General features: G+C 34.4%; 1 protein-coding gene across 1 annotated transcript; it reads right to left on the reverse strand.

Moving 5' to 3' along the window:
- Positions 1–3,915: 3,915 nt before the first annotated feature.
- LOC126884312 (glucose dehydrogenase [FAD, quinone]-like) lies at positions 3,916–57,531 on the reverse strand. The gene is made up of 5 exons (XM_050650250.1): positions 57,334–57,531; positions 47,717–47,938; positions 23,230–23,513; positions 17,623–17,977; positions 3,916–4,843 (listed from the first exon to the last, which is right to left on the reverse strand). Exons 1-5 carry the CDS (start codon positions 57,512–57,514, stop codon positions 4,005–4,007), a joined length of 1,881 nt encoding a protein of 626 aa, XP_050506207.1. The 5' UTR covers positions 57,515–57,531; the 3' UTR covers positions 3,916–4,004.
- Between the last annotated feature and the right edge of the window lie 14,558 nt (positions 57,532–72,089).

Below are 72,089 nucleotides of genomic sequence, written 5' to 3' on the forward strand. Positions count from 1 at the left end.
CTAAGGGAGCTAGAGCTCTTTGAAGATGGCGCCATGTAATTAGTTTTTCTTAACCTTTAACTAGCCGCGCATCAAGTTAGAACATAACTACACGCGTGGCGTACTTTATACGCCACAAGGAAATACCCTTAAAAACAGCGGATTTGTTTATTTTTTTTTTGAAAAAGTACACTTAGTTGTTTGTTATAAACCTTATTCGGCATCAGTGAATACTTGGAGTTCCTTCTCAGTAAGCCAATTGGGATTTATAACTGGAATCATGGAATAACTGGATTCCATGATAAATAAAACTATTAATACAAATTTTTTTGAAATGTGATTTTTACAGGAGAAAAAGTATTGTTTATAAAGAAAAATATATTTTGTGCCATAATGACTAAAAAACAATTGAAATATGCACTTATATTACTACTCATGTTAATATAATCGTGGCGTATATGGTCCACCACCGGAAACAACAAATAATAAACTGTAAATTATGATCTTCCCAGAACTCCGATTATAACGAAACTAAAACCAAATTGTAAAGCACATTCCAGTGATAGGTTAGAGAGATAAGCAAGGTCAAAAATTAAATTTTTAAATATATTTGCAGTAGAATTCTTATATCTGGCGTACAAAATACGCCAGCGCGTGTAGTTAAAAGTTATATACCTCTAGAACGCTTTTATTTAGAAAAATGAAAATTTGTATACATATTTACTTTCCAGAAATGAATCGATTCCATCTATTACAAATTTCTAGTACCGGTCATAGGCGTTCGTTTTGGGTAGGGCAACGGTTATTTTATCGTATAACTTTTTTGTATTCAACATTTATGATACTGGATTATTAAATTATGAGGTATGCTAGTACTAAAAGGTACTCTTACTTTAAGTCGGTAGGACACACCGTTTTCTAGAAAAATCGATTTGAAAGTTTTTAGTTCTGGGAATTTGAAAAAAAAATTGAAGAAAATTAAAAAAAAAACGATGTATTTTACCAACTTAAAGCAAGAGTAACTTTTCGTACTCGAATATCTCATAATTGAATAATCAAGTGTCAAAAATATTTAAAAATTAAAGACAATAAAGTTATGCTATAAAATAACTGTTGACCTACCCAAAACGGACGCCTATGACCGGTACTAGAAATTCGCCATTAATGAAATCGATTAATCTCTGGAATATAAATAAATGCACCAGTCTTCGTCTTTCTAAATAATTTTTTTTAAACTTTTTTTTTAAATTCAAAAAACGAAAAATTTTCAAATCGATTTTTCTAGAAAACGGTGTATCCTATCGACTTAAAGTAAGAGTCCCTTTTAGCACCAGAATACCTCACAATTGAATAATTCAGAGTCAAAAATGCTTAAAAATTAAAGACAAAATAGTTAGGCGATAAAATAACCGTTGCCCTACCCAAAACGGACGCCTATGACCGGTACTAGAAATTCGCAATGGATGGAATCGATTCATTTATGGAAAGTAAATACGCATACCAATTTTCGTTTTTGTAAATAGAAGAGTTCTAGACTAAGTACATGACGCCATCTTCAAAGAGCTCTAGCTCCCTTAGGAAGCATTTTCGGAATAGGTGAATTGGGTTAAAATGTCTTAAAATTATCTGAGGAATCTCATGTCTTCGTTTGTCGGTAGAGTTTCTGGACACCCTGTATAATACATTTTAAATCCCAAACAATGATTTCCAAAGTTTATATATTTTAAATTATGATTCGGGAGTGCTCCTAGTAGCATTTAACGTGTCTTATGGATATTCAAAATTCAAAAATAAAGCTTTATTAAAAGCTTTAGAAAAGTTATAATGGGTTTTTCGTAAAGTGCTTCATATTTTGGTTATTTTACGTTAAATATTAAGACAGTAAAGATGTAAAAATTAAGACAGTTTCGAAAAGTTATTTCAGTTATTATTATTTTGGTTATTTCACGTTAAATATTTGAGTTGGAATTTGACGAATCAGAACCTACTCTTCATTACCTAAAACTCTGCTCTTCCTGGGTCTACAGACTTTAATTGTATATACACCATTTATTTCCCTTTTTTAAGTTATACTGTTACTATGAATATTTTTTTGGATAAAATACTTACTTTTTGAGTTATTTGCGAAAAACCGTCTTAAAACGTGTATTTTTTTGTTGAAAAATGAACACATTGACTCACAACTAACTCAAAAAGTATTGACTAGGTTCATTTTCCGTTGGAACTTTACCAATCTGCAGACGGGGTTGTGAATTGCAACTTTTTAGAATTCCCTCTTGTCTTCACTGCAGCATCCATCTGGCTTGCAATTTTTAGAAGCCGTGGAGGTTATCACCAGGAAAATGGTCCAATAAGTTTTTCAATTAAAAATCTTTTAAAAATATTTTATTTTAAAAATATTATTATTAGGTTGAAAAACTTTTTTTTATATTGTTCAACTTTAAAGCAACGTTCAACCTTTTTGTTTTTTATAGCACATTATTGTATCTCCGGCCGAGGTGGACCATTATTTTTTATAAGGAATCGGTTTTCAAAACTATTTCCATTTTCTTTTATAAATTAGAATAGAATAGAATAGAATAGAATAGAATAGAAATATGCTTTATTGTCACTGAAAATACAAATTTTATGGACAAAGCTTAATTAAAATCAGAAAAAATAAATAAATAATATCTGAATTCTAATAATAATCTGATTCCACTGAATAAGGCTCCATCATAAAACTATTAATATTATATTTAAGATTTAACCGTATTTAACTAAATACCACAACAGAGAATTCCAAACTGTGAACCGAAACGGTCCTCCACTGGTCTCTGTGTGCACTGCACAAATCCTCACTGTTTTAAATAGGCGAAATGCTTTTTCTCGGATTTTAATATTTCTCTTTCTAACTACAGGCTTAGGTTAATACTGGCTGGTTTAATTTGAATTCTGCATCAGAGCATAGTATCTGTACTTGCCACGTGCATCCATCGGCGTAGAGCAAGTAAATATGATTAATAAATAAAGTTATATTTTATTGATTATATGAGATTAAAAAAAATATTTTAATAATATTATATTATTTATGATATTTAAAAAAACTCTATTTTAATGACCTTTTATTTGGTGTTCACTGCACAAGTGAACCAATGGAGAAACCGCCCCTGATGAAGTAACTAAGTAAAATTTCCAAGGGTGGAACGCTGCGTGGCCGACAAAGGGGTGGGGGTAGGGGTGAATTTAAAAAATATAAAGGGTTTTTTGCCACGTTCGTGATTGAGATGGTGCACGAAAATTTGGGAATAAGTAAACCATGACAACTAAGTAAAATCCCCAGAGCCGGAAACCAAAGTGGGGAACGAGGGTAGTAATAAGGGGTGAAAGTCGCGGTTTTTATTTTTTTTTGTGACGCTCATGATCGAGATAGTGCACCAACATTTGGGAATAAGTAGATCATGACGTAACTAAGTAAGACATTCCATTGTAAGAAATATAATTGTTGTGTTGTTAATTCAATATTGAGCTCCAGGAATGTCACTTGACGTATCCGTGTCGGATTCTTCATTATCGTAGTTAAGCTTTCTGAGCTGTTTTGTCAGTTTTTTAACTTTGTACATTTCAATTTTAATTGACGCTTGGATTTTGTATTAATGGATTTTGGATAAGATTTGCAAAAAAGGCATTCTGATAGATCCCTTTCGATCGTTGATTAAATAGACGTCCTTTAGAAGGTATTTATACGCTTCTTTTAGATATTTACTTTAAAGCTTCTATTAAATTTAATAGGTATATCTTCTTTACCTTACCATTTTCGATAATATTCTTTAATTCTAATAAAAATATTCTATTCACACTCCGTCGTTGTCTTCTTAAAGTTATTCTTCTGGCTCTAATTCTTTTTTACCTATATTTATGAAATAGAAGAGGCAGTATTGAATAAAATATATAAACTACACTAAATGGACTTTTAATAATTACAATAAATAATTTAGAAATTTATAAATAGGTCATAATATATTTTTTAATTGATTAGTTTTATTTTACAGTCTTTTATAAGTGGATTTAATGAGATCAGCTCCCTTCTCAGCAATCATAAAACATATGGCGTTAATATGTCCCGAGGTAGAAAGAGGTATTACACTTGCGTCAGCAACTCGTAAACGTCTAATTCCATGGACCCTTAAATTACTATCAACTACATCTCCAGCTTTTGGATTGGGACCCATTTTACAAGTACCAACAGAATGATTATTGTTGGCAACAACGTATTTACTTGCACATTGCCAGTATTCCCTGCTCAGAAATGTATAACTTTTGCATTGCGGTACTGGTTTCAATTGCAAAGTAGCATTTATTTTTTGAAATGGTATCTGTTTGGTCACATTCAATGCCAATTGTATTCCTAAATATATACTCTCTAAATCATGCCCTTCAGGATCTGATAAAATGTTTGGATCTATAGCAGGATATTCTAGAGGATTATTACTATTTAGTCTGATAGTACCCACCGATTTGGTGTGCAAGGGAGCTACGGAAATTTGAAATGAACTGTCCGCATTAACACCGCGCATAGCAGCAGATACCTCTGATCGCCATCTCATAAAACTGAACTTTGCATCAAGTGTCAGATTCGTATCTGACATACCTAGTTCTACGTCTGGATAATCTTTAACAGGTTCCAGCTTAGTTTGATAAAAGCCTAGGACTGAAGATGGAACAGCAGAAGATAGATAACCCGTACCGTTTTGTAGATACTCTGCAATAGCTTCTCTAATTGTACTTATAGGTTCTGATAGATTGCTGGAAAATGTTAGGCCATAAGCTTGAATGTGATCCAAATAGTTGCTGCCAACTTCCAAATCTTTAACTACCGGTATTTCTAGAAAAAATTGATATACTTCATTAATCATGAAAAAATCTGATATAAACATAAAATAATAGGTAAATATACAGGGTGTTCAGAAACTCTACCGACAAACGAAGACAGGAGATTCTTCAGATAACCTAGTCTTCACCTAGTCTGAAAATGCTTCCTAATGGAGCAAGAGCTATTTGAAGATGGCGTCTGGTAATTAGTTTGTCTTGAATACCCTCAGAACGCTTTTATTTAGAAAACCGAAAATTAGTACGCTTATTTATCTTCCAGAGATAAATCGATTACATCAATTGCTAATTTCTAGTACCGGTCATAGGCGTCCGTTTTGGGTAGGGCAACGGTTATTTTATCGTATAACTTTTTTGTCTTTAATTTTTAAGCATTTTTGAATCTGGATTGTTCAATTGTGGGGTATTCTAGTACTAAAAGTTACTCTTGCTTTAAGTCGATAGGATACACAGTTTTCTAGAAAAATCAATTTGAAAATTGTTCGTTTTTTGAATTCCAAAAGAAAATTCAACAATAAAACTGTATAGAAAAACGAAAACTGGTAAGTTTATTTATATTCCAGAGATGTCGAGTTAGTCGAAGAAATAAAGCACTGAACCTATGAACCTCCAAAAAAAAAGGACAAGACGGATCTTAAAAATTCTTTTTGCATTCGATTCGTGAATGCACCAGGAAACTTTGTACACCGGAGCCATGATATAATATAGAAAAACTGCATAGAAAAAATGCGTTCTTAAAGTGCATCTCAAACAGACAATTAAAAAAATTCAGAACCCGTCAATTATCGGCGGAAATGAGTTCAATTTTGTTACTCGGGGGTTTTTGGCGTCGCTGAAAATGAATATGACGTCAAAAGTGATGTCCGGAGTACCTGGTGCCAAGGGTACCTACTGTTTACCTCGTCATTAAAATTCATTAAAAAAATTAGTCAAAAATCATTACTCGGGGGATTTTGGGGCCACTAACGACGAATATGACATCGGAAGTGATCTTCGGAGTACCTGGTGCCCAGGGTACCCACTGTTTAGCTCTCTTGTGGAGTTTTCGGCAAAAAATGTATTAAAAAATTAGTCAAAAATAATTATTCGAGGTTTTTGGGGTCGCTAACGAAGAATATGACATCGTAAGCGATCTCCGGAATACCTGATGCCCAGGGTACCTACTTTTTATGGAGTTTTCGACACATTAATTAAAAAATAAGCCAAAAATCCTTACTTGGGGGGTTTTTGGGTCGCTGACGACGAATATGATATCGGAAGTGATCTACAGAGTACCTGGTACCCAGGGTACTTACTGTTTACCTCGTTTTTTGGAGTTTTTGGCAAATTTATTAAAAAATTAGTTAAAATTCATTACTCAGGGGTTTCTGGGGTCTCTGACGACGAATATCACATCGGAAGTGATCTCCAGTGTGCTGGTGCCCAGGTTACCTACTGTTTATCTCATAACTAATGATGTCTACTAATCTTTTAGGTAAACAGTAGGTACCCTGGGTACCAGGTACTCCGTAGATCACTTCCGATGTCATATTCGTCGTCAGCGACCCAAAAACCTCGAGTAATGATTTTGGGTTAATTTTTAAAGAATTTGCTGAAAACTCCATAAGAACTAGGTACCCTGGGCACCAGGTATTCCAGAGATCGCTTCCTATGTCATATTCGTCGTTAGCGACCCCAAAAACCTCCGAGTAATTATTTTTTTACTAATTTTTTAATATTTTTTTTGCCGAAAACTCCACAAGAGAGCTAAATAGTATGTACCCTGGGCACCAGGTACTCCGAAAATCACTTCCGATGTCATATTCGTCGTTAGCGGCCCCAAAAACCCCCGAGTAATGATTTTTGAATAATATTTTAATGAATTTAATGACGAGGTAAACAGTAGGTACCCTTGGCACCAGGTACTCCGGAGATCACTTTTGACGTCATATTCGTTTTCAGCGACTACAAAAACCCCCGAACAACAAAATTGAACTCATTTCCGCCGATAATTGACGAGTTCTGAATTTTTTTATTGTCTGTTTGAGATGCACTTTAAGAATGCATTTTTTGTATGCAGTTTTTCAATATTATATCATGGCTCCGGTTCACAAAGTTTCCTGGCGCATTCGTGAATCGAATGCAGAAAGAATTATTAAAATCCGTCTTGTCCTTTTATTTTTGGAGGTAAGGCCGATTTTAGTGCCTTATTGCTTCGTCTGAATTCATTAATAATTGCAAATTTTTAGTACCGGTCATATGCGTTTTTTTCGGGTAGGTCAATGGTTATTTTATCGCATAATTTATTTGTTTTTAATTTTTAAGTATTTTTGACACTAGATAATTAAATTATGAGGTATTCTATTACTAAAAGTTACTCTTGTTTTAATTTGGTATAGTAAACCGTTTTTTTGCAAATTTTTTTTGAACCGTTCTTTTCAAATTCAAGAAACGAACAATTTTCAAATCTTTTTTTCTAGAAAACTGTGTCCTACCGACCTAAAATAAGAGTACCTTTTACCTTTTAGTACTAGACTACCTCACAATTTAAAATATTCATTTCATAGTCAAAAATGCTTAAAATTAAAAACAAAAAAGTTATGCGATAAAATAACCATTGGCCTACCCAAAATGGACGCCTACGAGCGGTACTAGAAATTACTAATTTTCGTTTTTCTAACTCCAAGCGTTTTGGAGGTATTTATGAAGAACTAATTACAAGACGCCATCTTCAAACAGCTCCAGCTCCCTTAGGAAGCATTTTTGGACTAGGCGAATTTAGTTAAATTGTTTTAAAATTATGTATCTAATAAATCTCCTGCCTTCGTTTGTCGGTAGAGTTTCTGAACGCAATGTATAAACTGTGACAAGAATATAAAAATTAACAAAAAATGTACTGAACTAATTAAAAAACAAACATTTATTCTTTTTCTTCCTCTTTATAATCAATTCTACTTGTTCATTGGCGTTTTACTTTATCGTACTATATACGTAGTATAGTATAATAGATAAAGTTATAGGATCGTGCAAAAAATTTTTTTTCAGATTTCACTTTTTTTCGACGTTTTGAGTCCCCCTGAGTCTAAAAAGCAAATAAAAAAAACATGTCGGAAGTATGTACGTACGTACGTACGTACGTATGTACGTACGTATGTCGCCACCGCCCAGCAAAAACTACTGGACCGATTTTGATGAAATTCGGTATGAGTAAGTTTAAGAGAATTTTGTCGAGAAACTAAGCTTTTAAAAAAAATCTCTCAAAGGGGGGCCGAAATAGGGGGGTTATTTAGGGCCCATTTTTGCAAATTTTGACAGAAATAAATGAAATTCAACTCAAAGTAAGCTCATCGATAGGTAAATAAAAGTACGGAATTTGACATTTCCAAATTCAAAATGGCGGCCAACATGGCCGACCGCCCCCCCGACACATTTCCCTATCTATCTAAAAAGTTTTTGAAGATAAGTTTAATTTGAAAAAGTCGTTATATAGCCTAAAGATGGGGCTATAAGAAAGATGTTATCGTTTTTCAGAAAAAGATATGGGTTGCCTATATTTAAGGGGTCAAATTTTGACATAAATTTGAACTAGATTTTCTCAAAAATGGCTCCAAGGAATTTTTTTATTTTTTGATATATTTTTGATATCCTATCAGTAAATTGAATGACATTAGTCATATATCTTAACTCCCCATAGGAGGGGAGTTATGAATTTTTTATAAAAAAATATTCGAGTGCCCGTAACTTCCTTCTTAATAGAAACTGAAATTTGAAATTTTGCAGACATATATGGTATTTTATTATCTATTATCACAATAAATTTTACCAAAAACATGGCTTCCGGTTGAACCGGAAATGAATAAAAAATCTTAATTTTTTTGATATGCCCTGTATATTTTAACACATTTTGAAAGAATGCAAAATTACCTTTCCAATGACATAAAATTTATTGCTGTAGCTCAAAAACTCGAAAAGTTACGGTAAATAGAAATTTTGCTATAATCTTATGTGTGTCCTCTCTCACGCGTTCATAGCAGAGCATTATTGTAGAGCAGTCAATGAGGGTATTTGGCTCCGAATTCCATCCTACTACATTGATGTACTTGATATTTTCACAGTAAGTAGGGAATATCTCAAGAAACAAAATCTACCATATATACTATGGCGCTTTTTATCTTGGGGCGGTTCCCACTTCTTCAAGGGGGTGGAAAATTTGTTGGTCAAAATAAGCACGGAAGTGGCTGAAGAACCTATTTCTAAGCAAAAACTTGTCTATACTTTTTTTTGAGAACTCAATACTTTTTGAGTTATGCGTAGTTGAAAATTGGCCATTTTCATTGAAAAATGACACCTTTTCGGACGGATTTTTTGTGAATACCTTAAAAACTATGCATCGAACTAAAAACTCTATATAAAACATTTTTTAGATTATAAATAATAAAGAGATTCGTTCCTTCGTAAATGTTGTATTTATAATACAAAAAGAGATATGGTAGGTGAAAATAGTTTGTTTTTTGGTGCATGCTCAAATTGGTGTATTCAACTTGAAATAACAGAGGAACGGTAGGTTTTAGGTGTATAATGCTACCAACACCTTTTGTAGTGTTTGAAAAGGCCTTTAAAACGAGCACCGTTAAATGTCGGTTACTTACAAACTAAGCGAGATATGGTGCAAAAAATATAATGACTAATGTACTTTAAGGAAAAATGAAAAGTATATACATTTAACTCCCCATCCACCATAATTTAAATGCATTGTTTTTCTTCTCAATACCTTTTAATATAGTGTTATTTCTACTTTCAAAAAGTTAAACGGGTTTAAAATGAATGGTTTTTTTAAAAAATGTGATCAAATTATAGAATGAATTTTTAAATTTTCTTAAAAATCTTCCTTTTTCTCCATATAATTCGAAAATAAAAATATTTCACCCCTGAGAAGTGGTGGGAACTTCCCCCATGATAAAAGCGCCATAGTATATAGGATAGACTTTGAATTAGGAGATTGGGCTACTCCCAAAATTTCATTAAAATCCATGCAGTAGGATAGAATTTGGAGATAATATCTTGTTCTTAATCTCGCGCATTGACTGGCGTAATCGAAATAGAATGAAATGCAAATATTGTAAACTATTAATTTCTCAGAAAAATGAACTAATTTGAAATGAAAGTATGACTATAATATTCTATTGATTTATGCAATAATCTACACATCTATAGTGTGTCCCCGAAATATGGCATCGAACATTTTCTCAAATGCAGGAATTAATGATGCGTAGAACCATAAAATACTTTTAAGTACAGTAGGTGTTTCTAAAATATCAAAATAACGAGTAACTTTGTTATTTTTATAGAATGCCAATATCTAGTACCATAACGATAATAGATCGGCACGATAAAGTTCTCGGGCGGCCCTTCCGTCCAGCGTTTTTAATACCTCTATAGGAGGTTGTCATTGCATATTTTGCGAGGTCGGCCGATACTTCTACCGATTGGTGATTTACCTCTTGCTACTTTGACCACACTTGTCTCGCTCATTCTGATTATGCGGTTACTCCATTCTTTTTTCTATTAAGTGTCCATTCGTTTATACTTTGTACGTTACATTGTCTTCTAATGTCTTCACTCATGTTTCGATCTCTCAGCGTATTTCCTGTAATTCTTCTCAGTACTCTCATCTCTGCCATTTCCAGTAGTCTTTGTGTTATGGCTGTATCGGGTCTTGTTTCTGATGCATCCTACTGACTGCGCCAAGTAATAACATTTAATGTCTATTGTTGTAGTACGTACTTTATTAACATGATAATAACTTTATAATAATAATATAACAATGGTCTGGTTCTTAACCTACTTGTCAGCCATGAAGCCTCGTGCCCCTGTCCTGTGTCAGCGCTCTGTCAACAATCACTTTAAGTGGTCTATGACACAGGACTTTACACTCATGAGCTATTCAGTCTCATGACAGCATATGTCATTATTTACTGGCTATTACACTGACTTTATAAATTCTTGCATTCATCTCAGTGTTAATATGTCGGTTTGGCCATATAGTGTTATTAAGACATCCTGAAAGTCTTTTTGCTTTTTGTTCTTGATTTCTCACTACTTCTTTATCCAGGTCTTCGTAGCTTGAAAATGTAATTTTAAGCTATTTTATTTCCATTACTTGTTCAATACTGATATCATCCATTTCTATTTTACATCCAACTGACTCTTTACTGATTACTACTGTTTTAGTTCTCTGAGATGAAATTGCCAAATTGAATTCTTTAGTTCTTATGTAAAATATGTGAAGTAATCTTTGTAGACTACTTTCATCTTGGGCTATCAATATTGCATCGTCTGCGCTACCGAATATTTTTACATATTTGCTTTCCATGCTTTCTCTTTCTTTGTTGACGCATTCGATGATCTCATTCTTCTTCTTCTTTTAGTGCCGGCTCTACTAATGAAGGTTGGCTATTCGCTCCGTGCGTGACCATGGTGGGGATACACGAAACGAATTTTGGCGATTTTTTGTAATGTCAGTGTCATTATGTTCATTCGCGGACCATGTCGGTGACTTTTAGTCCACTATAACGCATGCGCACTTTAATTCCATATTATATTTATTTAATTTTTATTTATTTAATTCAAAATTATTTTGCAATCTGTTGAGTGTCAACAATAAACAAAAGTAATGACATTGACTAAGGACAAAAAAGATTTTATCCACTTGTAAAATGAAAGTACAATTTTTATAAGGTTGTCTAGAAAATAATTACATTTTATAACTACTAACTAATTAGTTTAAAAGTTTACTCTAAATTCTAAATGGTAAGTCCAGTGGTTTGAACCATTTTAATCTACGCTGTTCTTGGGAATTTTCTAGGAGGTTAAGTGCAAACTGGTTTTCATGATCCTCCAACTTGGCAGTGTATGCAGCGCTACGTTTTGTGATGACTTTTTGTACCATATCCATTTTAAGGTCTCGATGAATAATTCTGTTGATGTACCAAGATGCATTAGTGATGGTTCTGAGGGTTTTTGATTGGAAGCCTTGGATGATTTCGATGTTAGAGTGACTGGCTGTTCCCCGTAGTTCCAACCCATATGTTCAGATTGGCATAAGTATAGCCTTATAGAGCAACAATTTATTATCCAAAGATAGTCTTGATGAACGGTCCATTAGCCAATACATATTTCTGAATTGGAGACCTAGTTGCTTTGTCTTGGTCCATATATGTTTTCTCGATGTGAGACTTCTGTCCAAATGAATACCAAGATATTATACCTCCTTGGCTGATGGTAATTGGTGATTGTTTAAAGTTACAGGAGGACAAGTTCCTCTTCTTGTTGTAAATGTAACATGAATAGATTTTCCTTTATTGACTTTAATTTTCCATTCAAAAAACCAATCTTGTATTTTGTCTAGATGCGCTTGAAGGAGATGCGAGGCATTAATAAGGTCAGTGTGTGAGGCTAGGATTGCAGTATCGTCGGCAATCTGTTCTGTTCTTGATCTTGTTCTTGATCTGTTCTGATCTTGTTCTGTTCTTGGCATCATTTCTTCTGTAGGTGGTCTCTCCTCTAGTGGCTCCTGAAGAGTTGGAGGTATATCTGCGGTAAACAAGAGATACAAGGTAGGTCCCAGCACGCTACCCTGTGGTACGCCAGCTTTGATAGAATAGAGCTTGGAAATTGCATCTTGGTATTTAATAAAATAACACCTACCTGAAAAATATGACTCAAGAAGAATGTAAAATCTGTGCTGTAATGTTCTTTTTAGCTTGTATAGGAGGGCTTCATGCCATACCTTGTCAAATGCCTGCCTATCGTCAAGAAATGCCGCTGAACAATACCTTTTGGCCTCAAAATCAGCATTTATATCTTTTATCACTCTGTAAACTGGTGGTCTGGAATTAGATTTTTGATCCAGTGTTCGAGTTTTTTTACTAATAGTTTTTTGAAAACTTTAGATGTGATTGGCAAGAGGCTGATTGGCCTGTACGATGTAGTTTCTTCTTGAGGTTTCTCCGGTTTAAGAGTGGTTATTAGCTGAGACATTTTTCATTGATCAGGAAAGTAACCTAAGTTTAATATGACATTGAATATAAACATTATAAGTTTTATGCATTTGAGAGGTAATTCTTTCAACACTTTTTCACTGATCAAGTCGTGCCCTGGAGATTTTCTATCGTTTAAATTATTAATATCTAAGATGACTTCAAACGATTTAAATCTTGGATAGGCAAACTTTTTGATATGGACTTTGAAGAAATGAGAATACGTCTACTTCCACAGGTGAATTCATTTGATTGGGAGTAAATCTTCTTCTTTTTAACGTGCCCTATCAAGTCCCCTTGACGTTGGCGATTAACATGGCGAAACTCTCTCTGTCTCGAGCTATTCTAAATAGGTGTTCTGCTTTCCTTATTCCTGTCCACTCCCGGATATTCTTCAACCAAGAGGCCTGCTTTCTACCAATTCCTCTGCGTCTTTCAATTTTACGCATTATAATAAGTTGAAGAATATTATACCGGTCTCCCCTTACTACGTGTCCAAAATAGGCCATCTTTCTATAATTTGATGTTATCAAGCAGCTCGCGGGTAGCATTTGCTCTCTTAACGACTGCCACATTTGTCAGCATAGCCGTCCATGGAGTAAATACTTCGGAGAAATACTCTGCAAATCAACTTGCTTTCTCTTGTTTACTGCGAGTCCATTCTCTGTCCGATTTTCTGATTGGAGGTGACGGTTTCTGGGGTTGTTTCAGTTTTCTCGTGGCTTTCCATAGCGAATATTTATTTAATGTATTATCGTTTATTGATAAATATACCAGTGTGTTAAAAATTGATAATATTAATTGATAGTAAATATGACTTGTATATTTATCTATTAACGGTATTATTTATATTATTGTAAACTGCGCATGCTCCACTTGCCATGGAATAGTATCTGCTTGTCTCCGCGAACACACTTATTGTTTGTAATCAAATTTTATCAAAAAGAGTAAACAAATATTACCTACATATTAACGTCAAATACAGTAGGAAAAATGAAAGAATACCCATCAACGAACATATAAAACACGCTGTATTTTACTGTCAACGTGTCAAAAATTGGCCAGCGCAAGTACATGTAATAATTATTATTACATGTACTTGCGCTGGGCAATTTTCTTTGCGACACGGTGACAGGAAAATACAGCGTGTTTTATATGTTCGTTCATGGGTATTCTTTCATTTTTCCGACTGTATGTTATTTGTGTATCATATCTTTACCAATTTAGTACCTAGCGGATCACTGACACTAGAAAACTGCCATATCGAAACAGTTCACAAATACATCTATCTGGGCCACGAAATACAAATAAGTAGAGACAACCAAACATGCGAATTATCTCGAAGAATAGCCATAGGATGGGCAGCATATGGCAAACTAAGAGACGTGTTCAAGGAAAACATCCCAATAAAGCTAAAAAGAAAAGCATTTAATCAGTGCGTATTCCGGTGCTTACTTATGGAGCTGAAACACTGACATTGACTAAAACATCAATAAGAAAACTACAAGTAGCACAACGAAAAATGGAAAGATCCATGCTTGGCCTAACTTTGAGAGACAGAATACGAAATGATGAATTACGGCGAAGAACTGGAGTGGAAGACATCATAAAGCGCATTATGAAGTTGAAGTGGAAATGGTCAGGACACGTCGCAAGACAAAGAGACAACAGATGGACAAGGAAGATCTTAGAGTGGAGGCCAATGGCGGACAAACGAAGTCGTGGAAGACCACCTACCAGATGGACCGACGATATCAAGAGAATAGCGACAAACTGGATAGCAGTTGCCCAGGACAGAGAAGGGTGGAGACATCTTGAGGAGGCCTATGTCCAACAGTGGACAAATTTGGCTGTGTGATGATGATGATGATGTAACATATCTTTAATGTCAAATTATGGTCGCAAAAAATGGACGGACTACGCTAGGTGTCGCGTCAGCCATGCACGGAGCGAATAACCATTTCAAATTCGTCTCTATATTCTGCTTTTCTGAGAAGCGGCTGTGTGTTTAACGCGGTCCAGTCGCGAATGTTTTTCAGCCAGGATATTTGTCATCTACCAAGATGATTTTGATCTACCAAGGTGAAAAATGTCCTGGCTGAGAAAATGTCCTTGCTGAGAAATCTCAAAGAATGGTTTGGATGCAGCGCAGCTCAACTGAACTCTTTCGGCTCGTAAAATCACAAGTGAGAATAGCAATGATGATTGCCAACCTTCGTCGCGGAGATGGCACGTAAAGAAGAAGAAGATGATGATTTCATCCATGCTTAAAATGAAGAGCGTAGGACTCAGTGAGTCTCCCTGTCGTTTTCCGCTGCATATGGCTGTATGTTCTGCAAGTTGTCCATCTATTCTGACTTCCATTTTGTTGTTTTTTAGATGTTTTCGATAGTTTTTGTGATATCTAACATAAACATATTAACAAAACACAATAGTCAAAAATAAAATTAAAATCTATAGATTGATTGATTGAGAATTGGTAGGTATCTATAGTCCAATCAATAGCCATTTTCTCATGGAATTTTGAGAATCAGGGTCGACTTCCTTGAAAATTTAGATTTAGGTAGTATTTATAACCTTTGTCAAAATCTATCCTACGCCGAAGCGGAATTTTTCCCTGGGGGTGAAAACAACCCCATCTAGAAATTTTGTTCTGGGGGACGAAATTTTTTCAATCAATGGAAGTTGATAGATTGACATATTCTAAGTAAATTTTTTTACAAAATTTTTTTGCAAAGTTGATACCTGCTTTCCAAGTTATTAGCGATTGAGACTGCATTTTTCATTAAAAAAACTCACGTTTTATTACTGTTTTCATGAGTAACTTTAAAAATTTTTAATTTGATAGAAAAAATTACGTACAAAATTGTAGCTAATAAAAAATAAGAGATTCGCGTCGGAAAGACCTGTGTAAACCCAATAACGACTGAGTTATTGCTGTATAAAGGATGATTATTTTCGAAGAACCTCGAAATGGAGAACACTCAATCTCAAATAACTCGAATGTGGTGCAATTTTTTGGAAAAACTAAATAGATATCTTTAAAAGTTCATTAAAAAACCTTTCAAATGAGCTCTAACAAAAGTTTTTTGGGTAAGAACTGACTAAATTATGAAATAAAGTCGCTCCTCGAAATGAATAGCTTCTCACTTTTATTCTCACATTATTCTATTAACACGTTGACGGACAAAACGTCTATAGACGTCTAATTTCCATTGATGTAATGTGACACAATGTCTATAGAAAACATTTTTAAAATAACGAGTTGTGACAAAAAATAGGTGTCAAAAAATATCACATTACATCTACAGAGGAATATAAAATGTGACACGATGTCCATGGTCGTCGTCCACATGTTTAAAAAAATGTTAAAAAACTCATTGTGTCCATAAACTATACGCGCTAAAAATATAAGTGTCACAACACTTATACTTTTCACGCACTGTCCGGCAACGTGTTAAGATTGTAATGACGAGATTAGAATTGTTACATTAATTAATTGTTACATAAAAGCAGGGAACGACTTTATTTTCCTCATAATAAGTCAGTCAGTTCTTATGCAAAAAATTGTTCTTAAAGCTCATTTGAAAGGTTTTTTAATGAAATTTACAAAATCTCTCTTAAGTTTTCCCAAAAAATTGCACCACATTCGAGTTATTTGTGATTGAAAATTCTCCATTTCGAGGTTCTTCGAAAATAACAATCCTTTAAAGAGCAATAACTCAGTCGTTATTGGGTTTACATAGGGCTTTCCGACGCGAATCTATTTTTTTTTATTAGCTACAATTATTTTGTTCTTAGTGACTTTTCTATAAAATTAAATTTTTATTAAGTTACTTATGAAATCGTGGAACCGTGAGTATTTTCAATGAAAAATGCATAGTTTTAATCACTAATAACTTGGAAAGTATCAACTTTGCAAACAAATTTTATAGAACAAAATTTACTGAGAATTGGTCAATCTATCGACTTCCATAGTTATTTTGATCTAAAAAATTTCATCTTCTAGATGGGGTTGTTTTTGCCCCCAGGGCAAGAGACAGGTTCGGCATTATGGTAGATTTTGAAGAAGAGGGTCAACCGAACTTGGATCCAAATTTTTATTAAAATCGGTGTTATTCCACGATTTTACAGCTTTTTAACGCTAATGACTGGTCTAATAATGTGAAACCCAAATTATGAAATTAAGATATTTAGAAGTTACCAGAGCACATAGACTTATTAAGCACTAAATTAGGAAATCTATCGCATTTGATGATATTAAAAACAGAAACATATCATAACAAATTTTTTTAAGTTACTTATGAAATCGTGGAACCGTGAGTTTTTTCAATGAAAAATGCATAGTTTCAATCACTAATAACTTGGAAAGTATCAACTTTGCAAACAAATTTTATAAAACAAAATTTACTGAGAATTGGTCAATCTATCGACTTCCATAGTTATTTTGATCTAAAAAATTTCATCTTCTAGATGGGGTTGTTTTTGCTCCCAGGGCAAGAGACAGGTTCGGCATTATGGTAGATTTTGAAGAAGAGGGTCAACCGAACTTGGATCCAAATTTTTATTAAAATCGGTGTTATTCCACGATTTTACAGTTTTTTAACGCTAATGACTGGTCTAATAATGTGAAACCCAAATTATGAAATTAAGATATTTAGAAGTTACCAGAGCACATAGACTTATTAAGCACTAAATTAGGAAATCTATCGCATTTGATGATATTAAAAACAGAAACATATCAGATAGTACTTACTATGTGCCTGCAAGTGTTTTCTGGGTCCAATTCCTGATAGCATAAGAATCTGAGGACTGTTGATTGCTCCACCACTTACTATAACCTCTCTTTTAGCTCTGGCTTTGTATAGTACCCCGTTACGCAGATATAATACTCCTGTAGCTGTTCTATTATTAATAATAATTTTTGTGACATAGCTTTGTGTTAAAACTCTTAAATTGCGTCTATATTGAAATGGTATAATAAAAGCACTTCCTCCATCTTGTCGTCTTCCTTTGTAGGTATTTGCCTGCCAACTGCTGACCCCAACTTGTCCTCTACCGTTTACATCTCGGTTTATATAGCCCATTTGTTCATTTGCTTCTAGAAATATCTAAAATAAAACGTTGTAAATAGTGGATTTGTAGGTAAAAAGGTTGAACCAAAAAACTATGCGAACAAAACAAATATTTAAAAATTAAACTCAAGCAGAATAAGTTTGAAGATATATAATTAGTTGAAAGGTCTAAGTTTTCACTCTAATGGCATATAAAGCAACATAATGCTACTCTACATACCACCAGAATGAAAACAATGGGAACCTTTTCTGGTTGATAGCAGTTGCCGCTAGGGCATCTATGCCATTTCGTTCGTTGCGATCCGTGACTGCACGCCGGGGTTTGTTTTGGTTGGATCGGGGAGAGCAGCATATGTGCCTCCTGATGAGAGACTAATAAGTTTCGAAACCGGTAGAGGTGCTTGCGGCACTCTCTGATTGGACTAGAATATCGCGCGGCTCTAGTTTCGTGTTGCAACGACATTGAAAATGGTTATTCATTTTTTTTTATTTATAATTAGTTGAGTTCAATAATAAAAACTAGACCATCACCGTTATAGTTTATAAAATTTAGGAATGAGAGGTATCTAATACATTTTATGTTATACGGGTTTAATATTGTGTATTTATTACTTAGTTATGGTAGACTTTATGCCCGCACGGCCATAAAGTATATATTTATTATTTCTCCAAAGTATGCCAGTAGTACGGTCTTATATTTACGCGTGCAGTATTATTTTCTGCCGTTCATTATCCATTGTTGAAATTTAGCGTATTCCTTGTCGTACATTTCTTTGGATTTTTAGGTAACAGATTCTCAGTCGCTTGTTCACCTTTTTTAACTATTTCTACAGAAATATTGAATTTCTCTTACATTCTGACATTTTTTTGACAATGCCACATAGAAAAACTTTGTTTACGTTAATAACAAATTGCTAATCAACATCGCTTTCCTGGTAACGGTACTAAATACCTGCCGCGATACAATATTACTTCTAATTAATATAAAATAAAACTAAAACATTAATTTCTGATGCAATGAACAGGTATGACACCACGTGCACGTTTTGTATGCACCACGTGCATTATATTTATACCCTCGGGCAACATATACATAATCTCTCCGGCCAGAGGCCCTCGAGTTTATAAACTTGTCGCCCTTAATCCTCTAGAGCCCCAGTCCACCTCAAGCCGGACCGTAATCAATGCTTCCAGACTTACTATTTAAGCATTGTATAGCTACAATACCCAAACTGCTCGCTGGACTAGATCGGATAAGGACCAGCTTTTAAAAATTTGAGCGATCAAACAAATTTTTACGCTGTAATTTTCAGTTTAGAGTGAACTTTGGTAGTGGTACCAAAAAAATTGGGGCACTAGAGGGTTAAGTTATAAACATCTATTTAATGCCCTTAATACATAATGGTAGGGGAGCAAAGTATGCTAAATGTGCAGTCACTCGAGCGTTATGGGGACCTATTGGGTTGTGAAGAGTAGGTCCTAAAACCAAAAAAATTTAAGTAACGTTTTCCATTTTAGTGAGGAAGTTCCATTTTTAATTATTATTTAATTGTCCATTTCCAACAATCGTTTTTTTAGATTATATCTAGTATATAGATTAGATTATATATACAGTAAGAGCCCCCGTACTAGCCACATGGTATAGGTACCTAATTGCTATGCTTATGGGCTAATCCGGTTCGTTCTCAGATGTAACTTTCAGCCCTGTCGTCATGTTACTGTCAAGAGACTATTCAAAATAATTGTTTTTTCATACAAAAAATATTTAATTAATAGTATTATTACTCTGCTTTCAAATAACTTAATTCAAACACCAAGAATATTACAACACTTTAAAAACTTTTACAACTTTAACAAAATAACAACTGTAGACGTCAAAATTAGATCAGCTGTATTTAATACAGCTGATGTTTACTTTATATAACAAATTTAGCTTAGAATTTGTCCCTCTATCGATTTCTGGTATTATTTTTAATACAATAATTTTCACCCACGAAAAAGGGTGGCATCCACCCCAGGGTAAAAGCACAAGTTGGCATCATGTCACCTTTGTTCCTTGAGGTATCCTCTAACTGCTCACCAATTTTCATGAAAATCGATGGAGGTTCAACGAAATCGGAGGTGAAAATCTTCAGTGACTGCACTATTTATTATTTTAGATTTTTCCTTAATATTTACACAGTTGTACAAAGGTTTACTCAAACTTATTTTTTGTACTTATGCCGAATGGAAGAAAAGAAATGTTTTTATTATGTCTGAGGGGCAAAAAGTGCAAATTTTGACTCATCAATTAAAAGAATATTAGTCCAGTGGTTAATATCCCAATCGACATGTTCTGGTGCAAAATTTAAACGTAAAATACGGTGTGCCCTCCTTAACAGTGGAGCAGTAGCAGTCATTCTGACTCTGATTGCAAATTCCCTTAATCTGTTTCTAACCGAATTGGCACTTTACGAACCGAGCATTATGGGCCACGGGCTGTGGAAAGATCCTTTTGCAGTTGTCTAGCTGTAACATGATGTGTACGCAAAGTCTGTAGATGTAAATAACGTTCATCTGCTGGGTTCGTGCACCTGAAAAGTCCTGGAACTTTTCTTTTTGTGTATCCTCCACTTTCTCCATACCTTCTTAAAGCTCTTGAAATGCTGAATTGGTGGATTCCCATAACTTCAGCAAAATATTGCTGCGATCAGCCATCTCCAATTAAATCTACAATTTGGGCTGCTTGTTCTGACGGGTATTAAAAAATTCTGCTAAAAATTAAAAACTATTTTTAAAGTTTTTTTCTGTGTCAAAAATTATACGATACTTTTTGTGTTTAGTGTAGATCTTCGGATTCTTTTCACAGCTCTACGTAGGCGACCAAACGTGTACTTTCTCAAACCAGGAAAACGAAACATTTACCAACAAATATATTCCACTGAAAGTATCATAGATAAAACAGATGCAGATGGTATTTTATTTTTGCATGCTCTCAGTGGCTGTGATACAACATGTACACTTTTTAACCAAGTAAAATTAAATCCATTAATGTACTCCGAAACATCCTGGTTTAAAGGAGGGTATTGAGATATTAAAAAATCTAAACGTTGATCCAGAGATCATTGCTAAAGCAGGAGAACGTGTCCTGCTTCAATTATACGGTTACCGTGATGTGAAAGTAAGAAAAATCTATCTTTAAACATATATAGATATGTAAGGGAAAGTGGGGGAATGGTGCACGGCGGATAATCGTGCGCTGCTTTGTATTTCAAATTCCGTGGAAGATTTTACGAACTCAACCAGTCCTACACCTTTCAACCGATCTCATGAACGGTTTACGCCATTATCTTCAGTCGACCATTGCACGTGGACTAAGTCAGATCCGATTATTGAAAATTGCAAGAATTCTTCTAGTCTTTCCGCTCCAAAAAAATAGGACGGTAAGTCCTTAGGCTTTGTTCAATTTGCTTTGGACTTATTATTGATTTAAATCATGTTGTTTAACGTGTATTTTGGTGCATCTGTTGGTTGATATGGTTCAGTAGTTTTCCGTTTCTGATGATGATTAGTATTTAGGGCACAAAGGGGTAATAGTGCGCAGGAGTGCGTAAGATTACCCCACAAACAATGTAAATATAAAAATTACCATTTTTATTGCCAGATGCCACGAACCAGACAGAGAAAAGAAAAAAAAACAAAAAAAGAAGACAGTGCAGAAAGAGCTAACACCTGAGTCGTCTGATGTAACAGACGGTTATTTGTCAGATATTATCGATGAAGACGAATTAGATGATGTTGAATGAAGCTTCATTCCACCACCATTAGAAAAACCAGCTGCACGTAACGAGACATGCTCTATTTGTGGGGAAAGAGGGAAAAAAAAGGATTATGATATACATGTGTGTTATGTGCCTCGGGGAATCACGCAAAATGTACAGCTGTAAATACCCCAGAAAATTATAAATGCAACTTTTGTTTACGTTAAAAATATGACATTTAAGTATGCCATACAATTCTTATTTCTTCATAATATTTTTATACTTTTGAAATAAGTGTTTTTATTACATTAATTTTAAATTAATGTTTTTTTTCTAACATTAATTTAGTGCGCACCATTTCCCAATCTGTGCGCATGATTACCCTCATGGGTGGGGAATTGTGCGCAAAGGCACTTCTCTTCTTTTTTTAATATTATGCTTTTGTACTTTGTATTTCTGTATAACTTCTTTTACATATGCAAAGTAGAATAGTTAGGGCTTACTCTAACGTCCTGGATGTTATGATAGATTGAAAGAATTTACAACAGAATCGATTTCTGCTTAAGTGCGCACCATTCCCCCACTTTCCCTTATGCTTCACAAAATCAGCATATAAAAGTAAATTTAATATTGCGTCGCTATCACCAACATAATCAGCAGTACGACGACATTCTTTCCGAACCAAGTTCAGCAGTGGTACGAAAATGAAAAAAATGCAGAATAATGAAGATCAAAAAGAAACAAAAATGGACTATAATTCGTTACTATATTCGTTACTATAATTCGTTACGATGTTCGAACCCTCCGCTCCAAAATCTCTATTGAAACCTATTTCTGGTAAGTGTAAAATAGAATGTCAAAAGCCTTTGAATGCAGGAAAACTGGATTAAAATAGTACTAGTAATAATTCGCAAATTATATCATATAATTATGATGAAGAGGAAGATACGGCGACTATTTTTGAAAAAGCTTTCTATGAAATCGAAAACGAAGAGGCGTGTGATGAGTCTATTAGTAATATCGCAGATGATGCGGACGAAATTTCGGTCTGCGATGCCTCAATCGATGCTCAGGACGAAGTCCTAACACTTGGTCCATCAGGAACAGCAAAGCGAAAGGGATTGCGCTATATTTCAAAATTAATGCATAACCCTTGGATAAGGCCTCCTGGAGAGACCACAATAAGAAACGCGCAGCTTACTCTACCTCTTACTCTCCACAATAAGTTGTTTTCAAAATGTCTATTGAAATATACCTACTTTGCGACGCTCGTACCCCAAAAAACGATTGATTTTATGAAAAAAATTATAAATACATAAATTGTAGGATATTTATTTTAGTACGCTGTAGGCAGTGCAGGCGCTATGGCGGCGCTAGCGGCGGAGATACGAGACAGCAAAGTTGAAATTCTAAAAGAGCATACCAAAATCCATAAAACCACCAATTTTCAAAACTTCCGGAAAACTTTCCAGGTTAAACTATCAAATGATTGGACTAGTTGTAATAATCAAATATATTATATAAACTAAAACTAGTATAAATGCCAACCTTGCTGTGTGCTGATCTAGGCATCGGTATTTCTACTGATAGTAATCCTGTAGAACTAAAATTGTGATAGTCACGCTCAACGGGAGAATTAGGATCGGTCCAGCGAAACCTTTCTGTTTTTAAGAAATAAGGCAAAACATCTTTGTAACACCATCCCTTATTGCCCATAGAGCACCATTTGTCATAATCCTCTCTATTTCCTCTCGTATACACAAGAGCATTTAGTAATGATGAACCACCAACACCTCTTCCGCGAATATGAGGACATCTATTTTCGTGAAATCCTGAAAAAGTATACTATTTATAGTAAAATTATAAATAACACAGGTCTAAAAAAATATGTCTGATTACTTCACTCATATAGATACTGACTAATAGAAAGCTACAGAAATAAAAATTACAGCGATTATTGCATTCATAGATATTCTGACCAATAGAAACCTACAAGAATAAAAATTACAGCTAAAATTACACTCACCCGTTATTTGTCTACTTGACAATTATCGCTTAATTACAGCGATTATTTTTTGATGATTTTAACTTCCAATCGTATAGTAAGATATTTGATCACGTGTTTAATTCTGTCCAATCAGATTAAAATTATACTGAGAATTATCTACTGTAAAAAATTACCGGTAGAATTTTTTTAAGTAGATTGTTTCTGTTTAATGGCAACCAGTTTCCTAGTTTTGACAACTGTCACATTTAAGAAAATATCCATAATATACGTATTAAAAAATAATCTTACGAATATCACACGACAGTAAGAATAAATAAGAATATAATGCTTCATTTTTACTCAAATTTGTTGTCATTTTCAACAACAAATTTTCGAAAAACTATCGCATTATTTTAAATTTATTCTCACTCTCTTGTGATATTATACCCGATAATTGCATAGTAGAAATTGAAAATTGCACTTTCATGTTTTTAATTGTTGAATTTGACACCCAAATACTAACAACAGTTTTGCTTAGTTAATATGTCAGTTTGGAAGTAAGACGTAATGTAAACAATTATTATAACTGTGTCTTTAACAATTATTAGTTTTTTTATGATTCGGTTTTGTTGTATTGTTAAATAAATTGTTTAGAAAATTATTATTTCTTCATTTGATAGTTTCATTTTCTTCGAGTAATTTTCTCCCTAAATTACATTCGTGTATCAAAATAATAAACTTTCAAGTGTATTGCCTTTTAAAATCTATTCTCGCTTCCTCCTTCTTCGGAGTCGGACTCTTTCGCCAAAATATGAAAATTAACTCTAGTAGTTTTTAAGCAATATTCTTTCAAGCAAATTTGTCGATGCTACCCAAAATACATTCAGTGACATTAATGATAATTAACGTTTTACAACTTGTCACAGAGGACAACAAGAAACAGGGTTAAGCAAATATTCAGGCGAAGTATTTTGCCTTAGTGACACTGACATAATTTCACTCTCCTTCGGGTCGTGTAGGGCCTCTCTCTCTCATGTAATAATCTTATGAGCTCTCGTGTAATTACTACTGATTATTTCATTCATAGATATTCTGGCCAATAGAAACCTACTAGAATAAAAATTACAGCGATTATTTCATTCATAGGAGATTCTGACCAATAGAAAGATACAGAAATAAAAATTAAAGTGATAGTTTTTGATAATATCCCGTCGTCAAGTATATTACGTCAGATGCCCTTCGCTGCTACGAAAAAATATATTCAGTGACATTAATGACAATAATTTAATGTTTTAAAAGTTATAAAAGTGATGACTTTCAATCGTCAAATATTTATAACAACTGTATGTTTAATTGTACTAATTTGTACTTACATAAATTAATTACAATAAAATTTTGGTTTTAGCAGTTTTATTCATGAAATAATCACAGCAAATTGTACTCGATCTCTAAAATTATTATCGAATTGTTGCCCTCGTTACATTTTGACATAATTTCACTCCCCTTCGGGTCGTGAAATTAAAACTGTCAAAGTGTCACTCGGGAAAAATTCGATAATTTTAGAGCTCTTGTGCAATTACTACTGATTATTTCATTCATAGGAGATTCTGACCAATAAAAAGCTACAGAAATAAAAATTAAACTGATAATTTGTGATAATGTCCCGTCGTCAAGTATATTACGTCAGATGCCCTTGGTTGCCACGAAAAAATACATTCATTTACATTAATAACAATTAATGTTTTTAAAATGATAAAAGTGATGACTTTCAACCGTCAAATATTTATAACAACTGTGTATTTAATTGTACTAATTTGTACTTACATAACTAAATTACAATTAAATTTTGGTTTTGAACAGTTTCATTCATGAAATAATCACAACAAATTGCACTCGATCTCTAAAATTAATATCGAATTTTTGCCCTCGTGACACTTTGACATAATTTCACTCCCTTTCGGGTCGTGAAATTTAAACTGTCAAAGTGTCACTCGGGAAAAATTCAATAATTTTAGAGCTCTTGTGCAATTACTACTGATAATTTTTGATAATTATGAAAATAGTCGTCAAGTATTTTACGTCAGATGCCCTTCGTTGTTACGCAAAAATACATTCAGGGACATTAATGACAATTAATGTTTTACAACTTGTCACAGAGAACACCAAGAAACAGGCTTAGCAAATATTCAGGCGAAGATATCAATATAATATTAGTAAAAATGATTTTTTTTTTGGCATGGGCTGACGCCACTCAGCCAGTCACAATAAGTATATTTTCAAATCTAAAATATTCTTAAAATATAGTGGCGGATATTCTTGAGTTGGGGTTGATTTCATGTAATCGAATGAACTATCTTTTAGTAAAGTCGTCCCAGGAACGCAACTCATCAATATTGGCAATATCATTTTAAAGTCTTCTACTTTAAATTTAAAAATTAGAAGAATTTTTTACTAAGCAACAACATTTTTGTTTATTTAGTATTATTTTGTATTTTGACAACGACACCCGACTTGGGCGTCGAAACGTTAATAAATTGATTTTTTTGATAAAATTGTGGCTTATTTCCCATTTAAAATAGTTCATTATAATCTAAATACATTTCAAAAATATAAAACAAAACAAAAATAAGAAAGATAAGGTCATGCTGCCCTAAAGGTGGTTGTTAATATTGCAATTATTGTATTCAGTAGTTAAGGTAGGAACAAGACAAGGTCACTTGCATCTTCTCGTCTAGGGACCCTTCAAGACATTTCATTTAGACATAACTAGACTATAGTTGGAGAGATAGAAGCGGATTTTGTGCGTGATAAGTAATATGAAAAAACTATACGGGGATATGTTGAATTATTTGTGTACATGACTTTCACCAACGAGCGGAAACCAGAGTTGGGGCCGAGGGTAGTTATAAGGGGTCAAAGTCGCGGATTTTATTATTTTTTTATGACGCTCATGATCGAGATAGTGCACCAAAATTTGGGAATAAGTAGGTCATGACGTAACTAAGTTAAATTTCTAGGGGCGGAACGCTGCGTAGCCGACAAAGGGGTGGGGGTAGGGGTGAATATAAAAAATATAAGGGGTTTTTTGCGACGTTCGTGATTGAGATAGTGGACCAAAATTTGGGAATAAGTAGATCATGACGTTACTAAGTAAAATCCCCAGAGCCGGAAACCGGAGTTGGGGATGAGGGTAGTTATAAGGGGTCAAAGTCGATGTTTTTATTATTTTTTTTGTGACGCTCATGATCGAGAGAGTGCACCAAAATTTGGGAATAAGTAGGTCATGACGTAACTAAGTAAAATCTCCAGGGGTGGCACGCTGCGTGGCCGACAAATGGGTGGGGCAGGGGTGAATAAAAAAAAATATAAGGGTTTTTTTGCGACGTTCCTGATTGAGAGAGTGCACCAAAATTTGGGAATAACTATACCATGACATAACTAAGTAAAATCCTCAGAGCCGGAAACCAAAGTTGGGCATGAGGGTAGTTATAAGGGGTCAAAATCGCCGTTTTTATTATTTTTTTTGTGACGCTCATGATCGAGATGCACCAAAATTTAGAAATAAGTAGGTCATGAGGTAACTAAGTACAATCTCCAGGGGTGGAACGCTGCGTGGCCGATAAAGGGTTGGGTGTAGGTGTGAATATAAAAAATATAAGGGGTTTTCTGCGACGTGCTAGATTGAGATAGTACACCAAAATTTGGGAATAGTAGACCATGACTTAGCTAAGTAAAATCCCCAGAGCCGGAAACCAGAGTTGGGGATGAGAGTAGTTTTAAGGGGTCAAAGTCGCAGTGTGTATTATTTTTTTTGTGACCCGGCACAACATTTGTCCCCCACGCAGCGTTCCGCCCCTGGAGATTTTACATAGTAATGTCATGATCTACTTATTCCCAAATTTTGGTGCACTATCTCTATCACGGACGGCAAAAAAAACCCATATATTTTTATACTCACCCCTGCCTACCACCCCTTTGTACCCCAAGCAGCGTTCCGTCCCTGAAGATTTACTTAGTTACGTCATAACCTACTTACTCCCAAATTTTGATGTACTATCTCCATCATGAGCGCCACAAAAAAAAATAATAAAAACCGCGACTTTTACCCCTTATAACTACCCTCGTCCGCCACTCTGGTTTCTGCCTCTGGGGATATTACTTAGTTATGTCATGGTCTACTTATTCCCAAATTTTGATGCACTATCTCAATCACGAACGTCGCAAAAAACCCCTTACATTTTTTTAATATTCACCCCTGTTAATATTCACCCCTGCCCCACCCCTTTGTCGGCCACGCAGCGTTTCACTCCTAAAGGTTTTACTTAGTTACGTCATGAGCTACTTATTCCCAAACTTTGGCCCGCTATCTCGATCATGAGCGTCACAAAAAAATAATAATAAAAAACGGAATTTTGAACCCTTATAACTTCCTTCCTTCCCCACTCTGGTTTCCGGCTCTGGGGATTTTAATTATTTATGTCATGGTCTACTTATACCCAAATTTTGGTGCACTGTCTCAATCACGAACGTCGCAAAAAACCCCTTATATTTTTTATATTCACCCCTACCCCCACCCCTTTGTCGGCCACGCAGCGTTGAGCCCATAGAGATTTTATTTAGGTACGTCATGACCTACTTATTCCCAAATTTTGGTGAACTGTCTCGATAATGAGCATCATAAAAAAAATAATAAAAACCGCGACTTTGACCCCTTATAACTACCCTCGGCCCCAACTCTGGTTTCCGGCTGTTGGTGAAAGTCATGTACACAACTAATTCAACATATCCCCGTATAGTTTTTCCATATTACTTATCACGCACAAAATCCGCTCCCAGCTCTTAGACTACTAGGTCGCGGATAGGAGGTCAACAAATGGGATAAAACAAAGGTAAATAATAATTATTTTTGGATAATGCTTAAAGGTTGATTTTACTTTTACAAATAAATTCCATTAAGCAGTCATATATTTTTTTCCTATTAAGAGAAAGTAGGTAACATAAATTATTATAAGGTGGAAATATTATATTATATTTTAATAAATTTTCAATTAGTTTATTAGTGTGTTGAGTATAGTTTGAGACTCAAAAAATATAAGATTAAGGTCTCCCTCCTTTTGACAGTCTGGACATAGATTTGAAAATAAAATGAAATGTTAATTTTTGCCAAATGAAAGGGATAACAGGCGTGCCCAAATTTCAGTCTAATAATGGAAGTTATATATCTGCGGGGAACGGAATAATTTTTAAACCAGTACTCAGTAGGCACTTTAGGTTAAATCATCGCATATTGAGAGTGTGTGTTTATGTTTTATTGGCACTGGTTCTGGCCAGTCAATGTGTTTTGAATTCTCTCTTTTACAAAATATATGCTTAGTATCTAAATTTAAAACTATTAGTACTACTAAGTTTTTTTTTACTGTTTTTTTTTATTATTTTTTTTAATATATTTTTTAACATTTTTTTTATTACATTTTTTATTTTTTTTTTAGTTTTTTTTTTAGTTTTTTTTTATGTATTGTTTTGTATATTTTTTTATCGCGCTAAGACCTAAACCCGATTCAACCTCGCGGAGGTTTAGATCTTAGTAACTTTTTATTTTATTTAATTATTCTTTTTTTTTAATTTTTTTTCTTTTTTTCTCAGAGCTTTAATTTTAAACAATTAACATGATTGTACAAAATTTTATAAACATCTAGATTGTTTGATTGTAAAAGGTATATAAGATTAAAAGGAAATTGTACATTAACTTGAACTAGATTGGCAAAAAAGTTTGATATTTCAATAAAATGTAAAGGACATTCTAACAGCATATGTTGTAGATCAGCTAGCTCTCCACATAAACATTTATCATTATCTACAAGTCCTATTTCTCTTTTGTAGACTGGAGTCAGACAGTGATTACTTCTTATTCGACAAATAGTTTTGATAAAGCCTCTGTTGGAAACTTGATTAAACCATGTCTTAATGGGAAGTGTAGGCTGGATTTTTTTGTAATAATTTCCTTTGTCTGAATTATTGTATTGTTCCTGCCATTTCGTCCGTTTGATAGATCTCATAATAGAAATTATGTCTCCCATAGGAAGTTGATAAGTATGCAGAGTGGATTCCTTCGTTGTTGATTTTTTAGCCAGATCATCTACTATTTCGTTGTTTTTTATACCAATGTGTGTTTTTATCCAACACAATATTATATTTTTGCCCGATTTCAAAGCTTCACTGTTCATTGCTATGATGTCACTGATGATATAATTTTCTGCAAAATTATGTACATTATATTTCAATATCTTTACAATGCTTTGGCAGTCTGTAAATATAACATAATTGAGTTCTTTTTGATTAATACATATTTCGTATGCTTCTTTGATTGCAATGAGTTCAGCTGTGAAAATTGTCATTTTATCAGGTAATCTGTTGTTTATTTTTATACTTTTTTGTGGGTAATATATAACATATCCAACTTTTCCTTCCATTTTTGAACCATCCGTATATAATTTCTGATAATTCCCCCAGTTTTTTTGTACACACTGAAGGTGGTCTATTTTAGTAAGGAAGTCTGTCGCACGAATATTACTTAAATGACAGTTAACTGGAGATAAATAATCTTCATAAGTTAGCTTTCGAGACGAGCTTTGTTCTATTTGGTGTATGTCGCCAATGGAATTAGAAACGTTGAGGAAGCTTTCCACAACTAAAAGCAGTTTCTTTTTTTCCCAGTAATAATGAGTTAGGTATGAGGTGGTTAAATGAACAATTTTATTTAATAGCAGTTTATCGTTAACCGCTGTTTTAACTATAAATTTCTCACTTAGGTATTCCCTGCGTAATGAAAGTGGAGGTTCATTAAGCTCACATTCCATGACCAATATAGGTGTGCTACGAAGATAACCAGTGCATAACCTAAGTGCCTTATTTTTGATCCTCTCGATTTTTTGGAGTACAGAGTTTGATGCTGAGCCATAAAAAATAGATCCATAGTCTAAGATTGATCTTATCAAATTTCTGTATAGTAATATTGATATGTTTGGATCAGCTCCCCAGTTACTGACACTTACACATACACAGTCTTCATGATATTCATTGCATTTTCCATTCTTCATAATATGTAATTTGTGTGTTCTTTCCAATTTAATTTGGAGTCTAAAAATACGCCAAGAAATTTTATTGAAGTTTTATAAGGAATACTAGTATTATCAAATTGTAGATGGCTTTGAGGAACATATCGTTTTTTAGTAAAGGTAACAATGGTTGATTTACTCTCTGATATTGTTAAGTTATTATCGGTCGCCCATTTTTTTATAATATTCAATGTCAATTTAAGGTAGTTATTACATCTATCTATTGACTTATTTTCTGCATATATCGCAACATCATCAGCGTACTGTAGGATTTTTATGTGTTGAGGAAGTTTAGTTTCTAAGTCAGCAGTATACAGTATATATAATATAGGACTTAGGATGCTACCCTGAGGTAGTCCCAAAGATGTGTATCGGGAGTTAGATTGATCTCCTTTTAATCTAACGTGAACTGCTCGATTAATGTATAAGTTAATGATGTTCCATGTTACTATCTCGGGTATTCCTATTTCCAACATTTTCGCGTATAGTATGTGAAGATTAACGTTGTCGTAAGCCCCTTTTATATCTAAGAACAAAGCACTAACTGCTTTCTTATAAGTAAAGGAACTATAAATGTCTATTAAAAAGTGGCAGAGGCTATCTTGTGTGGATTTACCTTTTCTAAAACCAAACTGACTTCTTGGTAATAGGTCGTTATTTTCTAGCCAAAATTCCAGACGGTTTTTAATAAGTCTCTCATATGTTTTTAGTATACAGGAAGCCAGACCGATTGGACGGTAAGAATCCCAATTCTTTGATGATTTTCCTGTTTTTAAAACCGGGATAATAGTGTAAACGTGCCAATCGTCAGGAATCTTTATGCGGCGCATCCAAATTTCATTATATATATTTAGTAGTGCAGCCTTACCAATTCTTGAAAGATTTGATAGCATCGAGTAATGGATATTATCGGCACCTGGTGCTGAATTTGAGTTTTCCTTCAACGCAAAGTTTAGTTCAGTGGCAGAAAATGGTTTGACTAGGAAACGGATTGGTTCTGGATAGTCGTACAGAGCATTTAGTTGTAAATCAGGAATTACTAATTCTGCAGACGGAGGTGTGATATTTTGATGAAACTCTTCTATCCACGAAGCTTCCGATAGTATAACAGGGACTTTGTTCATTGTTTTTCTATTTTTTATTCGGTTAACTTTTGACCATACATCTTTAATAGGGATAATAATTCTATAAAAGAACCTATTTAGGGATCCGACATAATCTCTCCAGCTATTTCTTTTAGTTTGTTTAGTGATCTTCTTGACATGTGCATCATCTTTTTTATACTTAAGTAGGTTTTCATGGTTTGGATTTTCTTTGAATATACAAAAACTTTCCTGTCTTCTTCTGACTGCTTCTTCACATTCTAAATCCCACCAGTATTTTCCTCTAGAAGTCGGTTTTTTATTTTAAATTTGGGGATGCAGTAGGATGCAGTTGTATTTATATTGTGCAAAATTTGTTCATAAGAATTTATATCTTTAAATTGAGAGAATACATCTTCCGAATACTGTTCATATAATTTCCAGTCGGCATTCTTTAAATTTCACTTTTGTGAATATGGATTATATGTATGAGTTGGTTGATCCTCTAACTCTACTCTTATAGGTGTATGGTCTGAACCAAATAGGTCTTGAAGTGTTTTCCAAGTGATCAGGTGGTTTAAGTCAGGAGTACAAATGGTCAGGTCTATTGCCGATTTCGAGAAGTTCCTAAAGAAAGTAGGAGAGCCATCATTTTTGAATATTAAATTATTATCGTCTATACAGTCCATTAAGATTTTACCTTTCATATCTGTTTGGTTGTCTAGGCCCCAGGCAATGTGGTGAGCATTAAGGGGGTATGTAAACGCCTCAGTCAAAATGGTTGTTGATCATACGAACTAACGTTTAACAATTTCTTTCAGTAGATGGCAGCACGTATATATATTCGAACATTTTAATTACGACGAATTTTAATTATATTAACGACGGCGTTGTTGCCATTGCCAAGTACTAAATAGAACTTATGATCGTTACCGATCGATCGGTACCGTTCGCCTTCAATCGTACTTGTATTGTATTTATAAGGCTTGTTCCAACTAGCGGTCAAACCAGTCAGAAACTATCAGCGAATAGTCGACCAATACGAGTAGAGGGGATAGCACTTATGACTGCATTATGTTCTCGCACTGGCCAACTGTTTGCTGACGATTTCTGACTAGTTTGACTGTTGGTTGGAACAGACCTATTGATGAGGGTGTTTAATTATTTACCTGGAAATGGTAAATTCTTACTAATAGATAGCATTGTATAACTAGACAAATTTTTATCTTTTTTTAAACAATGGTGATAGATACAAAACGTTTCATTTGGAAATATTTTATCACTTATTGTATTTAGATTATATTTGTAATATTTGTCTTCAGAAGACAATTATTAATTCTTTACCTGGTCAAAAATATTTATTTTAAACTGATAAAGAAATTTGCAATTGTTTGAAATACAAGTAGTAAATTAGTAAATATATACATTGAATCACGCTTTTTGCTCTAAATTTTAAATAATCGCTTGGATTAACATGAAATTTGGCATACACATAGGTAACATGTCAACCAAGAAAAGTGATAGTGTGCCGATGTAAGATTTTGCCCTGAGGGTGAGTTTTACCCCATCTCAGGGGTGAAAAAATATACGTTCAAAATATATCTGAAAATGGATAAACTGACTAATTCTAAGCAACTTTTGTTCTATAGAATTTTTTCACTAAATTAATATTCGAGTTATTTGCGAGTAAAAAACACGTTTTTAGGTGGCTTTTACAAATAACTCAAAAAGTAAGTATTTTATCCGAAAAAACATTCTTAACAAAAATATGTAGCTTCTAAAAAAGTATAAAAAAAATGGTGTATTACACTTTAATCCCGCGTACCAAAAAAAGTTGATTAATAGCAAGCTGAAAATTTGTTAATAGCTTAACGGTGTCTAGTCGAACAAACTTTGATGTACGGGAGGGAACACTGTAACAGGGGAACTTCGTAACAGGGGGTTACGAAAACGTCCCAGGTATTTTGTCGGACAGAACATCCAATTGATTTGTTACCCTTTCATTAAACTCTCACTGCTATTACTATATTACTAACCGACTTGATTACTGTCATTTGACATGTTCTTCGTGTTCCACTCATTAAAATACCCAGTTCTTGATAAACACCAGTCTGATTTTTACATGAAAGTTTAATGAAATGCTAACAAATCAATTGGAAGTTCTGTCCGACAAAATACATGAAACGTTTTCGTAGTCTAACGTTCCAAATTTTTAAGCTGTTCCACAAATAAAACTTCCCCTGTTCCAGTGTTCCCATACATCAAAGTTTGTCCGACTAGACACCGTTAAGCTATTAACAAATTTTCAGCTTGCTATTAATCAACTTTTTTTAGGTACGCGGGATCCAAGTCTATATATGTATGAACTCTATGGACCCAGTTGAAACAAAGTTGTAGCTAATGAAAAATAGTTTCATATCCGCCAAATTTCAAAGTGAATATTTCAACGTGAAATAACCAAAAAATGATGCACTTTTTTGGGGAAAACTCATTACAACTTTCTTAAAGTGTTTAAAAAATATTTATTTTTTTAAGTTTGTAGCATTAAAACTAAGCAAATGCTCAAAATATAGTTGGTCCCTTTTCTTTGGTCAAAAACCTCGGGAAAATCACCTCCTAATTATCATCTTAAATCAAATCAATCGCAACCACTTTACAAGTTACTTTCTATCTATCTTTGAGCCCTAGGACCGGTATTTTATGTCCTGGTTAGCTAATCGGGGTTTAATCGGGACAGAAAACTACCTCTTAGGGTCTCTTGCGTTGTCCTCCTCCTCCTAAGTGGATTGCTGTTCTCTATTGAGGTTGGCGATCAATATGGCAAATTTCTCTCTGTTCTGAGCTTGATGGATTAAGTCATTCCCTGTTGTGTGGGTCCAATCTCTGATGTTTCGGAGCCAGGATTTTTTCTTTCTTCCTATACCCCTTTTACCTTCGATTTTGCCTTCTAATATTACCTGAAACTGCTCAAATTTCCTATGGCGCATTATGTGTCCTAGATATGACGTCTTTCTAATTTTGATTGTATTGACCAGATGAGGACGTGTGTTCATTATTTACAGTACTTCTTCATTTGTAGTTTTGCTGGTCCAGCTTATTCTTAGCGTTCGGCGGTACATCCAAATTTCGAATGAATTCAGTTTGTTGACATCATACTGTTTTAATGTCCAGGTCTCACAGCCATATAGTAATAGAGACCACACATAACACTTTAGTGTTCTCAATCTTATTGTGACTGATAGCTTGGGGTTACAGAGCATTAAGCATGTTCATGAAGCCAGATCTTGCTATTTCAATGCGTCTTCTAATTTTTTTGAGTGGTCTAGTCTAGCTGACTGTTTAGCTCTGTGTCCAGGTATATGAAGCTTTGGGAACTCTAAAGGGTGATACCATTGAGTTGTATGTTGGAATGTCAACACGGGAAGTTTTTTTCCTCGGAAAATTTTACATTTTCATCTCATTTCTAATTCTTCTTCTTCATGTGCCTTGTCCGTTGTGGACGTTGGCTATCATCATAGCAATTTTAATTTTGTTTACAGCGTGTCTATAACTCGATCGATGTTAGTCCAAACCATTGGCGTAAGTTTTGAAGCCATGAGTGTCTTCTTCTTCCGGGTCCACGTTTACTCTCTATTTTACCTTATATTATCAGCTGCAGTATACAATATTTATCGTGTCTCATAATATATGACCGAGGTGTTCACGTTTTCGTTTTGTAATTGTGAAAGATATTTCTTTTTGTTTTCCCATTCGGCGCAATACCTCTTCGTTGGTGGTGTGGGTCGTCCAGAATATTTTGAGGATACGTCGGTACACCCACATTTCGAATACCTCTAGCCTTTTCGATAATGTTTCCGTTATTGTCCGGGTCTCTGCTCCATACAACAAGACTGGAAATACATAGCATTTTAGCAGCCATATTTTTAGTGAGACAGATATGTCGCAATGATTGAATATATTTCTCATGTTAAATGTAGCTCTGGCATTTTCAATTCTACATCGTATTTCGGTTGTTTGATCCCGTTTCGAGTTGACGACTGTTCCAAGGTATACATATAATTCTACGTGTTAAATTGGTTTTTTATTTTCAATTGTCTGGCAGGTTGTTGAGTTTTGCTCACCACTGTCCGTTTTTGTTTTATTTATGTTGAAGGTTAAATTCTCTTTTTTCACTCGCTCTTTGTAGGTACCCTGTCCATAAGATGCTGAAGTTCATCAATACTGCCAGCAACCACAATTGTATCGTCTGCATATCGGTTTATCTAATTATTACTCCAGTAAATTTCAATATTTTTTTTCACTTACGGAAATATTTGACATAAATTAATCAATGACTATACAATATTGTTTTGTCTACAATTTTTTTATTAGGATAAGTCCTCAACAAATACTAATGGCCATTGGCATGTGTAATGTGTGTAAAAATGTCGATGTCATCGTCTTTACAAAGAGACGCTAATTGTATCCGAACAATGCATTATTTGCGGCCCTATAAAAATTAAATTTGCCAGAAAGTGAATAAAACTGAAATTGTTTTAGATACGCCCCACATAACATACTAGAGCTTATGTTATCTATGTATTATGCCAAAACTAGTATAATCCCCCCAGTAAACACTTTGAGACATTTTGAGCCTCGTTTAACTTTCAACCATTTGTATAACGACACGGTTTCAAGCATAAAAAATGTATATTTGTATTGTTAAGACACTGTGACGTTATACAATCATGATTGAAAGTCAAACAAGGCCCAAAATGTGTACTGGGAGGGCATGGGGCCACTTTTCTAAACAAAACCGCGTGATTAATCGTATTTCCATGGTTACAAAACTCGTTTTCAATTGTTTGCAGATTTTCTTAAAATCCGGCAAACGCGCATCTGTCGCCATTTAATACATCACTGCTGCCATCTACTAAATGACACGTGAACTCATCTTCTCATCTATTAAATGACAGCGGAACTAATTTATCACTAGAAAAATGCCAACTTATTGCTGTAATATGAACAAAATCCCCAGATTGCAGCTTCTAACAATAATTTTTACCTTTAGGTACAGTTAATTTAAAAATTATGGCAGTACGGGCAATGAAATTTTGTTTAAAATAAAGCTTTTTGCATAGTTAATCGTTTCTGATAGTTATTTTCTACCCAAGTTCAAAAATTATTATGCAAAACGAATTTTTACAGCAAGTTACTACGTAGTTATGACATGGACTCCTTTAAGTACAGTTAAAAAAAATATACTGCTTTCTTTGGAAATTTTAACTAGATACTATTAAAGTAGAAAGTCTACAGTTCACGTACATACCCCTAAGTTGAAGATTGGTTTTGAAATAGTGACGGTAACTGTACCTAAAAACTATATAAATTTTAACATTGTGTCATACCACCTTAAGGTCACCTCCTATAGTAAATGGTCTTTCTATAGATGTTATGAAATTGTTCCATTGTTGTAACAATAACTTGGTTCCTGGGGGAACATATATAGATATAAATGTGACAGTATATGACTTAAACTTTATTTTTATTGCTACTTTATTGACGTTTATTAAATTTACTTTCATGGTGACTTCCTCATAATATAGGTTTGAATTTATTAAAATTGCTGAGCCACCGCCAACAGTTACTGAAAAGCGGTCGTCTCTGACAATATTGTACCCGTGAAAGTTATAATACTTTTCTGGTTTAAATCTAGTTTCTGATAATAATGCGATATCAACTTTCTGGTCTTCTAATAGGTGGATAAGGTTTTCTGAGTTAGCCGATCTACAATTCCATTGACAAATTACCAATCTATTCATTATTATATAAGAGAGAACTTAAAACTGATTGAATTGAATTTACTAGAACTGATTTTTCTGGAATTTCAAAATTTTTGTGATTTATATTAGAGATAATACTTGTAACTATATTTGATATTAATTCTGTTAATTCTCTTGATGGTTCATGTATTTTAGATCCTTGTTCTGGATTAAATGTAGATTGATACGAAGAAGAGGTGATAATACCACCAGGTCTGTTGGACATGGGGTTTAACTTTATTATTTTTTGATGTTCCTTTGTTACTTGGTCTGGTGAGAAAGAGATAGGTCGTTTGTATTTTGGTGGTTTTATTATTAGATATCTATTTGAAACTGAAGGTAGAGCGAACTGATTGGAAGATGTTTGAGATGTGGACAATTGAGTAAAGGAATATGAAGAGGATGGTGCATTCATATTAGGAGTTTGATGAGAATTTATTGAGGAATTATTGGCTGCTATAGATGCATAAGTTATCTTAGGAAAGAGTTTAATTGTTTCCTTAAAAGACAAGCTGTTTTCAGACATATAATGTTTTATTTTCTTTTGGCGATCAAATTCTGGGCATATCTCCCATTCATTAGTGAAGTGTTCACCTTCACAGGATAGACATTTTTTGTTAAACGATGATAAAGAACAAGAATCGGAAAGGTGAGATTCATGACACTTAAAACAGCGAGGATTACTTTTACACTGCTTACTCATGTGGCCATACCTATAGCAGTGGTAACAGATAATTACCTTTTGCTGGTATTTTTCAACAGTGTGTAAGACATGATTAATTACTACATACTTTGGTATATTCTGGCATTTAAAAGACACAATAACTGATTTTGTTGGTTTAAATATTACTTTGTCATCTGCTACTATTTTTCTTGTTATTCGTTTCACATACTCAACCGAGAATTTGCAATGGTGATCAAATTCCTTTATTCTATTTTTAAGATATTCTTCCGATATATCTGAATCTATATCCCTTACTACACCTAGTTTAAACAATTGAAATTTTGGAATGTATGCGGTCAGATTTTTTTGAATAATGAATTTGGAAGTAACTAAAGTATTTGCGCTACTATAATTTTTAAATGAGACCCTAACTCGGTTGCGTCCGATTGAGTCAATTTTTTTTATATAATTGTCAATTTCTGGATGTAACGTAAATAGGATTTCGCCTATTTTAACAGCGTTTAATTTTTCTGTAAAATTTAAACTGGAGTTTCAATGAAAATGTAAAAAGGTCCTAAATCAGTTTTTTCGTATAAATAAACAGGTCTGGTTTTTTCTGGTTGATCTGAGTTTACTAAAGTATTTTGTTTTTCATTAGTATTGTTGTTAAGATTAATACTACTACTTATCTTATTTTGAGGCTGGTTGTGTAGAAATCCATTTAAATCTTGTAAATCACAGCTACTATCCATCGAATTCTCAATATCAGGCGGTTCGCCTCCACTAGATGACTCCATAGAGGAGTTTTCAAGTAACGTTTAACTTATTAACACTTTCAAAATGTAAACTAAATAAGGAAAAGTTTAACAAAACTAAACAAACTAAATTAGAACGGTATAAATCAAATAATCCGCCAAAAATTAATATTTTTCGGAGAGATTTCCAAATTTAAATTAACTTTGACAAATATTTTGACGTATGATCGCATATTGAGAGGAACAATGATTGCTAGATTCGTTCCATGTTCGTCCCCATTGTTTATTCATCATTTTTAACGATTGCGCATATGTATATTTGGATTAGAAGGATTATGTTCGGTTAACGATCTATGTGTGATGGCTTTTTTGCTAATGAATCAATATGTTCATTACAGGTGATACCTATGTGTGCTTTAACCCATAGGAAATGCTCTTATCTTCGTTTTTTATAGATTTCATAAAATATTGTTCAAATTTTAAAGATATGGTTTTTTAAATTATGACTTGGAAATATTATTGTCTGAGTAGCTGGCAGTACGGAAAGTGAGCCAGGAACAATTACTGCAGACTTACTTTCTGTATTTATAAAATATAATAAAGCTTCATAAATTGCAATTTCTTCAGCGCTAAATATTGAGAAAGCATTATTTATTTTATAAATTTTTCTGTATTGATTGATGGAACATAAAAGGCACATCCAGTGCCAAACGTTGACTTCGACGCATCTATGTAGACAATTATAGACTCCGAAAAAACATCCGAGATACTTCTTAAGATGTTATGACAGATAGCTGCATTTTCATGATAACTTGGCATAATTACTTTTACCAAATGTAATATAGAAGAAAAATCTTTAAAGTCTAAGATTTCGTCTGGATTTAAACTAACATCAAAGTTTGACATACTGCGAAAAGCTTCACAAAGTGAAGGTGAATTCTTGTGATTCCAATATTTGTTCGTCAAATCTGCTTGATTTAGTTTGCTTAGCCCGACCACACATCAAAGAAACATGAAACGTAAATTACGTTTCATGGAAATAAACTACTGCTAAACAAATATACGTCCGGCTATTTATGAGACTCTCCGAAAATAAAAATGTGTCATGAGCATGAATCACACTCGTTTCATTGATAGGCGGATTTTTTTAGCAGTGTTGTAGTTTCATGAAACATGTTTTTCGTTTCATGTTTCATGTTTTTCGTTTCATGTTTCTTTGGTGTGCGGCTTGGCTTATTAAACGCTTTTATTTAGTTCAATAGTTTGCGTCAAATCTTTAGACGTTAATTTGACTGCCTTTTCTTTAATGCAAGTGAATGAAAATTTGCAGAAATATGCATTCGCGGGAACAATACACGAATAGTCAATAAAAATATTTTTTTCATGTTTATTAATTGTTTAAATAAAAAAAAACGATTTTAATGGAAGACGCTTAAATTCTCTTGTTTTTTACAATGTAAAAGCTTGAAACTTTTACGGATTGTATAGCTAATGATATGAACAATACATAATTTCACGTTCATTTCACTTTTTACGTTCATTGTTTACGTTATGCTTCATTAATAAACAATAAAGTTTCAAATTTTTTGCCGATTCCGACTACTTTTCATGTTAGTACATCATTATTATGTTTTATACATATTTTAATAAACATGACGATATATTTTAATGTTTGAAAAGTGTAAGACTAAAAAGTAAAAAATAAAAAAATATGAAAAAAAATTTTTAAGAAACGCTTTTCTTTAGTTACGAGTGACTAAAATTAAAAATATTATAAAAAAATCAACTAAAAAGCAAAAAATAAAAAAAAATTGAAAAAATCTAACACATTCGTTAAAGAAAAGCGTGGGGCGAAAACCGTTTATTCGATGAACACGCGCTACGCTTTTCTTTGGCAAATGTGTTAGATTTTTTCAATTTTTTTTTATTTTTTGCTTTTTAGTTGATTTTTTTATAATATTTTTAATTTTAGTCACTCGTAACTAAAGAAAAGCGTTGCTTAAAATTTTTTTTTTCATATTTTTTTATTTTTATATGAAGGTAAGGATCTTTATGTAATTTTATAATCCATTTTTTACTTAGATATTCTCTTTTATATTTCAGTGGCATTTCTAAAGCTTTGACATGTAACGCATTAATTGGAGTTGATTTCATAGCACCTAAACAACTCCTTAGAACTATTTTGTATTACGTCGATTCTGCTTAGGACCCGATCAGATGCAGAACCATACAGTATACAACCATAATCTATGATTGATCTTAAATATGCTTTGTAGAAAAGTACTGATGTTTTAACATCTGCTCCCCACCACGCTTTTGAAATTGATTTTAGAAAATTTATTCCTTGATTACATTTTTTGTTTAGCATAAACTCAATATGTGATTTCCATGTTAGTTTTCGGTCAAGTATCATCCGTAAATATTTGATAGAAGTTTGGAGACTATACTCGTGATTGCTTAATAATTGTAATTTATCAATATTTGGTAAGTTGTGCCGCGTGAAATTGTAAACACTCGATTTGTTTGTGGACATTTCAAATTTATTTTGTTGGAACCAATTGTTTGACAAGTTGTGCATTTTACCTAATGTTTGTTCTGTATATAATTATCATATTTTTTTTGAAGAACAGTATACAAGGAAATCGTCAGCATATTGTATAATCTTCAAAATGTACTTCTGAATTTGGCTATTATGTAGATCAGCAGTGTACAAATTAAGTAACAAAGGGCTCATTACTGATTCTTGGAGCAGTCCCAAGTTACTGTATCGTGGACCTATGAGACCAGTATTATGTGCTCTGAGATATATCTTTTTACATGAGTAAAAATTATATATTGTTTCTGCTAGTTGAGCTGGTATTTGGAAATTTTTGACTAATTTTTAAACTAAAATATCTAGACACACTCTATCATATGCACCCTCTATGTCCATACATATTGCAAGTAAATTATTGTTGTCTGTAAATATGTTTTATATATCTACCACTAATGTTGAAAGGTGGTCTAAAATACTTCTTCCTTTTCTGTACCCAAATTGAAAGTTGGGAAGTAATTTATTTTTTTCTAACCACCATTAAAATCTCTGTTTTATCATTCGTTCGACTGTTTTAAGAAGGCGTAACATAAGAGATATAGGTCTATATAATTGTGCCAAGTTGCAAGTTTTACCTGGTTTCAGTATTGGTATAATAATGACATCTTGAAATTGAGGAACTAAACTCCCATTATTGACCATCTCATTGAATATTTCCAACAGCAAGAGTTTAGCTATTTTTGGGAGGTGTTGTATCATGACCCTACCAGTAAATTGTTCTACCGGAAAATAAACTCTATTAAAACCTATATAGTTGGGTAGATATAGCGGTAGCGGGTAGATACTCTTTTATGTTCCCGGTGGAAGATAGATCTACTTCAGGGATGCGACCCTGCCCACGTGAGCCATAATTATCTCCCAATCTCCTGGTACCTGGCAGAAATTATGTCCTAAACCCATTCTCCCACCTAATTACCAAAGTTTTCCTTTCCATATCCTACTCTGTCAGACAGAAGCATCAGAACCAAAATAGAGCGTAAGGGAAATGATCCTGGATCGGTCTATTATTGGATACTGGAGCTGTTAAAATAACCGAACGATTGCCGGTATAAGTAATCACCCACTTGTTGGTCAACAGCTACGGGTGGAAGAACCGACACGTGGTAGGGCACTTCATTGCCCTGGAGTCGAGAAATTAACTCCGAAGGCGGAAGAGCTAAATTAGTCAACGGCATTGAGATGTGGAAAGCCACGGGATGGCTACCACATTAAAGATCCGCGTGGATATCCTTAGTAAAAATCATCATGGACCCACTAATTGATAATTTACTTAATGATCATGGAGATCGGAATCTAAGATCCGGCAGGGGAGGACAATCCGATTTAGACGACAGGGCCTCTCAGGTCGTCATCAAGGTAAATCCCTGTCAAACAAATAAGAATAACTCTATAGCATTGAAAATTGGAACATGGAACGTAAGAAGTTTATACCAATCAGGCAAACTCGATAACGCTGTGTCGGAAATGTGCAGAATGAAGATTAACATACTGGGCCTTAGCGATATACAATGGCCTGGATCAGGAAAATGTAACACCAGAAATGGAACACTGTATTATTCCGGAAACAGCGACCCCAATCACAAACAGGGAGTTGGAATTATAGTTGATATCAATTCTCGGAAAGCCGTTTGTAACTTTGTTCCTTACTCTGATCGAGTATTAATGCTGTCTCTCAACTCTCATTTAAATCGTAAAATAGATATAATCCAAGTATATGCACCCACTGCAGACAAGGATGAAGATACCATAGAGGCCTTCTACGAACAAATTGGCAATGTCTTAAAGCTAACTAAAAGACATGACATAAATATTATAATGGGCGATTTGAACGCTAAAGTTGGTCAAGGAGAAGTGGAGAATTGTGTGGGGCGATATGGACTCGGGGAAAGAAATGAACGTGGCGATAGGCTTGTTGATTTCTGTATCAATGAGGAACTCATAATTGCAAATATCTTGTTCAAACTTCTTAAACGTAGACTATATACATGGAAGTCACCAGCTGACAATAACAACAAAATAGTCAGAAATCAAATAGATTATATTATCGTCAACAGAAGATATAGAAATTCTATAATATCATCTAAAACTTATCCAGGAGCGGACATATCCTCCGATCACAACCCGGTTGTTTTGTCTATGAGAGTGAAACTAAAGAGCCCTAGCTCCAATAAAATCATGGATACAAGGCGGCTCAAACAAGACAAGACCTATGCGGACACGAAATTTAAAATAAACGAGAACTTAAGAAAAGTCAAAGAAGATAGTGCGGCAACTCTGACTGTTGACCAAAAATGGGGAAAAATTCAACATGCCTTAGTATCAGTTGGAAAAGAAACCCTCAAACCACTTGGAGAAAAAACAAAATCTTGGATGACAGTAGAAATTCTTGAACTTATGGAAGAACGAAGAAAACATAAAACAAAAGACCCGAATAAATACAAAGAAATTCAGAAAAACATCAGAAATAAAATTCGAGAGGCAAAAGAGAGGTGGCTCTCCGACAGATGCAAAGAAAGAGAAGACCTGGATAAAAAGTATGACAGTTTTAATTTACACAAAAAAATCAAAGAAATGACAGGTTCTAGAAAAAGCACAAGAACGAATACCCTTAAAAATGATAAAGGGGATATTATTACTGAGGTGAAGGAGATATTGTGTCAATGGACCAATTACGTCCAACAACTCTTTAATGGTGAAAGAGGAGAACTCTCATTAGAAATCACAGAGGATACCGGACCACCAATATTAAGAGACGAAGTCATCTATGCCATTAAAAACACGAAAGAGGGTAAAGCTACTGGACCAGATGATGTGCCCATCGAATTATTAAAACTTATTGATGAAGATGGTATTGATGTAATGGTTGAACTCTTTAATCTAATATATCAGACTGCCACAATCCCCAAACAATGGCTGCAATCGACCTTTGTAGCAATTCCCAAAAAGTCAAGTGCAATAACCTGCTCGGATCACAGAACAATATCTTTAATGAGTCACACACTTAAAACATTTTTGAAAATAATACACAGTAGAATTGTTAAAACTCTCGAATATGAAATCAGTGACACACAATTTGGCTTTAGAAATGGTATGAGCACACGAGATGCTTTGTTCGGCTTGAATGTGCTGACCCAGAGATGCATGGACATGAATCAGGATATGTACTTATGTTTTGTAGACTTTGAAAAGGCATTTGATAAAGTTCAACATAAAAAGCTTGTAGATATATTAAAAAGCAAAAATATTGACAGTCGTGACATGAAAATTATATCTAATATATATTGGAATCAAACTGCCAAGGTAAGAGTTGACAACCAGGACACCCAAAACATCAAAATACAGAGAGGAGTCCGTCAGGGTTGCGTGCTGTCTCTACTACTTTTCAATGTCTACAGTGAAGCGGTATTTCAAGAAGCGCTCTCAAATTCAATAGAAGGTATATCTATCAATGGAGAAGTTTTGAACAACTTACGTTTTGCAGACGATACAGTAATAATAACAGATAACAACAGTGATTTACAGAACGTAATGCAACGCCTTAATGAACGCTGTCATGAGTACGGACTGAAGATGAATTTAAAGAAAACTAAATGCATGATCATAACTAAATCAGCACACGTAAACATCCAATTAACTATTGAAGATACTGTGATTGAGAGTGTGGATAACTACAAATACTTAGGAACATGGATAAGCACGTATTGAAATAGCACGTGCATCATTCATTAAACTTAAAAAGTTTCTTTTTTGTCGGGATATAAGGTTAGAACTACGCCTAAGGATGCTTCGATGTTACGTGTTCTCTACTCTTCTTTATGGCTTGGAAGCGTGGACGTTGAAACAAGTCCATTTGAATAAGTTGGCCGCCTTTGAATTTTGGTGTTATAGAAGAATCCTACGAATATCATGGATTCAAAGAATGTCGAACGTGGAAGTAACTAGAAGGATAGGAAATCAACCGGAAATAATACTAACTATCAAAAGACGCAAACTTGAGTACTTGGGACATGTGATGAGAGGGCAAAAATACTCATTTTTACAGCTTATTATGCAAGTCAAAATCCGAGGAAAGCGAAATGTGGGAATACGAAGAACATCCTGGCTTAAGAACTTACGGGAATGGTTCGAATGCAGTAGTGCAGAGATATTTAGAGCGGCAGTCAACAGGCTCCGCATTGCCATGATGATTTCCAACCTTCGATAGAAGATGGAACTTAAAGAAGAAGAGTTGTGTAGAATATTACCCTCAAAGGTGACAACTATAGTTTTTATCTACGTATTCAGATTTTTCTTCTTTTTGGACTCTACGCTTTGTCCTATAAATATTTAAAACTTTGGAAGTAGATTCAATGTTTTCCATAAGATAATTAATGTCGAATTGGGTGTCTACATCCCTTACAAGCCCTTTGTCTTCCAACAAGTGATTTGGAATGTAAGCTCTTAAATTTTGAGCCTTTAATAATTTATTTTTAACAAGATAATTAGCTTCTAAATGTGATGGCAGCAAAACTTTTATACGATTACGGCCAATGCTTTTTATCTCTTTAATATGTGTAAGTTTCAGCGTTTTAAATAATAAGCGACCTGTCGTCATAGGATGCAATCTAGACAAACTAATTTCATTCCCAATTTTTTCAATGTAAACCCAAATACATATTATCTAAATTGTACTTATCTGAGACCAAGTTGAAACATTTAATATCCTTTTGGTTTTCTATCGGAAAAGTAGCACTAGGTTGAAAACTATTATTTTCCTTTACACTATTTTCACTATTCACATTCTGTCTTTCGTCTGAGAGGACGTTCCTAATGAACTTTGTTTCCCCATAATGGGGGAAACAATTTGATCTGTTTATTTAAAAATTCACTTTACTATAAAATGTTATTAAATATTTAACGAGTTTTTAATAATTCAACAAAACTTGATAGCAATCTGGTTCTCTCTTTAAACGATAGCGTGTCCGATCAGTAAAGGTACACATGGAATTGTTTAAATGATTTAAAAAGACAGTTTTCTTCATGAAATAATCTTACCGAATTACTCTCGAGCTCTTAAAAATTATCGATTTGTTTTGCCCTCGTGACACTTTGACATAATTTCACTCCCCTTCTGGTCGTGAAATTAAAACTGTCAAAGTGTCACTCCGGATACAAATCGACAATGTTAGAGTTCTATGATTATAAGTGATTTGTATGGTTTGTGATCCGCTAATTCCAGTTTGCCCTAGCACGTCAAGTTTTTTTACAAATTGAATATTTATCTATTTTTCCCGAGCGTATTAAAGAGATAAAAGAGGTGCATATAAAATGTTCAAAAGTGTGTATATTATTCTAAAGATTTAATTTTTTAATTCAAATGAGCTTGTGGATTTACCTAAAATAGTTTCTAGTGTGAAACTGCTCTTGGTATATTTTCGTTTAAAAATTTTATCTGGAATATCCCCTCGCTGTAACATAGTCTACTGTTATTTTTATATTCACCATTTGCGTTCATACGGGTAATATGGCTCAAATTTCACCAAATTTCATTAGCATATCTCAATAGGTTTTAGTACAATGAAAAAATCGTTTGTTTATAAGAAGAATTTTAACACCGCGTATGTCGTAAACGAAGCATTTGCAGACATACGTTTATGAAGTCATTTCTTTTCCACAAAACAGGCCTGTTCTTTGGAGTCTGTTCCTACTGTCTCACAAAAAATGATGAAATTTGGAGCAAAGATGAAGACGCCATTATGTGACCAAATTCTGTGGCTAGTTTCAACTACTTAGATCTGGAGTTTAACCTGATGATGGTCTGACAAGACCAAAAACGTTTGTGATGTGCTTTTTGATGCACTTTGATTTCAACTTAGATCATTTTTAGAAAAAAATTTTAATAAAGGTATATACCAGCTACAGAGGAAGAGATTTTACTTCTTAAGTAACATTAATAATAATTTTTTTAACCGATAAACAAAAGAAAGAAATTTGCGATAAAATGGTGGCGTGAAAATAAGTCGAAATCTCATAAAATAGTGATATACATAAGTACTTACCTAAACAAGAATTTCTTTGTGGAATACTGTAAAATCCCCAGTTATAATCGCTCATCATTAAAGCTTTGTAACTGATCCCAGTAACGTCGGTAATATTATTCCCATAGTCACCAGCTTCCAGGAGCAAAATTTTCCATCCAGAAATTTCAGATAGACGGTTTGCTAATAGAGTTCCAGTAGATCCTGCTCCGACAATAATGAAATCATACTCTACTCCACAATCTAAAAGAATTTTATTCCTTATTTATTTTTATTTGCGTTTTAGATAGGTTTCATAAAACTATTATTTTAGATCCAGATTCCATTTGTAAATAGGAAACAAGGCAGACTGGACTAATTAGATTAAAGGCAGAAGCATATTTGTCTGACCCGATGCAATACCCTTAGGGTGGCAGTGAATAAAATTAAGATAGCTATGACGGTAACCAACATTCTGAAAGTACATGGTAGAAGAAGATGTAACGAGACAAGGAAGAAGATGCAAGACAAAGGAAGAAGAAGATGAAACGCGACACAATTTAGACCGATGCGACGGATATCTGGATACAGTTTTACATAAGTGGCTGATCTGTATACTCTAAATTTATTCGGATCACCGCTGATTGTTCCAATACAGATTATCTATTATTTTTAAGTCTCTTCCCTCAATCCCTGTCCTTTTCAGCACTTTCATCATTTGTTAATGCCCGACTCTATCGAAAGCCTTCTTATAGTCAATCCGGCATGCAAACAGATCACAGCTGACATCTCTATATTTCTGAAACAATAACTACACGTTAAATAAAGCCTCCCTCGTACCAACGGCAGCGTTTACAAATCCAAACTGATTGGGTGAAATTTGTTCCTCACATTTCCAGTAAATTCTTTTGTGGATGACTTTTAAGAACAGGTTCAGCAGATGGATGATTAGGTTTATGGACCTAAAGTCTTGACAAACTTATGCCCCTGGTATTTTGGGCAATGGTACGAACTCAGATTTGAGCCACTCTGCTGCTATTTGCTGACTTAAAGCAATAAACGGGGTCAATTCACAGCAGTGTCTGTGCCTGTTTAAGCGTACTCCAAACGAGTTTCTACGTTGTTCAATAACCGCCGAAAAAAACATGATTTTACTGGTACATACCAGAACCCAAGAAACAGGGGACACAGTGGACGTCACGACTCTGAAGAGGGCGAAGACTGTCCAATCGACCGAAAAGGTGATGGCCAACATTTTCTTGGGTTCACAAGGTATGATCTATATCAACTTCCAAAGGAAAAGGGCAACGGCCAAAGGGCTTTACTATGTCGCATTATTGGCCCCAGCCGACGCTGAATTGCAGAAAAAAAAACAGCTCCAATTCGGGAATAAAAAAGTACCTTTCTACCATGACAACGACATCGGCTCACACTTCCACTGTCGCCATGGCCAAATTGGTCACAATGGACTACGAACTGCTGTCCCATTTACCGTGTTCTCCAGATTTGGCGCCATACGACTTCTTTTTTTTACAAGCTTGAAAATGTCACTCGCTGGGTAGAAATTTAAATCGAATAAAAAGTTCGTCACCTTTACGGAATGGTTACTTTGCTGACCTTGAGACAACATATTTTTCAGACGGGTTAAAAAAGGTAGATCATCGCTGGGTCAGGTGTATCGAGCTAAAAGGAGACTACGTTCAGAAATTCAATATTTTTAAGACCAGTCGAAATTCATTCGAATTCAGGTCTCAAATTCATTCTTTTTAAGACCAGTCGATAACTCTGACCTAATCCAAACAATCAATAGTATCAAAAGCAAATAATCCTATAGTACTGATGTATATAACTATCTATAAAATTTTTCTCTAATCTCACAGAAAGTGTGTTGGAAATCCTCGTCTCACTAATTAATGATTCCTTCGAAACAGGTAAATTTCCAGACCAGATTATAGTGGAATTTTCAAGTTGAGAGCGGATCAGAGAACAGTATAAATTTCTCAGCGAGGAAATGTTATAAAATCCCTTGTATGCCTCTTAATAAACCCTAGCTACCTAAGAGCCTTATTACAAATAAAATCAATATGCAAATTAAACGATAAGTCTCTCTGAAAAATGACACCAAGATCCTTGACGCTAGTGACCCTCTCACTCAAAAAACCATCCAAATTGTAATCAAAATCTACCATTTCCACTGATCCATGAAACTGTATAACCTGACACTTGTCAGGATTATTGACTAATATGTTATTATTACACCAATTCGCAAATAAGTCGAGATATTTCTGTAGTCTAGCACAATCAGAGTAATCCCGAACAGAACGAAACAACTGTATGTCATCGGCATATGCCAACACTTCGCAGTCAGTTAATGATTTAGTTGCATCGTCAATAAAATCTGCAAACAATAAAGGTCGCACAAGTCCCAAGTGGACCCCTGAGGCACTCCTGAGAGTTGAAAATACTCATTAGAAGTGAAACCATTCAGATTGACACATAAAGACCTGTCCCGCATGTAAGTTTTCAACCAGCGAAGAAGTTTACCACTCACACCAAAACCTTCCAATTTATGCAATAAAAGGCAATGATCTACCTTATCGATCGCTTTGGACAGATCAGTATAAATGGAATGCACCTGTAAACCGTCCACGAAAGCATTTACAATATGATCCGTGTAAAGAAGAAGGTTGGTTGAAATAGAACGGCCAGGCAGAAAACCATGTTGAGCGGTATGTAGTTGATTTTTCAAATTATTTGTCAAGAAATCAGTTACCAGGGCTTCAAAAATCTTAGGAATGGCAGAAAGAATGGTTATGGAACGATAATTAGAAACAAATGACATATCACCAGATTTGTGTATGGGTTTCACATAGGATTTCTTAAACTGTGATGGAAAATGGCCATCTGCAAGGGATCTGTTAAACATAAGCCATAATGGCCTACACAAAGAAAATGAACAATTTCTTAAAAACAAGTTCGATATCATACCAGGGCCAGGGCCTTTACTAGTATCAATATTATCCAAGCAGTCCAAAACTTTAGTTATTTTAACAGTAAAAGAGTGAATAAAGCAACGATTGCTATCAGATGGATCAACCCAGTCATCAGGGTAAGATGTGAAAATATTATAGAGAGTGCTGAAGAAGGTGGCGAAAGCATCAACAATTGACTGATGCTCATTATAGACAGAATTATCCAACTTCATACAACCAGGAATACCAAAATTACCATAGAATTAACCAACCTCCAAAACGGTATTTTCATTAAGTAATTCCTGAGTACTTAAAACAAACTCCGCATAACAATCTCTACTTATTTGCTTACACAATGCTCTCAGAGTACAGAAATCGTCATAATCATCACAACAACCTGTCTTTTTAAATCTGGCGTGATAGGATTTTTTTCAATGAGACAAGATGCTTCAATTCGCCATCAAACCATATAGGAAATGTGCTATTCCTGACAGTGATTGAAGAAACATACTGGTTTATAAAACCATATATAACATGATACAAGGCATCCACACATTCTTCCGCATTCAAGTTCGAAAATAAGTAATCGAAGTTCATCGATAGAAACGCGCTATTTAAACTCTCGTACTCCTCATGTAAGAAATCGTATCACGCCTCACTCCCACTCATGCCATCAGGTGCATCCAGAGACATTTCTATGGTAAGTGCAGGATGATAGCGATCACATAGAACCAGAACATCATCCGCAACTTTAACATTCTAGATAAAGCTATTACTGAAAACTAGGTCTAATATTTCAATATAAAAATTCGGTATTGTGTTTAATTTGTAAAAATTAAATAGTGAACAATACTCAACAATAACATTGGCTGATGAACCACCACCAACAATGGTCACTCTATCAATCTCATTAGTCAAGGAAATGCCAGGCAAGTTGTAGTCACCCACACAGCACACAGTATATAATATTATCAGAAAACGTATCATATATAATCATATTGATTCTGTACAGTCACCCACAGTTGTTCACAGTAAACAGCGGTATCAGGAATGTCAATCAGTGATGAGTGAAAGCAGCTCCTCACAGCAATTACAATGCCCCCACCACGTGTTTTGCCAATAGCAGCAAAGTTTCGATCCTTTCTAAATATGGAAAAACCATTAAGGCCTAGTTCAGCGTCAACAATTTCCTGATACAGCCACGTTTTCACCAAAATGATAATATCGTATGCGTTAGAAGCAGCATTATTACTCAATAGATTTAGTTTAGTCCTAAGCCCTCGCACATTCTGGTAATATACAGACAGTTGTTTCCTGGATTTTATAAAAAATTGTCTCCACTTTTATTTTATAGGTAGTTCTTAGTGTTTCTGGATCGATGTGGGGGATTGCTGGTAGATTCCTTAACCCTGACCATGCGAGGCCAAGATGACGAACTCAACATAGCATCAAACCTGCTTTCACGAACACCAACTCTAAAGGAGCTGTAGTAATCATTGGCAGTCAGCTGCTTTACCAATACATCCAGCCCTTTGAGACTTTTTTTCTTAAGTATATAGGCTTTAACATCTTCGGGAGTTACACCAGGAGAAACGTTGTTAACATGCAAAAATCTCATCCTTTCTACTCCACTATATTCAGGATTGGCATCAGAACCAACCATGTCAGTCTTTCCCGTAGTAAATCTAGGCGATTTCCTAGTGTGACGAGTATCAGCGTTATTGGTTCTCACAGGTGTTCCATTAGGCAGTCTAAAAGAAGAAGCAGAAGCTGTTGGCGTGATGTTGTCCCCCGCAGTAGCTGCAGAAGTTGCTGTAAGATTAGAAGTAGGCAGCCTATCCTTATGAACATTCACAGTTGGTAAAATCCTGTTAGCAATTTTGGCCCTGTTGCTGTCACAATTGGTTGGCAAACTACCAATGCCATCAGAAGTCTCTCCCACATTAATAGGAAAATTAGCAAGCATATGAACCAGTTGAATATTGCTTTGTCTCAACAAAATCAACTCATCACCCAGCGAGTTACACTTACTCTCTAGATTACCCAGTTTCTTTGCATGATCAGCAAGAAATGAAGTATTTAGAGAGGATATTTCAGCTTTAAGAGAAGAATCAATCTTATTTTCTAGTCTTCCAAGATATTTTTTAAACAAATTATCAATAACATGTTTAGCATTAACACCTGAATCTGCATCAGAGAGACAGCCATGACATTTATAGGTATTAAGGGGCTCCTCTTCTTTAAAGCTACAGCGCGAGCCTCGGTTGAAGTCAACTCAGCACAATCTTTACACATACTTTGTGCGAGCAATAATCACACAAAACCAACGGATCATCCTTATTATCAGTTTTACCATATTTAAGGCAATTCATTTTAAATTGATCTTGATACAATTAAAAATGTTTCTGTACCTATATTTACTGGACTATTTATTTTCAGGAGTCACAAAAAGGAACAACTAGCGACTAGATGTTAGTGCTTTTTTGCTCAATTTTTTGTTGTCAAACTTTTAAACACACAAAAGTGGATTATTTATTAAACAAAAGTGCACTTTAGATTAAACAGCTAATTAATACATTCAACAGATGGCAAATTTAGTTGGCTACACGCTGACATCAAACACAATTTTTAATTATAAGTACAAACCAAGATTTGGACAAGAAATTCACAGAGCCACTTTAACAGCACGTTTTGTTAATTTAATTCTTAAATCTTAAGATCTAGTTGTTAACCAGCTTTTAAAAATATAGAAATAAAGAGGGTGTTTTATTAAAAATAAAAATGATGGACGATGCTGGACTATCGTGGGTCACCCCGTACATTTAAATTTACATTTATAAATCACACATTTAAACTTATCAGTCGATATATCCCAGAATTTCGTGTAATTTTCTAAAATAAGGACGCAAACAATTTTATTGCACCAGGACGCATCTGATTTGAGATGGATGTTGAGAGGTGATTCATATTTTTTGCACAAATTGCTTGAAAATAACTCATATAATAATAATAATTGAGTTATCCTCGCACTAAAAAAGGTCCGGAACATTTTTTAAATAATAAAAAGTTAAAAAAAAGGAGAAAAAATTTGATTTTTCTCTTCGTTTTTTGATTATAACTTCTGATTTTTTGATTATAACTGAAAAGTATTCAGTTCCGACAAAAGTTGCACCGACGTAAAAGTTGTGTAACTAACTATCCTACAAGAGAGGATTGGCTAAAAATTTTAAAAATTGTCACTTTTGTTGCAAAAATAGCAATAATTGCGAAAAAACCCATAAAAAAACAAGGATTTGCATTTTACTTTCTTCAACCATTTATGCTACACTTATAGTCTAAGAGCTGGGAGCGGATTTTGTGCGTGATAAGTAATATGGAAAAACTATATGGGGACATGTTGAATTAGTTGTGTATATGACTTTCCCCAACGGCCGGAAACCAGAGTGGCGGACGAGGGTAGTTATCGTCAATATCGTATAGGGTCAAAGTCGCGGTTTTTATTATTTTTTTTTATGACGCTCATGATCGAGATAGTGCACCAAAATTTGGAAATAAGTAGGTCATAACGTAACTAAGTAAAACCTCTAGGGGTGAAAGGCTGCGTGGTCGACAAAGAGGTGGGGGTAGGGGTAAATATAAAAAATAAAAAGGGGTTTTTGCGACGTTTGTGATTGAGTAAGTAAACTAAGTAAGTAGCTAAGTAACTAAGTAAAATCCCTAGAGCCGGAAACCAGAGTGGGGGACGAGGGTAGTTACAAGGGGTCAACGGCGCGGTTTTTATTATTTTTTTGGGACGCTCATTACTGAGATAGTGCACCAAAATTTTGAAGTAATAGGTCATGACGTAACTAAGTAAAATCTCCAGGGGCGGAACGCTGCTTGGTGTACAAAGGGGTGGTAGACAGGGGTGAGTATAAAAATATAAGGGTTTTTTGCGTGATCGAGATAGTGCACCAAAATTTGGAAATAAGTAGATCATGACATTACTAAGTAAAATCTCCAGGGGCGGAACGCTGCGTGGGATGCTGCGGGGGTGCAGCGTCACAAAATAATAATACAAACTGCGACTTTGACCCGTTAAAAGTACCATCATCCTCAACTCTGGTTTCCGCCGCTGGAGATTTTGTTTAGTTACGTCATGATCTACTTACTCCCAAATTTTGGTTCACTACCTCGATCACGAACGTCATAAAAAATCCCTTATAATTTGTATATTCACCCCTGCCCCACCCCTTTGTCGGCCACGCGGCGTTCCGCCCCTGGAGATTTTACTTAGGTCCGTCATGACCTACTTATTCCCAAATTTTAGTGCACTATCTCGATCATGAGTGTCACAAAAAAATAATAAAAACCGCGACTTTGACCCTTTATAACTACCCTAGTCCCCCACTATGGTTACCGGCTCTAGGGATTTTACTTAGTTTTGTCATGATCTACTTATTTCTAAATTTTGGTGCACTATCTCAATCACAAGCGTCGCAAAAACCCCTTTATATTTTTTATATTCACCTCTACCCCCTCCCCTTTGTAAGTCGCGCAGTGTTCCGTTCCTAGAGACTTTACTTAGTTACGTCATGACCTACTTATTCCCAAATTTTGATGCACTATGTCGATCATGAGCGTTATAAAAAAATAATAAAAACCGTGACTTTGACCCCTTATAACTATCCTCTTCCCCCACTCTGGTTTCCGGTCGTTGGGGAAAGTCATGTACACAACTAATTCAACATATGCCCGTATAGTTTTTCCATATTACTTATCACGCACAAAATCCGCTTCTATCTCTCCGACTATTAGGACCTTCAAGTTTCACCCAGAAAAACATTATGGTATAATAAAATAATAGATTTTGCAATCCAGCTTTTGCAAAAAATGCAATTTTTCAAAATTTCAAAATGTTTATTTGTGAAATAAACATTTTTTTCTGATTTGTGACAGCAGTAGTAATTTATTTTGAATTAAATAAATTACATAAATTCTTGTTTTTTTTTTGCAAAATATTTTAATTTAAAAAAAATTGGACACACTGTATAAATAATTTATGTAAATGTTTATATTATTGAATAGAGAATTGAATAATCTTTCAAATTAGCTAGAACACGACCCCTATTATCATTTAAAAAAATCATCGATTACGTCATCACGCCCAGATGGATGACGTCACTAGTAGGCGACATATACCAAAATATCATAATTTAAAAATAATAATCGACCTTATTCGCAATTTTTCCGTAAAGTCGCCAGTTTACGAAATACCGAATTTATTTTCATTTGCACCATACTGTATAGTTTTGAGTAGAGCTTCCACTGAATCAAAAATTACCAAAGATGTGGGCATAGAAATACTCATATTATACAATGTATAAAATATAGTTACTTAGTACTATATGGCACAAATATATGTACTATATTGCAAATGAATATTAGAAAATATTCCAAATCAAATAATATCACATAACATATATTCAAAAATGGATTTAGAAAAAATGGACTGTTCTAAATATATAAATTTTGAATTAGTATAAACTTTACAAAAATATTTATCCCCTTAGGAAGCTACTTAAGTAAGTAAGTAAATGGTATGTACTTAATATTACGAGGAGGACTAATTGGACAGCTCGATAGGAAGAAAAATATACATACAATAAAAATGGCACATTTAAAAAGCATTAAAACGTGTAAGCCGCAGAGCGGTATTCTTTAAAAATTATCAGAAACGGATGTAGTTTAAACATAATATAATATTTTTAAAAAGGGAGCACCTAAGGAAATTGGAAAATTAGTTTGCTTGCCAAAAAATAGCCAACAACTAAAGAAAGTTTGGTAAGCATTTATAGCAAAAAGTGTCCAAAGGACAATCCGTAGAAACGTGGCATACGGATAGCCTAAATATACGGGGAGACATCTGGCAAGAGCGAATAAAGGTTGGGCCACATAATATATCCGCACCGAGCCCGCATCGCGTCCGAGCCAACATGCCCATTGGCCAGCCTTGTAGAGACAGCGTGGCCATTGGTCAGCCATGCTGGCTCGGACGCGGTGCGGGCCCGGTGCGGATATGTGTGGCCCACCCTTTATTAATGAAATATTAAATAACTTCTTCTTCTTCTTGTGCCACTCCTATCGGAGATTGGAAATGATCAAGGCTACCCTGACCTTGTTTACAGCTGACCTAAAAAGTTCATTAGTGGTGCAGCCAAACCACTCTCTTAAATTCCGCAACCATGACATTCTTCTACGGCCTGGATTCCGTTTTAATTAATAAGTAATGAACTAATAATGGCAACAAAGAAAAGCAAAAGAAGCTATGCAGATTTATATTTAACCTAAATTAACGCTTAACTTTTACCTTCTATGCTTAAGTTTTTGGCTGTGGGACTTTCTGAAATTAAGAATAATGAAAGATAAAATCAAAAACGGATAACATAAATAAGTATGCTGCGTAAAAACTAGAAATCTCATTATTACAGTAACGTTTGACAGATGACATCGCAAAAAAAAGACTAGAAGAAAGAGAGAGAGAGAATGAGAGAGAGAAAGATAAAGATAATGAGAGAGAGAGAGAGAGAGAGACCGAGAGGGGCGGTGAGTATGCTAGAGAAGGATAATGTTTGCATATAATTGCTTAAATATACATGCGTAGATAATCGCTGTATATCACTATTTTGAAAAGAATTTATATTATACCTTCTGGTGGACTTGATCGTAAAGCTTGGTATTTAACTGCACTAGTGTCAGGTTGGTAGGTTTTCGAGTCCTTTATTGCTTTGTTTAGCAGCATCTCGTAGTAATCAACATCTTGTTCCGTGTACGATAATGCCGAATTGGTTAAAAACAACAAACATAAAAGACTAGATAAGCACAACATTGTTAACGTATTAATATTAGTTCGAAAACTAAAATGGTTTATATACTGTATATATTACACGTGTGTAATTGAATAATTACACATTATAAAAAATGAATTATGTATTTGGAAAGATAAGGAAAATTAACATTATTTGGTTACAGTTTTGGGAATTTTGTTGTTGTTTTTCCCCAACGCAGAGTCTTGTAGGTAATGTAAGTTGAGTAATTATTATGATTAGTTACTATTGTTTTATTATTTATATATGTAGTATAAGTTATTATAAATATATAAGTAGTATAAGTATATATTAAATAAATAGTTCAGCTACGAAGATACGTTTCAGTGTAATGTATTGGCTCAAACTAAAAACTGTGACTGTATTACTGTACATTTCACTCGGCAATTCTTGCAATAAATTTTAATAAAAAAGAAAGAAGAAAGTGGCTAAAGTAAAAAATGAGATCCTTTAGAAGTTACTATTTTTAGATTGTTTTTTTTATATTGTCTTTAAAAATAATGAGTTATTGCTTCGCACTGCATTTTTTATTTAACATTTATTGTTTATTGTCGTGTGTTCCAGCACAACGAATAAGCAATATTAGACTAAGAGACGAATAGGAAAAATTTGCTAACAATATTAGGCACACGTAAGAATCCATAACTTAAATAGTAGAAAGAAAAAGAAAATATATGAGTACTATGCCGTCACTTTTCAGTACGGTGGAAAATCAAACTTTTTACTTATGTACCGGATAAATAAATTAATCCATAAATAAATAAATAATTAATTCATTAATTACTAATAAATAATAATTAATAAAAATAAATAAATAAATTAATTAATAATTATTAATTAATAATTAATAAATAAAATAAATCTCTCCCAGAGTTCATTTTTTTACATTCTTTGTGATTAAAAAGTAAGACTCAGCGTAATTTTAACCCACCACCCCTCCCCCTCCTTTACTATCAAAAACGTCATCGTCATCGTCATTTTTGTTTTATTTTTAATTCCAAAAAATTCACACGCTAGGCTGGGGCATTTAGAAACATGTCTATTTTTTATAAACGCGTAGATAGAATCTACATAACCTCAAAAAAATTATTTTTTTTTTGAAAAAACTTATAATTTTTTTTTTGAGATGGCTGTAGGTCTAATTCTTTTAATTTGTGTATTTTATCAAAAACTATATTTATATATTTTTTAGATTTTTCTGTAAGGTTCACCCCTTCTAAAATCCGAAAAACTGTTTTTTAGGTTTTTTTTTGGAGATTTTCCTCATTTTATAGACTTCTAAATAGATCAAATCAAGAGTTTTTTTATAGGTATTATATGACTTAAAGTAACTGAGTCCTTCAGAACATTCAAAAATGGACGAACATGTTCAAACCCCCAAAAACTTCCTAAAAACACAGTTTTTCGGATTTTTGATGGTTGCAAACCTTATGGATAAAATTAAATCTGAAAAAAATTAGATATACAGTTGAGTCCGCGAATCTTTACCCGTGCGTCATCATTTAAAGCATACGAAATAAGTCGATGATAAGTCGGAAATTGAAATTTACTAAACGCAACAGCAAGTCACTTACTGTCACTTGCTGTTGCGTTTAGTTTTCAATTTCCGACTTATCATCGACTTATTTCCTGTGCTTTAAATGATGACGCACGGGTAAAGATTCGCAGACTCAACTGTATGGTGTTTGATAAAATACACAAAATGAAAAAAAAAATAGGCCTGCGGCCATCCCCAAAAAAATTATATGCTTTAAAAAAAATAAAAAAATTTCAGGTTATACTCAATATACGGATCTAAAATAATAGACATGTTTCGTAAAAGCCTCAACTATACGTGTGATTTTTGGAATTTAAAATGAATTGTATTTGAATTTTATTTAAAAAAATAAAAACCAAAAGTGATACGTTTTTCCTTGGAAAAACAGAAGTAAAATAACAAAAATACCTATAGGTACCTATTAAATGATCTTAACATAACGGACAAAAAATATATAGGTATGTATTGTATAATAGTAGCAGTAGCTGAAAACCAGATTTTAAAAGTAGATAGTCTTAGTTTAAGAAGATGTATATGTTACCGGCCAAATCCGATTTCAGGACAAACTAGTTTGGCCTAGCCCAAACTAGTTTGTCCTAAGCGCGTTAGGATAAACTAGTATAGCCTAGGCCAAACTAGTTTATCCTGATATAAATACACAAACTTAGAACAAAACTAGTTTGGCCTAGGTCAAACTAGTTTATCCTGATATAATAAAGACTTACATTTCAGGATAAACTATTACGGTCTAGTCTAAACTAATTTAGCCGAGTAATTAATTTAGCGAACATGTAAGGACTGTTACCTGCGGGGAATTCCAAAAATCACGTCCCAACAGGGATGGCAAAAAAAATTATACATCGATATATTGTATCATATGATACATCGAATGAAGACACTGATACATGCTATAAATCAATAAATATTCTTGGATAATTAAATAATATAAAAATAATTAATAAAAGGATGAGGTTTTCTCCAAAAATTAAAAGAAAAGACACACGTACGAATAAAATCGAGTACGAATTAATATTGTTTACACCAATTTTAAAAAAATGTGAAAACGTTGAATTATCCACGTACGTCTGTCCGTCCGTAGTCCGACTGTCCGTTAACTCAACTCCTCCGTCATTATACGAGGAAGAATAACAAATGAGGTGTCAAATGAAAGTTTATAATCCAAGGATGGTACTAAAGGTGATAAATTAGACCTAGGCTGTTTTTCCGTCTGTCCGTCCGACCGCGAATTTAACTTAATATTATTGAAGTGAAAACTTCTTTAGGGACGTTGGGCACTTTTTGGATAGGGGAAAAAGCATTGTATTGGCAACCGTCATCGCGACCGTCATTGCGACCGTCATCGCTAATGCTATATATTATGTGTATGCATATATAAATTGTGTAGAGTTATTTAAATTAAAAATAACATTAATAATAATTTAAATTAAAATCTGGTAGCAGAACTGCTCCCTGGGAAAAAAAGACTGCTCGGAAAGATTGAATTTCTGCGTAGGGATATTGGTCAAGTCACAGAATATATACGAGGTGTAAGAAGTACAAAAGTCATCAGGAGAGCTGAAGAAATAATACGGAATACTGCAAGACACTCAAGATATGATCCAGAAAACAACACAGCCCAACAGTGCCTGGATACATTAAAACAAAGACTCTCAGTTTATTCCGGACGACTAAGAAGGTACAAAGTGAGTAACAGCCGAAAATCCGACAATGCCCTTTTTGAGACTGCTGAGAAGGCGTTCTATCGAAAACTCAATTTCACCGTAGAAAATCTCGATAAGTCTTACCCAAGCCAAGAAGAAATTCATGAGTTTTGGGGAAATCAACTTTCCACACCAGCTGCTCTTAACAACAATGCAGAACTGCCAACACTACACTACTACTCTCTACGAACCCTTCACCACTGAAGAAGTCTCAAATATCATCAAAGAGCTTCATAACTGGAAATCTCCTGGACCAGACGGAGTTCAAAACTTTTGGTTCAAGAAGTTTTGGAGTGCTCATGAATGCTTATCAACACTAATTAAGCATGTTATTTCTAATCCGCAGGATATACCATCATTCCTAACTCAGCGAACCACTTATTTATTACAAAATAACACCCAAGATCCAGCAAAATACCGCCCAATTACTTGCCTTCCAACTTTGTATAAGTTGGTCACATCCTGTGTAGCCCGGAGTATCTACCAACACTGTGCTCTGAACAATATCATAGAGTCTCAACAGAAAGGATGCGCTAAGGGTTCCATGGGTTGCAAAGAACAACTTATCATCGACTCAGTCATTTCTAATCAAGCATATTCCAAAAAGAGGAATCTATTTACTGCTTTTATTGATTACAAGAAGGCCTTTGATTCAGTGCCGCATGAATGGCTTATAGATATACTGAGAATATATAAAGTCGATGATAATATAGTGACCTTTTTACAACATATAGTGACAGAGTGGAAAACTAGAATTCACCTTCAAATACCTGGTGAAAGTAACATCGAAACTGAAAATATCGTAATCAGCCGGGGCCTGTTTCAAGGAGATTCGTTGAGTCCTCTGACGTCCTCTGAGTCCTCTGTGGTGCTGTCTAGCTATGAACCCACTATCTCAGCTATTGAACTCCACAGATGCAGGTTTTAGCATCAAAAATAACAACAATGTGGTGGCGAAGCTTAATCATTTATTGTACATGGATGATTTGAAATTAATGGCTTCCACTCGAAACCAACTCGACGAGATGCTAAAAACTGTAGAAACTTTTTCTAATGATATTAGTATGCACTTCGGACTAGATAAGTGCTGTATTTTAAATACTTATAGTCAGAGGAAAAGTACAGCCCGGAGGATTCGATATGCAAAATGGCCAGAACATCGAGGCCATGGGTGAAAACGATATGTATAAATATCTTGGAGTAAAGCAAGCGCGGAAAATTGACCATAAACAAATGAAAACAGAGATAACTATTGAGTTTATACGAAGGGTAAAACAGCTGCTTCGCTCACACCTTAACAGTAGAAATTTGTTTAAGGCACTAAACACCTACGCATGTTCCGCGCTTAGCTACTCATTTGGTATTGTTAAGTGGACAAAGACAGATATAGAAGCTCTTCAGCGAAAAGTACGAACACACCTCACAAAGGCACAAAAACACCATCCTAAAAGTGCAGTAGAAAGAACAACATTACCACGGAATCTAGGAGGAAGACGACTTATGGATATAGGTGAGCAATTAGATAAACAAATTGCTAATTTAAGAACTTATTTTCAGATGCAGGCTGAGACATCTACTCTACATCGCGCTATCTGCGCAGTAGATGACACAACACCGATCAAACTGAGGGAACCAGAAATGCGCATAAACCACCTTACTAAGGACGAAAAAGTGCGCGCCTGGATGGGTAAACCTCTGCACGGGCGACATCCCAATGAGGTCAGCCAAGATTATGTCGACAATATAGCGTAGAACTACTGGCTGACATCAGGAAAGATGTTCCCTGAGACGGAGGGTTCATTACTGGCCATTCAAGATCAGGTTATACCAACCAGAAATTACCTGAAATATTTCATCAAAGACCTTCAGGTTCAAAACGACAGATGCCGATATGGATGTCAAGCCCAAGAAACCATCCAACATCTTACAGGGGGCTGCCAGGCATTTGCTGCAACTGAATACAAGGAACGGCATGACGCAGTGGGAAAAATACTTCATCAAGAGATAGCTATCAAGCTGGGACATCTCCAAACAGACCATCTCCCGTATTATCAATACGTCCCTGACAGTATGCTTGAGGATGGCAACTACAAGCTATACTGGGACCGCACTGTGCTCACACACCAAACAGTGGCACATAATAGACCAGATCTCGTACTAGTTAATAAATTAACAAGACAAACAACACTAACTGATGTGGCGATACCTAACAAAAATAATCTACGTAGTAAATTTACTGAAAAGATCGCCAAGTACAGAGATCTAGAAATTCAAATACGAAGGCAATGGAGAATGCAAAGTACCCAGACGATACCGATTATTACGTCTACTACTGGAGTCATTCCGAAGATCCTCCTCGAAAGCATAAAAAAGCTGGGTCTGAATGAACATCTTTATCAGACCATGAGAAAGCTGTACTACTCGCGACGGCCAGATGCGTACGAAAATTTCTGGGAGATACACCTGCATTCCAAGTCACCTAGGGCTCGATAACTCGGAAAGAGTCCCACCAGAGCTCAATCCTTTTGATACCGTAGGTATCTGGGATTAGTCAATTTTCCCCTTAGAGGGAGTGTGAGCCGTATGGCTAAATCTGGAATTTAAATTAAACCTATTTTAACATGGGGAAAAAGGATTTATTTCGCGACCGTCATCTCTTCGGCGAAATAAATCTTGTACGTATATATATTATGTATATGTATAATATATAAATTGTATAGAAGTATTTAAATTTAAAATAAATTTAAAACCTATTTTTGAATGGGAAAAAGGATTTATTTGGCGACCGTCATCGCGACGGTCATCTCTTCGGCGAAATAAATTTTGTACATATGTATATTATGTGTGTGTATACATAAATTTTATATAAGGACTTAAATTTAAAATAAATGTAAAACCTATTTTTGAATGGGGAAAAAGGATTTATTTGGCGACCGTCATCGCGACCGTCATCTCTTCGGCAAAATAAATTTTGTACGTATGTATATTATGTGTGTGTATACATAAACTATGTAAGGATTTAAATTTAAAATAAATGTAAAACCTATTTTTGGATGGGGAAAAATGATTTATTTGACTACCGTCATCGCGACCGTCATCTCTTCGGCGAAATAAATTTTGTACCTGTGAATATTATGTGTATGTATATATAAATTTTGTAGAAGTATTTAAATTTAAAATTAATGTAAAATCTATTTTAGGATGGGGAAAGAGGATTGATTTCGCGACTGCCACCGCGACCGTCATCGCTTCAACAAAATAAATGTTGTACGTATATTATTATAATGTACGTATAATAATAGTAATATGATTGAAGTGAAAACTTCTTTAGGGACGTTGTGCACTTTTCAGATGGGAAAAAGCATTGAATTCGTGACCGTCATCGCTTTGACGAAATAAATGTTGTACGTATGTATTATTTGTATGTACATATAAATAAATAGTGTAGAAGGCACGCAATGCGTATACAATATAGGTATAACACCTATTTTTGGATGGAGATAGAGAATTGATTTCGCGACCGTCATCGATTAGTCGAAATAAATTTTATATTTATATATATCATCTTCTTCTTCCTCTTCAGCCCCTGGACAAATGCCTCCCCATGACTTCTCCATTCTTCTCTGTTTTGTGCTATTTGCTGTCAGTTTCTCCCCATTTTAGCTTTGATGTCGTCTAGCCATCGTTTTTGTGGTCTTCCTCTACTCTGTGCTCGCGTGGTCTCCAATGTACAATGTTTCTCGTCCACGTTTCGATGTTTTGTCGTGCTACCTGTCCTACCCAGCTCCGTTTCATTTGCGCAAATCTTCCAATTACATCTTCCACTTTCGTCCTGCCTTCGCACGTCCTCATTTTGTATATGTTCCCTCAGAGATACCCCTAACACAGCTCGTTCGATCGCCGTCTGTGTCGTTCTCAATCTATTTTCTGATACCTTTGTAAGTGTCATCGTCTCTATTCTATAGTTCATAATTGGTAGATTACCACAGTTGAATAATACCCTTTTCTGTGGGTTTATTGGTACCTTTTTGTTCTTCAACACATCACTGAGTCTTGCTATTGCTGCCCAAGTCATTCGGACTCTTCTAGTTATTCCTGCGGTTTGATTCTGTTTGCCTAGTTTGATCGTGTGACTTAGGTATAGATTGTGATATATTGATTTGTCATCACTTTTGTGTTATTTGTTTTATGTTCTCTATCTAACTTCTCTCTCCGTTTTTATTTTGCTTGTTGTTAGACCTTCTGATATATTTATTTGCATAGTTGCATTGTCGTATATGTATTTGAGGAGTATTCTATATCTAGAATCAATCCTTGCGTTATTCATTCCTTCTAATACGGACCAGAGTTCTATGGAATCGAATGCCTTATTGTAATCCACAAATGCCAAATGAAGAGGTTCATTGTATTGGTTGCACTTTTCGATAATTGTTGTTATTGTCTGTAGGTGTTCTATGGTACTATGTCAACAGTCTGGTAAATATCGAATTTATTTGATAGCCTGTTAGTAATTATTTTGGTAAGCAGTCTGTACGGATGTGGCAACAAGCTTATTGGTTTGAAATTTTCGCGTTTGTGATACCTACATATTAGGTGTATGTATATTTTGTATATACTATGGGGTGCACGCAACGCGTGTGTAATATAAATATAGAACTTCTTTTTGGATTGAAAAAAAGCATTGAATTCGCAACCGTCATCGCTACGGCGAGATATTAATAGTAATTTATATACTATAGGTTGAATTGCGTATGTGTAAGTTCGAACAAAGTTATCATGGTTGGAGGAGGGATAGAGTGTGTACGCGAAAGAGCTTGCGAAGCAAGCGCATAAGGGGCCACACTGTCCCTACTCCAATCATTATAAGTGATTAGTGTTTAAAGTATTTTTGAAGTGAAAACTTCTGTAGCGATTTTGTGCACTTTCTGGATGGGGAAAAACATTGAATTCGTGACCGTCATTGATCGCCGAAATAAATTCTGTACGTTTATGTATTATGTGTGTGTGTATAAATTATAGTATAGGATGCACCCAATGCGTATATAATGTAGGTCTATGACTTCTCTTTCTATGGGGAAAAAGCATTGAACTCGCGATCGTTATCGACACGGCACATATTAGCAATGTATATACTATAGGTTGAATTGTGTATAAGTTCGACCGAAGTTATAATGGTTGGAGGAGGGATAGAGTGTGTACGCGAAGGGGCTTGCTTCGTAAGAAGTCTTGACTTCTGTCGGCACTCCCACGAGTGCCCTAATTGTTTTTGTTTGTTTGTTACGAATAATTATAATTTTAATAAAAATAATTATTTTTCCAAAAACAAAGTATTTTATTCAATTTATAATTTATATTAAGCAGTACCTACTAGTTCGCTGAATTTCTTTCTTCTTCTTGGCTTTTTCCCATTATGAGTTTGCTGTTTTCGTCTTCCATAGCACTCTATTCTCCCAGTCGCCATCTCTGAGGTCTCTATCTATCATAGCATTTCCTGTGTGAGTTTTCCATCTCACAGCAGGTCTTTGTCTCCATTTTCCTCCCCGCGGGTCTCAGTCCAGTAATCTTTTCGACCACCTGTGCTCCGGCATTCTTTGTACATGACCGTACCATTTAAGGGCTCTACTTTTACTACCACAACTTTTTTGTAATTGAGCATTCTACTTTTATTCCGTTTCATATTTCCTCTGTTATTATTCTATCCTACCTGGTGATTTTTAGACACCCCCTCATAAACTCCAATTTAACTGTTCGTATTTTATTTCGTATTATTGTTGTCACTGGCCATTCTTCCGCTCTTGTACGGTAGTATTCAGCACTATGCCCTGAAAAATCCTTTTTTGTTTTCTTTAGCTGGAGTGTTCTTCCATATCACTCCATGGAGTGCTTTCGTGGCTTGTTTTCCCCGTACTATTTTCATTTCTATATCTTTCATACAAGTGCCATCTCAGTTTATCATTTACCCTAAATACTTAAAAGTCTTACATCTCTTAATAGTGTCTTCTAAACTTACGTTTAAATCAGCAACCAGTCTGTAATCAATTACGTTCGACTAGATTAAATTGGTTTAGACTATGCTAAACTAGTTTATCCTGATATAAAAACATACACTTCAGGATAAACTAGTTTGGCCTAGGCCAAACTAGTTTGGCCTGAAGTGTGCGTCTTTATATCAGAATAAAATATTTTGGCCTAGGCCAAACTAGTTTGTCCTGAAATCGGGTTTGGCCGGTAACATATATACAAATTTAGATAAAACTTATATCTGTTTTATTACTAACATCTGTTTAGTAATTATTGTTCTTTTAATTACGTATTTTTTATGGGAAATAAGCCACAATTTTACTAAAAAATGAATTTATTAACGTTTCGAAGCCCAAATCGGGTTTCGTTGTCAAAATACAAAATACTATTAAAATGAACAAACATGTTGTTGCTAAGTAAAAAAATTCTTCTAATACTTTATTTAATCTGACTCATTTATATCGGCAATTCAGACACGTATTATACATTTTAAAGTAGACGACTTTAAAATGATATTGCCAATATTGATGAGTTGCGTTCCTGGGACGACTTTACTAAAAGATAGTTCATTAGATTACATGAAATCAATCCCAACTCAACAATATCCGTCGCAAAAAAATCATAGCCTGTGATCTGTCTTTAAAAATTTTTGCGACGGATATTCTTGAGTTGGGATTGATTTCATGTAATCGAATGAACTATCTTTTAGTAAAGTCGTCCCAGGAACGCAACTCATAAATATTGGCGATATCATTTTAAAGTCTTCTACTTTAAAATGTATAATATACGTCTGAATTGCCAATATAAATGAGTCAGATTAAATAAAGTATTAGAAGAATTTTTTTACTTAGCAACAACATATTTGTTTATTTTAATAGTATTTTGTATTTTGACAACGAAACCCGATTTGGGCTTCGAAACGTTAATAAATTCATTTTTTAGTAAAATTGTGGCTTATTTCCCATAAAGAATACGTAATTATAAAAATGCCACAAGGAAATAGCTTCAGAACAATATTCTTCTTTTAAAGCGAATCTTTCCCTGTTTTCACCATTCTACTAATTTACTCTCAGATACCTTACTCTCTACTCAAATGCTGAAATATTTACGCAAAATAATTAATTACCTTTTTTAATCGAATCTTCGATGGCGAATTAGGCTAACTGCAAATCCAAACTTACTGGAAGATAGGTATTCGACGATATTAGGAATAACCTTTTATTTCGACAATATATTTACAATTTAAACTTGATAAACACCATTACATACAGAAAAGACGATGAAATAAAGTACGAGGGTCGTTTTTTTTTTCAACCTCCGTTTGTCCATAAAAAATTCCCGTGAAGCGTTTCGCCATTGCGGTACGCAGTGGGCCACAGCGCATCTCCCCCGCTACACTCTACATTAATCCCGACTTCCAGGCATCAGTCTGTACTGTGCTACACACGAAATAACATGGCCGCGACAATTAGTTCTCCCGCGAAGTGTGAATTAGGCGCTGTCATTCGCTTTCATTTGACACACACACTTGGCACATCAAGGATGTGTTTTCTTTACTTCCTGTCATACCGAGGTACTTTTGCTATTTGTTGATTTGGAGTGGTTCTTATAAAAATGGTTTAAAACATGCATTTGTAGAAGTGGATGTAGATGTTTTGTACTTCAAATGTTTCGGTCGCTACATCATCCAAAACCAATGTTGAAGAAGCTGCTGGTTGATCAACAATGTTAATATCCATTGACAAATTTGTATCATTTACAAATGCATCAGTTGTCTCAGCTTCAAGCATTTCCTGAATGCATTCGTCAATAACTTGTGATTTAGCCTCTGATACCTCGGATAGGCTGTAAGGCTTTTCAGGCTCAATACTATCATCAAGATACTCGGGATCCACAATACTATCGTCACTACTATAAATGCTATCGTCGATTTCAACGAAATCAATGAAGACGAATAATTGTTCATCAGACAATTCTTTTAAATTAATTTTGTTCTTATGGGTACGATTTAGACGATGCATCTATCACAGAAAAGAAAAATAACAGAACAACAGGAAAATAAGCATGTTCCTAGGCACAAAAAGATAACAAAATTTCATACTGAAGGGTATATTTTTTATACGTAAGCCGACAAGACCGTCTTGAGACTGTCTTGATATTTTTGTTTATAAAGCCTATTTACACAATGGTTTTTACTAAAAGCTTATTATATTACTGAAACATGAAATATAATCTACTTACCATAAAATTATCAAGTTGATCATGTTGATCTAAACGTGTTTTTTGACGATTTAAAAATAATGTTTATGAAGAAATAATTTTCACTGCCACTTTATGGGATGTTAGCACTTGACTAACGACTAACCACTAACGATAATAACGTAATCGCGATGCCAGAATGTGTTTAGTATCGATTAACTTCAAGTAAGGTTTTTTAAAAATGCATGTCGTTACTGTGGCAGCAAGAACCATTCCGTGTAAGTTTTATAAGCTAAAATGCAAAGACCGTCTTAAGACGGTCTTGCCTGTTAGAGGGTAAGCACAAACCTATTTTTTCAATATGAAGATATCTTAAGATTTTTTTACTTTTCCTAGAGAAAGCCCTTCCGCCGATAACGTGAATTCTTGTAACATAGTTGGTAACGTCGGTCTGCCACACCGACTTTTTTAATAATGAATATCTTAGGTTGTGATTTTCTGTTAATATTTTGATGTGACTAAATGTTTAATATAACTATATTTAAATAACAATACGGTAAGAAATTATCAATATTTATTTATATTCGGGAAAAAACGCACATTAAAAAAATTGGCTTCTTTTAGATACTAACAAAATTGATAAACAATTTACAAAAACATGTCAAGTTTTTGAATACAAAATATCAACAATCATATCGACAAGGGTTTAAACGTCACAAAAAAAAATAAAATTATTCAACAAATGTCCAACACAAACTGAAATTATTGTCCGTTTGCTTTCTCATTTTCTTATACACTCCACTGCACCGCACTGTACGGTTCTGGTTTGGAATTAGCAACAATTTCGCCAAAAAGTTGTTGCAACCTGACTTGTTTTCTTTCGTAATCAATATTCACATACAACTCCTAAAATTAATATCTATTATTTAAACTGACTATGGACCAAAAATGACAAAAACTTACCGTTAAGTATAACACAAATGGTAACCTCGGTCTCTAACACCGTCCGGTCAAATAACATATGAACTATCCACACTTGGCCACATATTTTTCAAGACTGAATAGTGTGAAAAAATATGCGCATTTGAGTTTTACGTTGAAAAATCCATTACGTCGGTGTCAGGGACCGTACGTTACCACTCGAAGGTTAGGAACCAAATTGACTTCATCACATTAATAAGGGTGATATTTTGTAGTGATCATATACCTACTTGCAACAGTTGCAATAGAAAGTACGTTAAAATAATAATAATTTATTTTTATTGCCATAAAGGTTAAAAAATCAATTAAATATTATTACTACATTTTCAGAGATTTTATTTATTTTTAGACATACCTTTGTACATATTTAAAAAAGTATACAGATTTCCCCTTAAGAATTTACACCATTAGAACGGCTGCTGGAAGGATTAATTTAAGTACAAACCTATTTTTGTCAATGTGAAATTTTTTAATCGTTGAATACGATATCTTGAGGTTTTTTTACTTTTCCTAGAGAAAGCTTTAAGGAACCAAATTGACAGGTGATATTTTGTGGTGATCATATGAGGCCCCTAGGACACAAGGAGTGTAAGTACCAATAACATATTTTCAGTATTCAGAACTACACACTTCTTGGCAACTGAAATATTCGACACTGTTGGCCAAGTAGTTAAGTGATTTGCCACTAGGTCTTAGCACCCTATATACGGCTCACTTACTCACTTACATTCCTAGTGGACCATGTCTTTGAAAAGCTAGTGCACCCTCCAAGTAACGGTCATCCTGTCAGGCTAGAAATTTGTATAGTAATAATTCATCATAGCACACCAAGGCTAAAAACCATTACCTGGCAGGCATCAGCCCTGCACATGAAGGTATCCACCAGGTGAATCGAAAAATGCATAGTTTAGGGGTAAAATAAACTTTCTCCTGTACTGTAAACAATGACTGGCGATTCTGAACAGCAAAAGACCTTGCCAGGCGAGGGGAAAAATTAGGGTTTTTTCCTAAAATAATTTTTTTTGCATCGAACAAAGTTTTTTTATGTTTTTTTTAATCATTCCAAACAGAAAAGGCCTTTGGTGACTTTTCTCTTAGGTTAATAGTTTTTGACATTATATATAAGCGATTAAAAATTTAAAAATTGCTGAATCGGCCATTTCTAAATTTGAATCGGACATTTAACATTTAGATATTCTTTAACCTTCGGATGACCAAGCGGGAAAAATTTTGACCCCAGCGTATGTTTTTCTTTAATAAATTCAGAGGTATTTTCAATTTTTAACTCATTAGTTTTTATTTGACTTTAATATCTAGAATGATTATCATTCTAGATATTCTCACATTTTGAAATTAAAAAGATTCCCTATATTTTACGAATAAAAAATATATTCTGAAGTTGATGTTTAGTAAAATACCATCTATTGTGTGTAATTCCAAGTAGTTTTACGCTAATGACGTCGACTTTGCAAAGTAACAAAACACTTACTCAACATACACACTACACATGACACTAATACTCATGTTGTGACTGGCTGAATGACATAAAGTCCATGCCATAAAAAAACATTGACATTTTTGACCTGGGGTCATTCCCCCCCCCCCTTGGTCATCCGTGTAACAAAAAAAGGTTGGTCATCGGAAGGTTAACACGTTGACGGACAGAACGTCTATAGACGTCTAATTTGCATTGATGAAATGTGTCACAACGTCTATAGACGTTGCATTTTTCCCTATTCTACTTTGCGAAATACATATAGTGTCACAAAACTTGCTTATACATTTGACGCACTGTCCGTCAACGTGTTAAGCATCGATTGATGAAATCCCGAAGAGTTTTTTGCAATACAATATCGAAAACCCCTTTGTTTCTTATTTTGCTGATCAAGCTGGCGCGACACTGTAGTATAAGTGAGGACGTTTGAGTTTGCATAAATTCATTACCTCGAGAATGGGCAAATTTGAAGAGAAATCCTCAGACAGTTCGATTTTATTTTTGAATTAGGACTTTTTAGTATATATATTATACTAGTGACGTCATCCATCTGGGCGTGATGACGTAATCGATGATTTTTTTAAATGAGAGTATAGGTTATGTCATAGCTCATTTGAAAGGTT

This window comes from Diabrotica virgifera, chromosome 5, assembly GCF_917563875.1.
Source record: "Diabrotica virgifera virgifera chromosome 5, PGI_DIABVI_V3a".
NCBI classification, from domain to species: Eukaryota; Metazoa; Arthropoda; class Insecta; order Coleoptera; family Chrysomelidae; genus Diabrotica; species Diabrotica virgifera.

Bases quoted from the DNA above. Each gene is read 5' to 3' on its own strand.
- LOC126884312 (XM_050650250.1), bottom strand. From the start codon at position 57,514: ATGTTGTGCTTATCTAGTCTTTTATGTTTGTTGTTTTTAACCAATTCG. The intron at 23,514-47,716 runs GTAAGTACTTAT...ATACTTTTTCAG, and splicing joins ACAAAGAAATTCTTGTTTAG to GATTTCACGAAAATAGATGT. The intron at 17,978-23,229 runs GTTGGCATTTAT...GTTTTATTTTAG, and splicing joins CTAGATCAGCACACAGCAAG to ATATTTCTAGAAGCAAATGA.